Raw genomic sequence first — 71,093 nt, forward strand, 5'->3', positions numbered from 1 at the left:
GGTAGCAGGTGGGAGGTGGCTAAGGACAAGATGAGGGCCCAGGCCAGTAACGGTGAACCTTTTAGAGCATTCAGTGATAACAAACAGCCAGCTATGGCACATGTGCCATAGGTTCGCCATGCATTCTGCTGGAGGAAGTGTTTTCTCCAGGCAGGAATTGCTGGATCAGCTGAATGCAATCAGGCAAAATCAGGACCCTCAAGCATTGGTGGCTAAAATACAAAATGCTGTGGCCACTTTAGAACACAACATAGCAGTTCCTCAAAGAGCTCAGAGTTTCCATGTAGCCAGCACACATGCTCCTAGGTACACATGCCCAAGAGAACTGAAAACACAGATTTGCACAAAAAGTATGTGCCTGTGTCCATGGCAGCATCATTCATAAGGGGGGAATTAGCCCCAGGAGTACAGTAGACAAACTGAATATTCCCCAGTGTGGGAAACCTTGAAAACATCACACACACACACACACACACACACACACACACACACACACACACAGAAGAGGAGACACTGCTGACCACAGAGGAACCATTCTTGTAAGTGGCTCCATTTATGGAGTGTCCAGGACAGGACAGAGTACACTAGTGACCGCTTACAGAGGGGTTGGGAGGGCGAGGTGTCCACAGGCAAAGGGCTCGAGTTTTCTTCTCAATGTAATAAATTATTACCTGTAATTGATTATTATGGCAGATGCGAAATCCGAAATATACAGAAAACCACAAATCGTGCATTTTAAAGGGTGAATTATGCGTCAATAAATGTGGAACCAGGAACAATGTGTTTCACTCTGTTTGCTGCTGTAGAATTTCATGAACAGTGACATGCAAAAGTAATGCATTTAAGTGTGGAAGAGTGTTTAAATCCGTTCCTAATTTATCTCCTTGGTGGTACTTATGCCGTCCTCTCCTCCTCCAGGGCCTAACCGAGGGGCACCTGCAAGACAGGGGCTGCTCCTAGCCCTTCCCAGGCTGCAAGGGGCTGAAAGGTGACTGTATAAGAAGAGGTTTGGGATCCCCAAACCCAGATGTCGGCTGGAAGCCCCAGCCATGGCTTAGCTCCAGCAAGACCCCCAGCCAGGGCCCGGCTAGCCGGCCAACCTCTGCTATTGTGTTCTGGGGATGGCGGGTGCAGTAGTGGCGGGACGGGTAAATCAGTGCGCGGCCCCCACAGGCAGGTGACATGGGCTACCTAAGGAGGCTGAGCCCTCCGGGGGTGTCTTGCCCATGTCTGCAGACTCCCCAGGAACAGAGACCCTATAACAGAAGGTGATGGGCAGAGCAAAGCATGCTGGGAGAATCCCAGTGATGACTTAACACCCCCACATGCTCTCACATCTCCTTTAGACACCGGAGGCGTCCTTGAGGAGCAGATAACCTTCTCAACAGCAGCAGTAGTGATCCCTCAGGCTAAGGGCCTGCCCAGGGGCCCCACTAGCAGGCCTTCCTGGCTCACACTTGTGACTGCCTGGGTGGCTTTCCTAAACCATGTCCTCTCCTTCCTCTCTGCCCTGAACACTTCCTCCAAGATGCCTCCTGACAGCGCCCTCTAGCGTCCTCCCTGGGCTTGACTCCTGCAGTAGGGTTCCTGACCCTTTTGGCCCTCAGGGAAACTAAGGTGACCAGGCCATGCTAAGAGAGGCACCCAGCAGGGCAGCTTCCTGGCAGAACCCTCAGGCATCAAATCCAAATGTCAGGTGGGCAGAGGGGAGGGAGCTGAGAGAGGTTGACACATGTCCAAGGCAGAGGAACAGCGGCCGCATGCGCCCAGACCCATAGGAGCAGCGAGTAAGACACATCAGGGTTTGGTCTCTGTCCATGGGAAGAGTGGCCTAGTGTCAGGTACTTCTGTCCCAGTATGCGCTTGGGTCCCGTGTCACCCTCAGCAAGGCTGGGACATTCTGGAGCAGCAGTTGTCCCGGTTCCTTGCCAAGGTGCAGGTGGGAAGGCACCGGAGGAGGGCTCTCTCCACCTGCGGGGGATCGGACTCTCCTTTCAGCTGGGATTCCCTGCCCAGTTCCTCACTCACTGCCACCCTGGCTGCCCCAGAGCCCAGACTCCTTGCAGCCAATAGGACCCAAGGGGTAGGTCCCAGCCACCTACACCTGGGCCTGGCCAGGCTCACTCTGCTGGCCCCTCCTGCCCCCCAGCACTGAGACTGTCAGCAAATAGCTTGAAGGAGACGCCAGGCCCCAGGACCCATTAGCAGCCCTCACCGTACCCCAGTTACACAAACTGCTTTCATGTTTGCGTTTCTCTCTCTGGTGTTTCTGACAGCCCGCTGATGAACGGTAGTGCCGACAAGCTTTCAATCTGCTACCCATAAAAGGCTGTGTTTGGATTGGTTTAATGCTCCTGGTGTGAAAACCACAATCAACATCTTCCTCTGCAGGATGGCGGGAAGCGGGGTGGCCCCCCTTCCTCCCAGAAAAAGCCTCCAGGAAGTCCTTGGGGTCACAGCACAAAGACCCCACCCCGCCCAGGTCCCTGGAGTTGTCCTGCCAGAGGCTGAGGCTCAGCTGCCCTCGCTGGCTCTCTGACAGCCAGCCTGGAGGGGTGCAGAGGGGCAGAGGTGCAGGGAAGGGCTGGCGAGGGCCAGCAGGTGTGACGAGTCTCAGGCTCTGCTCCTAGGGGTTGGGGACAATGGCCAGCCTCAGGGGGCATAACCATGCCCAATGTGCTCTGCTAGAGGAGCAAAGGACATAAGACCAGGATGTAGCTGTCCTCTATGTGCAGGTGGAGCTGGCAGGGCCTGGCTGGAATGGAAACAGCGGGGAGAGGAGTAGTGTGTTCACACACAGACATGCATGTGCAAGCAGACACACAGGAACACAAACAGAGCACACATACTGGCATGAACACAGGCCCAAACAGACACAAACACAGATTCACACACATGCACAAGGACAGACAGAGAAACAAATGCTCACAGACATGCGGAGACAAATAGATGCACGTGGGACACATGCGTGGACATGGGTGTCCCCACCTAATCACACAGGCATCTGTTAAATATGAATACACCCCAGACACACTGTGGTGGCCCTTGACTGTGTCGATGGATGCAGCTCCTGGCTGGGAAGCCTGGCTCCGAGCAGCACTCGGGACCTCCAGGGACAAAGGGCAGGGCGGGGAGAGTCCTCACATGCAGACCTGACCTGAAACGTGAGTTCACCCATGTGAGGTGACAGGAACCAGGCAGGTGGCCCAGGAGAGCAGCCCAGGGCCCAAGCCATGAGCAGAGAGCTGGGATGGCACAGCCCATGAAGCAGGACCGACAGGATGCCAGGTCCAGGCCTGCGGCATCTCCCTCACCTCTGCTGAGCCCTGGGAGGTCCAGGAGGCCCTGAGAGCTCCCGGCCTCCCTCCAGCACCACTCCTCTCCTGACTGCTCCGAACATGCCCAGATCACTGGCAGTTTGTTTGCAGCTAGTAAAAGTGCTCAGGCAGGATGACAGGAAAGCAAGCCGAGGTCCACCCAGCTGGGGACGTGGCTCTACATCCCTGCCCAGCTGCGGCCCTGCTCCCCGCCCTGCCAGCTGCTCATGGCCGCCTGCCTAGGGGGCTTTGTGGGTCTCCTGCCAGGCGAGTAATTCATCATTTATGCACGAGCTGGGGAGCACGATGATATCGGAGAGTGCGGCCCTCTGTGTGTGCATGCGTGTGTGAGTGTGTGAGTGTGCATATGTGGTCACATATGCGCTGCTCCCCTGGTCCAGCTCAGGGTAAATTACCCACAATAAAGGTGATGAGTTCGCTCGCAGGCAACATTAAATCCCGCTGTCTTTGCTGGTAACAAGGCCCTTGCAGCTCGAGCTCCACCCATGATTTCGAGTTAATTGCTCAGGTTTTTAATACAGAAGGAAAAGATCCACTTCTAAAACACCAGCATGTGGGGTCTGGGGAGGTGGCCGCGGTAATGTGGCCCTGTTCAAGAGAAAGCACCCAGCAGGGACAGGCCGGTTCTCCAGTTCTCTGCAGCTCTGTGAGGGCAGGGCTGGGAGCAGAGGGCGTCTCAGTACGCTTTTTTTTTTTTTTTTTTTAGCTAAGTGTGTATTTTAAAAATTTTACCAAATCCATTTTATTTCAAGGAGAAAAAGAAACAGAAAAAGTAAACAAAACTAAAATAAAATTTCAGACCATGTCAATCAGGGGCAACAATGGTACATATACTGCATATTGTCATCCCCAAATCATTCCCCCAGGGCACAGGACAGCTGCCTTCAATTGTCCAAACAGTATTGGCATAAAGCCTTCTCTTCAGTGAATTCAGAGAAATCAATAGTGTAAGTACCTGAACTGTTTTTATATATATACACATACACATATACGTACGTTGCTTCTTTCACCCTGAGACAGTACAATGTTTACATATGTGTGTCTTATTTATTTCACTAATAAGTGTGGTCTCAAGTTGCATCCATTTAGCTATGAAGTCTCCAGTTTATCGTTCTTTATGGCTGAGTAGTACTCCATGGTATAAAAATGTCATGTCCGTCAATGGGCATTTAGGCTGTTTCCAAGATCTGGTTATTACAAACTTGCTGATATATACACGGATGCACATATATTGCTGTGGTGTGATGCTTTAAATTCTTCTGGGAAGATACCCAGAAGGGGAATGGCTGGGTAGAATGGGACCTCTAGTACTAGTTTTTGGAGGAATCTCCACACTGATTTCCACAGTGGTTGCACCAGTCTACACTCCCACCAACAGGGGAGAAGAGTTCCTTTTTTCCCACAGCCCCTCCACCATTTGTTGTTGCTTGATTTCTTGATGGTAGCCATTCTTTCTGGGGTGAGGTAGAATCTCAGTGTTGTTCTAAGTTGCATCTCTTGAGTGACCAGTGATGTTGAACATTTTTCACAGATTTATTTGCTGTTCATATTGCTTCATATTGCTTCATCCTAACCCTTGACTAATTACTTCAGATAAATTTTCCAAGACTATATTGAGTAAAAGTGGAGACAGTGGACATCCTTATATCATTCTTGATTGTAGAGAGAAAGCTTTCAGTTTTTGTCCATTTAGTATGATGTTGACTATTGGTTTGTCATAAATGGCTTTTATCAGGCTGAGATAAAAACTATTCCAACTTTCTGTGGGGTTTTGATCATGAATGGGTACTGGACATTGTCAAAAGCTTTTTCTGCATCTATTGAGATGATCGTATCATTTTTGTCCTTGGCTCTGTTTAATATATGATGTATTACATTTATGGATTTACATATGTTGAACCATCTCTGGGATGAATCCCACTCGATCATGATGTACAATTTTGACAATTTTCTGAAGCCTATTTGCCAGTATGTTATTGAGGATTTTTGCGTCAATGTTCAGTAGGGAGATGGGCCTGTAATTCTCTTTCTTAGTTGGGTCCTTCTCTGGTTTTGGTATCAGAGCAATGCTTGCTTCCAGGAATGAATTTGGGAGTATTGCTTCCCTTTTGATTTCATTAGAGAGTTTGAGAGCTAGTGCTGTTAGTCTTCTCTAAATTTCTGGTAGAATTCAGCAGTGAATCTGTCAGGGCCTGGGTTTTTCTTTATTGATAGGTTTTTAATTACATCTTTTATTTCTTTTATTGATATTAGATTATTTAGGATTTTTATATCTTCTTGATTCAACTATGGTAATTCATATGTATCTAGGAATCTGTCCATTTCTTCTGTATTTTGCATCTTATTAGAATACAAGTTTTCAAACTGGTAGAGATGATTTTCTGGATTTCTGCAGTATCTGTTGTGATTTCACCATTTTCATTCAGAATTTCACGGATTTGAGTCTTTTCTTTTTTGATAAGTTTGGCTAAAGCTTTGTCAATTTTATTTAATCTTTAAAAGAACCAACTCTTCAATTCATTGACTCTTGGTATCTTTTTTAGTCTACAGTGTGTTAATTTTTGCTCTAATTTGCTTTAAAATTTCCTCCCTTGTATGAGCTTTTGGCTTAGCCTGCTCTTCTTTTCCAGAGTTTGAGGTTCCACATTAAGTGTTCTGTTTTCCTGTTACAGGTATTCACTGCTATAAATTTCCATCTTAAGACTGCTTTCATTGTGTCCCACAAGTCCTGGTATGTTGTATTGTCATTATCAATCAACTGAAAAAACTACCTAATTTCTTCTTTAATTTTGCCTGTGCCCCATTGGCTGTTCAGTGGGGTGCTGTAATTCCCATGTGTTTATGAAGTTCTTGTGGTTTCCTCTGGCGTGGATTTCCAGCTTCACTGCCCTGTGGCCTGATAGTGTGCATGGGATAATTTCAGTTCCTTTGCATTTACTTAAGCATGTTCTATGGGCCAGTACATGGTCTGTTTTGGAGAATGTCCCGTTGGCTGAGAAGAATGTGTCTGATGTTGTGGGGTGAAGCACTCTATAGACATCTAATAGGTTCATTTGTTCGAAAGTTTGATTCAGTTCTAATATTTCATTATTGATTTTGTCTAGTTGATCTGTCTTTTTGCAACCGTGGGGTATTGAGGTCTCCCAATACAACTGTATTAGGGCTTATTTGATTTTTCATGTCCCTTAGTAATTGTTTTATGTAGTTGGGTAGACTGGTATTTGTTGCATATATATTTATCATTGCTATCTCTTCCTCTTAGATTTTTCCCTTTATGAAGATATAATGACTATCTTTATGTCTCTTAATCAGTTTTGGCTTGAAAGTCACTTTTTCTGCAAATAGAATAGCTACCCCTACTTTTTTCTGGGTTCCTATTACATGGAGTATTGTTTTCCATCCTTTGGTTTTTAGTCTATGAATTAAATGTGTTTCTTGTAAATGTGTTTCTTAGATCCTGCTTCTTGATCCATTCTGCTAGTCTGTGTCTTTTGATTGGTGAATTGAGACCATTAACATTGATGGTTATAACTGAAATGTATTGACTTTCCTTGTCACTTTTTTTCCTGTTGTTAGCTCTCTCCTTTCCCTGCCCCCGCTTCCTCTAATTGTTTGCCTTGCCTGGTGGATTCCTTCTGTTGGGGTTCATGAAGCTGTAGTCCTTATTATCTCTTTCTAGAATGTACCTCAGAACATTTTGGATTGCTGGTTGGATGGTCATAAATTTCCTCAGATGTTCTTTGTCATGGAAATATCTTATTTCTCCATCAATTTTGAAAATAGTTTTGTGGGGTACATCAATCTGGGTTGATAATTTTCCTTTAGAGCTTGGAGTACTTCACTCCAAGATCTCGACTTAAGAGTTTGTGCTTAGAAGTCAGCTGTTATTCTGATGGGCTTCCTTTATGGGTGATTTGTTTCTTTTCTCTAGTGGCTTTAGGATTCTGCTTTTGTGTTGAGCTTCTGCATCACAGCACTGAGGTGTGAAGGGTGGCATCACAGTACGGTGGCATCTGTGTTCACTGGTGGAACTTTCTGAAAAGGGACTGGGTCCTGAGGTTCCAACTTCATCACACGGATTAATCCTTGTAGCTACATGGGTTTTTAGGAGGTAGGGGCTTCACTGGATGAAGCAGGTACCCAGAGGTGTGGCTTGAGGTAAGTGTTAGCCCGTCTCCCTTCTTCCCAGCTCTTTCCTTTTTACTCTGCTTGCTGGCTGCTGCCATGATGGTTCTGCACTGGAGCCAGTGACCATGGACTAGTGCCTCTTAAGCTGTGAGCCAAACCAATCTTTTCTCCTTTGAATTGTGTATTTTGCATATTTTGCAGCAGTGTTGAAAAGCTGATAACCCAAGGGCACAGGAATAGACAGTGGATGAAGAAGGAAGAGGAGGCCAGGCCTTGTCTCTGCTTGGACTCCAGCCCTTCTCCACCAATACAGTGCTTCCTCTGTGCCCAGTTCTGCCCACTTGGTCCTCAGGCAGGACACAGTGCATCCCACAGCAGCAGTCAGTAAATGCTGTGGACAATGATGACACACAGCCACCTTCGGCAGACACACAGTCGATGCCTGACTCTGGGCTCCGTGACCTCGTTCAGCTGTCCAACTTGGCCTTGAATAGGTGTGACCTGCCCTCTTTCCAGGTGGAGAAACAGACTTCAGAGAATCCAGAGCTCATTAAAGATCAACGACCAGGATCTAGGGCCAAGACAAACCCAGGTCTGTCAGACTCTAGACTCAAGCCCTTGCCTACTTGCAGCAATGGCCACTGTGCTGGACGCCAAAGATCTCCTCTTTGTGGCCTGGCCACACCCTGCTCCATGTCCATCATGCCTACCGTACCATCTCAAGTAACCTTCAGAATGACCTTGTGAAATGGATCCCTTCCTTTCTCTACCACAAATGAGAAAATTGAGGATAAAGAACTGAAGGCCTGTGATAGAATGCCTAAAATACCAATGGAGGATGAATGGATGGATGCATAGATAAATAGGTGGGTAAACAGATGAAAGGGTAAGTAGATGAATGTACATGCGGATGGATAGATGGGTGGGCAGAGGATGGCTGGCTGGTTGGCTTGCTAGAGGGATGAAGGATGTTGGATGCAAAGGGACAGATGAACAGATGGATGGATGGATGATGACTATATGGGTGGATGAATGTACAGATGCATGGAGAATGGATGAATGGATGGAGGGGTGAAGGATGAGTGATTGCATAGATGAATGGAGGATGGGTGAATGGCTGGAAAGATAATGGACAGATGATTGTATAGATGTATGGAGGATGGATGAATGGATGAAAAAGTGATGGATGGGTGACTGTATAGATGGATGGAGGATGGGTGATTCAATGGAAGGGTGATGAACGGATGATTTTGTAGATGGATGGAGGATGGATTGATGAATGGGAGTGTGATGGATGGATGATTGCATAGATGGATGCAGGATGAGTCAATGGATGGAAGGGTAATGAATGGATGTATGACTATATAGGTGGATGAAGGATGGATGAATGGATGAAAGAGTGATGGATGAATAATTGCATAGACGGATGGATAATGAGTCAATGGATTGAAGGGTGATGAATGGATGGATGACTGCAAAGATGGATGGAGGATGGGTGAATGAATGAAAGGGTGAGGGATGGATGATTGTACAGATAGATGGAGGATGGGTGGATGGATGTAAGGGTGATGGATGAATAACTGTATAGATGGATGCAGGATAGATGAATGGATGGAAGGGTGATGGATAGATGACTGTATAGATACATGGAGGATGGATGAATGGATGTAAGGGTGATGGATGGATGATTGTACAGATGGATGGAGGATGGATGAATGGATGGAAGAGTGATGGATAGGTGAGTATATAGATGGATGGAGGTTGGATGATGGATGTATAGCTGAATAGATGGATGTAGGATGGATGAATGGATGGAAGGGTGACGGATGAATGTTTGTACAGATCGATGGAGGATGGGTGAATGAATGGAAGCATGATAGATAGATGATTGTATAGATGGATGGAGAATGGGTGAATGGATGAAAGGGTGATGAATGGATGGATGACTGTATAGATGGATGGAGGATGGATCAGTGGATGGAAGAGTGATCGATGGTTGATTGTACAGATGGATAGGGATGGGTGAATGGATGGAAGGCTGATGGATGGATGATTGTGTAGATGGATGGAGGATGGATGAATGGATGGAAGGGTGATAGATGGATGGCTGTATAGACCGATGTAGGATGGATGAATGGATGGAAGGGTGATGGATGAATGATTGTACAGACTGATGGAGGATGGGTGAATGGATGGAAGGGTGATGAATGGATGGTTGACTTTGCAGATGGATTGAGGATAGATGAATGGATGAAAAGTGATGGATGGATGACTGTATAGATGGATGGAGGATGGATGAATAGATGGAAGGATAATAGATGGATGACTTTATAGATGAATGGAGGTTGGATGGATACATGGATGGAGGATAGGTGAATAGAATCATGGATGGTGATTCTATCCAAGATCCCTGTCTCAGTCACAGAGAAGCTTGCCCTGTGGACAAGCCTGGTGGTGTCACAACCCATGAGGCACAAATTCCTGAGCTGAGATTCCTGGTTCTGTGTGTCTGCTGTGCTGGTCCATCATTAGCAATGATATATGTTTGTAAAGCAGTCAAAGATCAATCACTTCAATGAAATATGCAGATAAATTTCAGATGCCATAATATTGTTTACATTTGCTAACTGGAAGTAGCCCATGTGCCATCACAAGGAGACCAGCTCTCCAGGAAAAGGAGTAGTGTCAAGGTGCATGCCTATGCCGGGGATGATGGTGCATGCCTGTAATTGGAGGCTGCAGTTGGAGGCTGAAGCAGGAGGATCACTATGAGCCAGCTGTGCTACCTACCCAGGTTCTGCACATAACCCTCACAGCCACAGCCAGGGTGGTGGACAGAGCAGACAGGCAGAAAGCCCCTCTGTCCTTTGTCAGATGCCAAACTCCCTGTGTCTGGGGAGGGCCATTCTTCTGAAAGTCACCAGGCTGAATTTCTATGAAAACACCAGGTCGCTGGTAGATGGTGACAGCTGCCAGGTCTGCCCTGTCCTGCCCACTATGGCTCCTGCATCCTGGGCAACGACTGGCCCAGAGTTGGTGCATGCTGAGTACTAGGTGACTGAGCAACAGCATCGCACTCCTGGTCTCTGTGCTGCCTCTGGGTTACACGTGACTCGGTGCCTGCTGTCCTGGGTTGTGACCCTCGAGGGAGGGAAGAGAGGTGCCCATGATGCAATGTGGAGCCCATGACAAGTCTACCATAGGACCCTACTTGGGGAAAGGCCAGGCTGCCCATTAGCAAGGCCAGACACCGCCAGGCATTCAGCAAGGCGGCTGCTGCTGTGCTGTCCCTGTCCTGGGCATCGGACCATGTTTAGTGTTCAGTCTGGGCTGGAATCAAGGAGTAAGCAAAAGAAGGAGTGACTGAGTCAGCCACTGAAACCACTTGCTCCAGACAGCTGCTTTGCCTGTTCAAGCCCTGTAGACCTCTTTGGGTCAGGGACTTCCCTTCCCACCTCCTGCCTGCTAACAGGGAAGGGAACTCCTCCCTTGCTGGAGAAACCCCAGGAGCAGAATCCTGGGGCAGATGGGCGCCCAGTAGGGCCTGTCCACCTCTCCCTGTCCACGTACCTGTCCTGCGCCTGCCAATCAAGACACCCATGGGGGACTCAAGAGATACAGGGACCAGGGTTGGGTGAGGACGTGGGTGGAGTGGGGCAGAGGCCTTCAGGGAACTGAGAAGGGTGAGTGCCCTTCCCTGCACCCTCTTGGGAAGAAGCCAGTGGGACAGAGGCTCCATAGCTGTGGGCGAATAAAAACCCACTCAGGCACCTCTGCTGTTCTTTGGCGGAACTCACCCACTTTCAGTGATGTCGCATCAGCGACATCGTTGGTCCCGTTTCTGTCCCTTCCAAGGCTGCAGAGCCAGGGGAGGCTTTGCTTTTCTCCAGACCCTGCAAGCCCTCACCGCACTGATGCCTAACAGCACACAACGCTTGGGGCGTGGCTCATGGCCCACGAGAGCGACTTTGTCAGGTTTATTGAGGGAACTGAAGGTCCCAGAAGGCAGAGCAGGGTGTCTTCCATCTTGAAACCAGCGGAATCCAATACAGCACTCTGGAAATGTTCAGGTTCAGGGTTTGATTGAAATCTAACTCACCAGCCTCCTAGGGGAAGGGAGGAAAGAACGGCTCGGGCAGAAAGAATTAGGAAAAACAAACGAAATAAACTGGAGCCCCTGGGAAGCGGCTGAGGGGACCATCGGGAAGGGAGGGCTTTCCTAATCCCTATTCCCCCCACCTGGGTCTCGAGTTAATCAAAAGTGGTACAGTGCCAGCATCTATCACAGACACTTCCCTCAGCCTCCAGCAGGACACGGGAGCCGGTCAGAGAGGTCTCTCGCTCTGGAGGAAGAGTGGAAGCCATCCACCACTATTTGGACATCATGGTGGAACAGGGGGACGTGAAGACTGGATTCCAGGCCAGCACCAGGACAGAAGCCTCAAGGGGCCTCCGGCTTCACCGTCACATACTGTGTGCACGTGTGTGTAGTGTGTGTGAACACATGTGGGTGCCCACGCTGCACCTGAGCACAGAGAGGCTCCCACATGACCTTGCACACTTGAGACCATGTCAGGCTGTGGCTCGGTATGGGCAGTGTGTGCACACCTGAGTGCCCAATGCCAAGCCCAGAGGCAGCTGGGCTTTTCTCCTGCTGATGCTGTCAGTGGCCAAGAAGAGCTGGGGACATCTCCCTATTGGGGATGGTGGCACCACCCAGGGTCCTTTGCCCAGCTGCACAGACCTCCCTGGGCCGCTCTGGCTGGACATGGCCTCTGCTCCGTCTGCCCCACCACATGGCTTCCATGTGCCAATGGCCAGGCTGGTGGCAGAGAGGGGTGTGCCCCAGCCATTGAGGACAGGTCAAAAGTGACAGGCAGCGAGCAGAGGCTGGGAGGGCGGCCTGGCTGTCACCACACGGGCCCAGTTTCCACCATAAAGCCTGCCAGAGCAAAACTCGAGTGCCAGAACAGAGGGGACAGGGAGGGGACAGTGCGGGTGGCCACACTGGACAGCAGCCTCTTCCCTGTCTCCATCTGGTCAGGGAGTCTGCCACGGTCCCCCGGCCAGGCTGTCCTGATCCTGCTGCTGGGAGCACATGGAGCTGGGCCTGAGACGGGGATCAGCCCCCTGGCTTCTCAGGACACCTACCCTGCTGTCATTATCACATAGCAGATGTCAATTTCAATGCTTGACTCCCCAGGGGAAGAGGTGCTGAGGCTCGGAAGTAGCCACACTGAGCCCCAGGGGGACACATGTACCCTCCTGGCTGAGAGCAGCCCACTTACCATCGAGAGCCACCTGGTCCCGCAGCCTCTGCCACCTCCCAAGCTGGGGAGAAATGAGAGGCCCCATCCCGGGGGCCCTGAGACTGCTCATGCAATGAGGTGAGGTCACTTCACAATGGCACCTGGTCTCGTAGTGCCACCGAGGTGCACAACTCCCAGTGACATCCTGGACATCACGTATCAGCCGATGACGTGGTGCAAAACCTGCATGGCAGCACCCAGGAGCCCCAGCTTCTCTTCACAGCTGGCAGCCGAGGGCGTGTGGAGCTTATGGCACCCACCGCACCCCAAGCCTGGGAGGCCTCAGGCTTCCCCACTCTCTGGAGCCAGTGCATGTGACAAGGAGGTGCATGAACACCGCCTGTTCCCCCCCCCCCACCAAATTGTCCACAAAAGTCAGCAAGGGACTAGCAGAATGGTCACGGGTGGTGGCACAGCCATGCAACAGGGGGCACCACAGGTGACCAGCTGGCCCTGCTGGGACACTGACCAATGGGCACTGTGCTGAGCACAAAGGACTATGAAGTGTGCAGAACCCAGATTTTCTATAAAAAGCACATTTCAGTGAAAAGTCAAGGTGGCTACGTCCAAGGGTACCTCTGGGCCAGGGGACAGAGGCACTTTCCTTTCTGCCCTCTGTCTGCATTTTCCAGGTTTCTGCAGAGGACGAGCATGGGTTCTTGGGTTGCCTTTGAGCCTGGGGACCACTAGGCAGTGCAGCCCTGGGGAGGGCAGGTGGGGCACGGTGCTGACCCGGAGGCCATCTGCCTGCTTCCAGAGATAGCTGGACCCTGGGCTCAGGCTGGCTGGGCTCTGTCCTGGGAGCTGTGGGGGTGGTACACAAGCCCCTGGCTGAGCCTCTCGGGTGCCCCCACTCTTGAGGACACCACCCTGAGTCTGTAACCGGCTTGTCCACCTTCCTGAGGTTGTCAAGATGCAGGCTGGGGGTGCCATGTCCTCCCAGACACTCAGGCTTCCCATCTCCCGAAGGGGACCAGGATCTGATCAGAAGGGTCATCCATGGAGCTCCTTGGGGACAAAGGGGGCCATTAAGGAGACAATATGGCCCCTTTTCCCAGAGATGAAGGACTTGGAAGGACAGGTGAATCCTGGTGCTGCCCAAAGACAGACACCTGCTTCTGTGTGGGGCACTCAGGAGCCGGTACTCTGCCCGTTGCCGGGCCCTGTCTTCTCCCCACACCCTCTGTCCCCACTGGCCACCTGCAAAGCAGCCAATGAGCTTGGAGGGGCTGGATTTTAACAACTATTAAAATTCCAATCGCTGGAGTTAGAGGATTTCACATCTGCAGAAATGTGGGCCTCCCTTCCAGTAAAAATAAATAAAATAAAAACCGCCAAGCTGTCCCTCATGGCTCTACTATCCAAACACTGTAAATTCCAAAGATTAAAGGGAACCCGGCCCCCCAGCCAGGCGGCTTCCTTTCCCTGGTGCTGGGAATCCAGCCTCTAATTACATTTCCTGTTTGCAAGTAGCGAATAAAATATTTAGACGGCCTGAGCCAAATGTTCCAGGCACAGCCCTGCCCGCAGCTGCACTGCCCCTGAACAGGGAGGCGTGCGAACCAAAAATAAATAAATAAATGAAAATAATAAAATAAAATAAGGCGCGCAAACGCAGATGTATCCGGTGAAAAATTCATGAGCACGAAGCTTTGGCGCCACTGCCTTTGGGAAGCAGTGAGGAGGGCCCTGCAACTTGTTAAAGCGTGATTTTCCAAGAAATCTCACTGGTAGGGTGAGGGCCAGTGGTGGCTCAACAGTGATTCTCAGAATGGGGGCCCCAACGCCCCCCCAGAACCTAACAAAGAGGCTGACCAGCGCTGTGCACAGGGTAACCCTAGGACTCAGGGGTTCCCATGCCACCCAGACTGAGCAGCGACTCTGAAGATGATCCCCCAGGAAAGATATAAACATGGGGTTTCTCGCCCATGACTGAGGTGTCCGCAAGAGACACCCGCAAGGCCGAGGGACCTTGGCTACACCCACACAGGTGATGGGGCTGGAGGCTCAAGGTGTCCTTGGGAGCCGGTGTCCACACAGCTCAACTGCCCCCTCCAAGGGAAGTGAGCCTTGCAGGGGGTCATGCTGGCCTGTCCCAGCTGGGCAGTGTGCTGAGACCCAGAAAACCTCTTCCTGTTTTGCAGAAGGAGGAGCCGGTGCGGTTCCGGAGGGCAGATCCCTGACCAGTGGGAGGGATGGTGACAGCCAGTGGGAGGGAGCCTGAGCTGAGAATAATGGGCAGCAGCTGGGGGCCCCCCGAGGCCTGACCTCCTGTGTGGTTCTGGAAGCCCTCACTCACTTGGACTCCTCCTCTCAGCGCTCCTGAGCTCGAGGGCTATGGAGAGGATGGCATAGAGCAGGGCCCCCCATCCAGGCTGGTTCCCTTGGCAACAGCCCCCAGGGCCTCCCAGGCAGGGTGCTCTGGCAGCCTCTGCTTACTCTTCTGTGAAATGGGCATGATCTCAGGTCCTTGGGGGGCTGTCTCACAGCCTCAGTGGCAGTGCCCCAGCAGGCACTATCTCTGTAGCCATGTCTCTCTGTCCTTGTTTCCCTTACTGTCCTCTTCCCAGCCATTGACACAGGACATGGGCTCCGCAACCACATTTTGCCAGCATCCTCGGGAGCTGTGGTTCCGTGGTGAGGGACAGGGTGACCCCTAGACTGCAAGAGCTGAGGAAAACTGTCACTCAGGGTCTTCGTATGCTTCGGGCTTCAAGGCACCTTTGTGTGGATCAAAAAAGAGCCTCATCCTCGGGCTCCAAGGCTGGACTGGCAAGACTAGCACCCTGTCGGCCAACCAGACTCCCTTGGACACTGATGCAGGGTCAGCTCGGCCAGCCAGTGACTCCCCCGGACACTGATGTAGGGTCAGCTGCCAACCGTGGCTCTGCAAGGTCGAACCTTCACCTCACCGCTCCAAGGACTGCACTGGCCCGAGAGCCCGTTGCATGCTTTGAACCCAAGTCCACCATCCCCTTTGGCCACAATTTTGCAAAACGCTTGGGCTGCTGAGTGTTTGTTATGGCCTAGAACTAAAATACCTCTTTTGTTTTGAGGCGCAGGCTGGCAGGAAGAGGCACGTTGCCAGAGTGACCTGAGAGGGTGTGTCCTTGTCCTTGGCTCCTGCCACCACTCTCTGCTTCCTGGCGCCATGGGTGAGCAGCTTCCTCCTTAAGCCAGCCAGCTGAGGACTGCGCCCACCAGCACACGAGCCAGGTGAGCCTCTCCTTCAGACTGTGGGTGTCCTGTATTTTGTCTCAATGACAGGAAAGTGACTGAGATAGTCCTAAGCACATAGTCTGAGGATTGCACCTGGCTCGCAGGGACATCTGAAGCCTTCCGATGAGACCTGAGGTTACCTCCACCCCAGCTCAGTTCAGCTCCCGCCCACCTCTACCTGGCCTTCTCCAAGGCTTTCGTGCTTTCACCCAGCTGGGACCTAGGGCCTCTGCGAGCCTGGGGAGCTGGTGGCTGTTGTGGGGTCCCCGGAAACAGCAGTCATCTCTATCCCAAGGTATCTCTGCAAGGGGTCAGCCACAAGGTCATCTCCATCAGGCCAGGACCAGCTGACCTCTGGGTCTGAGCCTGACATGCAGGCTCATGGCCACCTTTCGGGTTTCTTCCCTCGGGGGCTGTGACAGCTAATGTCTGGAAGCTGAGTGACCAGGCTGGGTGGGTCCCTGCCTGTTGAGGACCTTGATGCTGTTCCCCATGTCATGGAGGTTGGGGAGTACTGCCTGCCCAGGCTTCCTTCTGCCCCTAAATCTCCCCAGTGATTGGTACAGAAGGGTCAGGTGCCAGGCACCGCAGCCAGCTGGGAACGGAGTGGGAAGGCCCCCAAAGTGCCAGTGCTCATCTGGTTATCCACCATCTGCTGCTGCACCTGGCCCCACCCAGGCTGTGACCTCCCCAGGTCCTCCTGGAACTCGGGACAGGCAGGACAGGTGGGAAGCAGTGCCACCTAGTGGGCAGAGGGGCCGTGACTGGACTGGACCTGGTGGGTGAGCTAAGCAGCTGCCTTCCAGGACACCTGGAAGCCCCTGAGCCAGGGTCCTGCAGAGCTGCTCTTTGGTGCTGAGACGAAGTCTGTTTACAGAGCAGCAACCCAAGTGGCTGTGCCAACAGGGACATCCTCCTGAGGGACGGCAGAATCTCTGTGCCCCAGGGACACAGCACTGTGGCAGCCATGTGCCCCCTAACCAGCAAAGTTCAGCCCCAGGTCCCATCTTCACCCCAAATCCCACTCCTGCACTTCCCAGGCTCTTCCTCAAGATCCTCTCTCACTGAAGCCACTTGCCTTCTGGTTGTGCTACCGGGGTCTCAGTTTCAGGGCCCAGGAATCTGTGAGAACCTCAGGAGTACAGGGGAGAAGGACAAAAGCAGAGCCACCACTGATCGTACCTCGGAGGCCAGCAGGAAGAGCGTGGGGGTGGGCTGGCTGCCTCTGCGTTGTCTGCTGCAACCTGCAGGGTTATTCCAGTGGTGACAAACAGTGACACTATCACATGCTAGACGGCGTCTGCCACGAGACTGCTCCACTCCTGGCCCCTCTTTGTCTGACACCCACGCTGGCTCGGGAGGGGCACTGTCCTTCTGGGTAGAGGAGCCAGAGTTTCTCTTTTTCTTTTGGAAACTCATCTCCATTTAGGGCCCCAGAGATGGGTTACATTGTGTCACTTGCTTAGTTAGGGACAAATGAGGCAGAGGCCAGGCTTCTGCTCTATACCCAGCCCCTGTCCCATCCCAGGAGAGAGGAGAGGCTAGATATGGGCTCAAGAGACTGAGGGCCTGTGCATGTGTGCATGGGTGTGCATAGATGGTGTGCATGGGTGTGAACAAGTGTGCATAGATGGTGTGCATTGTGTGCACAAATGTGCGTAACTGTGTGCATGTGTGTGCACGGATGTGCACAGCTGGTGTGCATGGGTGTGCATAGATGGTGTGCATTGTGTACATGAATGTGCATAGCTGCGTGCATGGGTGTGCACAGATGTGCATAGCTGGTGTGCATGTATGCATCATCCATGCACGCATTAGCATGCATAGTTGTACATGCACATGTGTGTGCTTGTGTACCTGAATGCATGTATGTGTTATAGAGTTATGTTTGTGGGTGCTTGTTCCATGGACATCTGTGTGTTGCCATGAGTGTGAATGTCCAAGCAGCTCCAAGGGGGAAGTGAATGCTTGAGCCCAGGGAGACCAATGTGTTGCCCACCCTGGGCCAGATAGGTGCCCCAAGTGAGCACTGGACCCACAAAGGCGGCTCCTGGTCCCGTGCTGGACTTCACACAGGCAGGGTCGGCTAATCATGGGGACCCTACCCTGAGTCAGATGCCAAAGCCGCTGGGCATCAAGGCTGTCGGGGAAGTTGGTGCTCTCCTCTTTCGAAAGTGGGCACTGATGCTAAGCCCTCTCCTCCAGGCGGGCATCTCTCTCTCGAGCTTTTAAACACCTGCAGCTCTGCACCATCTAAAGGGGAAAAATCTATATTCGGTGTTCGCCTTCTGCCCCTGCCCCTGCCCCTCCTGTGTTTCGGGGAGAACAGCCACCTGTTCTGTTCTGAGTCCCCTGGGAAGGGAGCTGGGGCGTGGTCTTCCTTGTGATAGCAGGAGGAGGAACCTGGTGCTTCCCGTGGCCATGCTGACACCCTTGTAAACACGGGTGACCCCAGCTTCTGATGCCATGGGGCCTCAGAGCCTCCTGGAGGTCACCACTGCCCACACGTGGACCTGGTGGCCGGCACTGTTCCTCAGAACTCCCACGCCCCCTCACCGCAGTGCCCCCTCACTGCAGTGCGCCCTCTTGCAGGGACAATGTTTGAGGAAGATTCCAGCTTGCATTCCAGAACATGCCCTGCACTGACTGTGTAAATAAAGCTATAAACGACCCCCCAAAAAGTTAGAGGCATCGACAGCACCCACCTGCCAGTTTCTCACCTCCCACCAGCTCCCAGCCCACTCCAATCAGGCATCCAGACACGAAGCACCCACTGCGCTGCGCCGCTCCCTCCCACAGCCAGGGAGCATCTGGCCCCCGCCCCACCCCTGCAGCCCCAAGATAGCCTGGCCACGCCTTGCTCCACTGTGGATATGGTGGTGACCCCCACTGGACCAAAGCCCCAAGGAAATCAAGGTAAAGGAGGAGAGAGCTCTGGTGGCTCAGGGGTGGCAGCCCCGGGTCCCCTGGCTACATTGAGGGAGACACTACAGTGAGGAGCATGTGGGGTGGGGACAAAGCAGCTTGTGTCAGAGCAGCCAGGAGGTGGGGAGAGATAGCGACAGAGACAGGGACAGGGACAGAGACAGAGACCGGAAAGGGCCTGGAGACAGGAAGCACCCTCCATGCGCCAGCCCATGACCTACTTCCTCCATCTACGCCCACTTCCAGGAGCCCCAGCCCCAGCCCAAGAGGCCATTAAGCCAACCGTCATCAGATTATCTGCTGACAAGTTCAGACCCCTGGTGGCCCTGTCATGTCCAGAGCCCTGCTTCCAGACACTGCTAGGTTAGGGACCAAGCTTTTGGCATGAAGCCCAGGGAGGACATTTCAGATGAAAGCCATAACACAGCTGGGTGGCACCCCAGGGGGTCCGGGCCTCGAATGCTCCCCCAGCTTCTCCTGCCTGACCTCAGCCCCCATTCCCAGCCCCCCACTGCAGACAGAGCCAGGCTGAAGGCTGTAGCCAGCCCTCCTGCGCAGGTCCTCCACAGAGCCACCAAGCCTCACTGTGCCTGTGCCATGCGCCAGTCCCCTCCCTGCCCATCCCCCTCACAGAGCTGTCACTGCAGAGAACCTCCCCTGCCACCTAGCCCTGCCTCATCCCTGCTCGTGGCCCCCAGACTCTTAGGGACCTTTGTCCTTTGTCTTTGTCACCCCCTCCCATCATGCATCAGGCTCGTCCATCTCCAGCTTCACCAGCTGTAGCCAGGGCTCATCCAGCTGTGCTGGGGAGGGGTCCCCTTCCCACCCACAGGCTGCTCTGTACTGGGTGAGACAGGGCTAGAGATGGCGGCCAGGGACTCAGACGCCAGGTCTGGAGGCTGAGACCTGCACAGGGCAGGAAGGTGCTGTCTGCAGGAAGTGCCTGGGCCACACCCCCTCCACGGTCCCAGGGTCCTGGGGCTGAGGACCCCCAATCCCTGCCACAGGAAGGAGCAGGAAGGGGAGGCGGCCCTAGTGACCTCACATCCTGCTTAGATTGCTGAGCCGCCTTTGAGCTTCTTTTGGGGGGAGTGGGGTACTGGGAGTTGAATTCAGGGCCTTTGCACTGAGCTACATTTCCAACCCTTTTCTTAATTGTTTTTATCTAGAGATAGGGTCTCACTAATTTGTTAAGTTGCACAGCCTGCCTCAGCCTCCTAGAGTGTTAGGATTACAGGTGAGTCCCAGCATTTCTGACTATTGGTTACTTTTTCATTACCTTTCACCCTTTTACGTGTCTCCTCCATGTGGGCAAGAAGTTGGGACCCCATACCAAGTAAACAAATATTTGTCGAATGACTGGAGGAAAGTTGGAGAAGGCCAGGGACCATCAAGGACCAATGGCAAACCTCCCCTGGGCTTGGTGAGTTTGAGACAAGATGGGGTGGGCCCTTGAATCGTCATTCTCCAAGCATGGCCAGAGCCTGCCTGCTGAGTTCTAGGGTATAGACGCCCACACAGATCCTGGCCTCAGGTGGTCCACAAGGGTTCCAAGTCAGAAACCTGTGACCACCCCCAGCCAGGCGGCTTCATCAGAGGAGCCTCCCTGATGTGCCTGGCCCAACCCAGGTGTTGCTAATCAGGACCCAGGCTGGGTCTCCTCAGTCCTCTTATCAATTACAGATGGGGAAACTGAGGCCAGTCAGGACAGGGTGCTAGGGTGCTGGTGCCTGGGCATTCTGCCCTGAAGGGATGAGCAAGCCCCTCTCCCCTCCTGCGAGGCCTGATGCTGCCTGATAGCATTTCTGCTGATTTCTGTCTCATGCCAGCCCACCCACGGCTCCCCACTGGCCTGCTCTGGCCTGGGCCTGGGCAACTCTTCTCCTATGCCTGGGCACTAGAATAAGCCCTGCTGCTGCCAAACTGGGCTTCCAGTGGGCCCAAGGTCCAAGCCTAAGATCATGGAACACTGTTTCACCGTGATCCCCAGAAGCCCCTGCAGCGAGGTTTGCAGAGCACTTCAGTTCCAACCTACACAGCCATGATGCAGGGCAGAGCATCTCAGCCCAGTCTTAGAGGAGACACCAGGGGAACTGGGAGACTGGCCCAGATGCAGGGGCAGCTGGGCTTCCCTAGGCTCCCAGGGGCCACTCTGAGGCCATTCTGAGGACCGTCTGTGCCACAGCTGCTTTTTCTGCCAGGGAAAGGGGTCAGGGAGCAGCCAACCTCTCCTGCCCTCCTCAGCCCACAGAGTGGGGGCAGGTGGCCCTGCAGCTGTGGGAGCCACTCCATGCTGGGAGCTGTGCTTTCTGTGCAGGCTGGTAACCCAAAGGTCCAGGGAGATGGCAGAAGGCCCAGCAACACTCACCACCACTGCAGGCAGCAGCCAGGGTCAGAGCTGCCCAGGGCTCTAACTGAAGCTAAGGTCAGGACAGTCTAGAGCCCTAGACATGAGGGCTTGACCTGGAAGGGGAATCAGAACTGAGGCTGAGGTGGGAGCAAGGCTCAGCCTGGAGGTGGGAGCAGGGCTCAGCCTGGAGGGGGAGCAGGGCTCAGCCTGGAGGGGGAGCAGGGCTCAGCCTGGAGGGGGAGCAGGGCTCAGCCTGGAGAGGGAGCAGGGCTCAGCCTGGAGGGGGAGCAGGGCTCAGCCTGGAGGGAAAGGTTAGGCCCCAGTCTGGAGGAGATAGGGCTGCATCTCGCACTGGAGTACAAAGCAAGAGCCACTGGCTGGCCTAGCAGAGGAGTCCCTTCTAGAAACAGCCTGAGCCATAACTCACGTGACCCTCCACGGTGCTGGGAGCAGAAGATTTTCCGACAGCTGCCCGATGCAATCCCCCATAAAGCCATAAAGCAGCCACTGACTTTGAAATGGCCCTTTCTCCGCCTATATCTTCGGACATAAATTTAAATAAAATGGCAATTTAAATGCCTGTAACACCGAGGAGGTGGCATGGGCTGTCCCTGCGGCCTGCGTGTGGAGACAGACACAGCCCTAAACCCGTCATCCTGAGCCACACAGGCGAAGGTCGGTGCTGGGGCGGTAGGGAGGGCGAGCAGCCCTTGCAGAAGGGAAGATGCCACCTTCCCCTCTGAGTCCCAGCTGTCACCTTAGAGCAGGGTCTTCAGTGATTCAGCCTCGGACATGCCTTTGGGGAAGCAGGGCCATATAGAATGTCCATTGGGTCCACGCTCTGTGAGGTTTGCAAGGCCAGATGCTGGCCCCTGTAAACTCCATAAATGCCCTGCCACCTCTGCTGCCATGCTGTACGCCCACAGGGGGCTGTAACTCAGCACCTCACCTTAGGCTGGGATGGCAGCAGCTCTCAAATCAGCTCGAGCCTCCACCAGCCCATACCTGGCCCAGCCCAGGTTCTGATCCAGCAGAACCCACCTTTCCAGCAAGTCCAGGGGCTCCTGAGGCTGCTTTTCCAGGAACCTCAACAGTGAGACCCCCTCCCCCAGCACTAGAGCAAGCTCACCAGGCCGTGTGGCCATGCGCAAGAACAGGGACCAGAGGAAGCAGCAGGAATGCCAGGGTCTTCGCAAGATCCAAGCCAGAGGTGGCTGCAGTCTGCCTGCCAAGGGACAGTCACCATGCCTTTGCCGGCCCAAGGGCCTCAGAGCCCATTCTGGGCACCTCCTAGTGTTACTTCCCTGGCCCCAAGCTCCCACTTGGCCTCAGTCCTGCATCATGTCCCCGTGGGACCAGGCAGGGCACCCCCAGAGACAGCTGCCCACATTTCTCAAGAATGTCTAGGCACTCCCTACACGGGTAATTGGGGTATCCAAGCCCCAGTCCTCTCTTCGCATGCCCAGTTCCCATGTCTGGTGTGTGCACACCAGGTCCTAGGGTCCTCAGTCTGACCCAGGAACAGACCACTCCCCCACCACCGAGCTGCTTCCTGCTGGGCAGCCCAGCCCCTGCTCTGTCTGCAGACTGTGGCCCTGGGAGGAAGGCCATGGGGCCCTGGGGTCGGCATTGGTAGCTACAGGGATGGCTTTTGCTGAGCCCAGTGGCCTGATACATTTCTGGAGCAAAGGAGGGGGCATAGTGATGGCCCCTGGAGGGGACCCCAGCCAGGGACGACATCCTCAGGCAGGTGCTCAAAGGTCCATGTTCAGGGGTGTGTGTTTACAGGTGCTTACCCACAAGGGTGTGCTCACAGGTGCGTGTGCCCAGGTGTAGGAGGAGAGGGGTCTGGGACCAGTGCTTGGGCTCACAAGTCATTGATAAAGGACAATGGGAACAAGAACACAGTCTGCAGCCAGAGTGAGGTGCGGGGACCAGATGTGGACTGGCATGGAGCCAGCAGCAGGGCAAGGCCACCTCAGCCAGGTGAAGAAACCTCAGCAACTGTGTCCGTTAGAGCGGTGCTGAGGCTGGGGTCGCTCAGTTTCCATGCAAAGGGCAGACGTGTGGTTGGCTCAGATGCACAGGGGACAGGGACATTGCTGGGGAGCTGCTGCAGGAGCAACTTTGTTCTTGCGCTGGGGTCCCAGGCCCCCTTCCACTGACAGTCCATCCAGGCCCTCTCGGTGGCTTCTCAGACTTGACTTCCTGTTACCACCTCTGTTCCCCACGCCACCAACCACCCAGGCGTCAGGCTGAGTCCATCATGTCCTCAGCCTGACCTGAGCCTGCTTCCTCTCCCCACTGTCCCTTACCCTTCAGGGTTCATTCCCTAGCCAGTGACCGAGGTGATGCCGGGTGGCAGACAGGCCTTGACGGCAAAGCCACATGGAGAAGAGGGTTCCTGTGGGTGATGAGCCTGGCACCTCCCACGATGTCGGGAAGGAAGTGGTTCCAGCCGGCCCCCGGGACAGCCACAGGGTCCCAGCGGGAGAAGCAGCCACCGTCATAAATACAAATGTTCTGGTCCACACTGCATACTCAGGTAACTGAATGCATAATGAAACAGAGGGAAGGGGCTCTTCCGGGAGAAGGATTCTAATTACTAAGTGGAGGAGGGAGGGAGATGAAATATCGCCGCTAGCAGGCCGCAGTAATTATTGCTGCCAGCAACGTCGGCGATGGGACCTCAAGTTGATAAAAGAGGCTGAGGACTAGCAAGGTACCTGCAGAGTCGCACAGAGTTGCCTCCAGGAATGTATTAATTTCAAAGCGAAAAACAGCAGCTTCCTGGGAGAGAAGGGACGCAGATGCCAGCTTGTTCAACCATCGAGGCCAGCGTCACCTCAGACCTCAGCATCCCCACCCAGGTCCCCAAGGGGCTTGTGATGGAGTGGTCACTTCTCTCACTTCCTTTCCAAAGTACATCCTTTCCTCTGTGCTTGAAAAGCCAGCAATCAGCCCCAGCACAGGGACAGTCCGTGACATAACGGTCCCACACTGTCCCAGAGGACGGAGCCAGGGATGGATGAGAGGCCACAGAGCAGAGGTGCGGGGAACACTGTGACAAAATTCAGGGTGGCATCTGGATGCGTCTGGAGAGTGGGCCTGAAATGTAACGGAACTGAAATACAGGGCAATCCTGGCGATGCCTCACTGGGCACCTTGCTCCAGTGATGTTGGAGTAGGTAGGCGGAAGGTACACAGGAGACGTTAAAAAGACGACCCCCCCAGACAGGGTAGTACCTGCCACCCCGCATTCTGAGGCTAAGGGTTGCAAATTCAAGCACAGCCCAGGGAACTTAGCAATTTAGCAAGGCCCTATCTCAAAATAAAAAGTTAAGGGCTGGGTACACAGCTCAGGGCAATGAACCTGAGTTTGGTCCCCAGTACCCCACATGCTGAAAGACCTTCCTGGACACGTTTCCATTTCCTCCTCATGCTTCCCCAAACCTTGCATCACCAGGAGGGCAGCCTTGGTGCCCTTTCCTGCTGCAAGCAGCACCCATAGATATCCCCACGGGGAGACAGAAGCAACAGGAACCCTCTGCACTTTTCCAAGTAGCCCACAGGGAACCCCTCAACAGCCCCCAATAGCTGAATCTCAGGGCTTGCAGTCACTTGGGGCAGAAGCAGGGGGTGACCTGGACCACATCCAGCTGGCCCTGTGGGGGCAGCAAGAGCATCCAGGGAAGCCAGCAGACCTTGCTCAGGGAAAGGATTTGAAGAGCGAAGACCCAGCTTGAAGCCAGCACACTTAATTGATGCTCGTGAATGATGCAGACTGGCCAGTGTCCCTCAGCCGCCAGGGTGTCCTTTGAAGACAGGAAGGTCTCTGGAGCCTAGGATGGCAATCTGGAGCAGCTTCTGTCTGTATGAGATCCGAGGGAGACAGAGCACCTGGTCATCATGCTGGGGTTGCCCAGATTAGTGTCAGGTGCTTCCTGTCCCTGATGCCAGGATACCTGTAGAAGCTACCCCTCTGGGTGTCTGCTCAGCACCTTGTGCTCAGCACCAGTGCCTGGCTCTGTGCATGATGCCCCTGTAAAGGCCATGTCTGTGGTGGGCAGGTCAATGTCAGGCAGCGCCACAACACCAGGCCAACTCATAGCCCCTGGCAAGTCCCCTGGTGGATGGTGTGGTAACCAACATGGAAGGCTTAGGAACAAAAACAATCACCTACCCAAGCGATTCTACAATCCACACTCTCTCCTGATACCCAGATTCCTACCCTGAAATTCCCAGGGAATTCGGTCAAGAGAAAAGGTCAACAGAGAAATCTGAAAACCACCACAGGCTCAACTTGTGTTCGGACCAGAAGGGCCCTCTCAGCCTCCCAGGGACAGAGAGATCCCCCCAAACTGTGAGCCTGCGGCCCCACATCCCAATCCTTCAAATACTAAACCCCCTTAATAAGCAATTGCAGCCCGAGTCATTTGAATCCAATCAAGGCCCCAGCAGGAGGGATTCGAGCTCACTGCCTGGCTTCCCACTGTGAAGCAGATTAATAAACTGTTATGATAAGCAGGCTGATTATTAGCACGAGAGCAAGGCTCTGGAGCTAATTGAAGCCATCCAGCAAAATGTCAGCGCCTTCTTTGGGTATGAAATATTAATTGCACCCAAGCCAGGACTAGGAGGTGGAGGTGGATTGGTATCTTTTCTTCTACGACAAAAGTCAATGGAACCCCGCTCTGGAGCCGAGGCCAGACCACTGCTCAGAAGAAGTGGGAGAATTTCCTGTGACGGGGTGGGGAGGGCTTGACTGAGGTAGGATGGGGTCTGGGACCACCTTTCTGTTTGGATTTCAGCTTTGTTCTTCTGGAGACTTTGAGCCTAGCTGGAGGTGCACTGGTCCAGGCCCTCCAAACCCCCAAAGCATCCCCAGACCACCCAACCCTCCTCTCCGTCTCTTGGCCATAGCTGAACAATCCCTCCTCCAGCCCAGGCCCAGTGGATGAGCTCTCATGGGCTGGCTGCTCTGCTGGTGGATGTCTCCACCAAACCAGAAGCTCTCGGAAGGCCAGGAGTGTGTCTTCCTTGGGAGAGAGAGGCCATAAGAGGAGGCCTCCAGGTGAGACCAGCCTTCTGGGGTAGACATGCACCCAGCCTTGCTTCCTGACTAGAATAGGGTTACTCCTCTAGGTGGGGGATGCATGGAAACTTCCACCTCAGAGCTGGTGGCCAGAGCTGCGGTATTCATTCTCAGTGCTAATTCTCAGCAGAACCCACATGGAGCGCCCAGATGCAGGAGCCGCCACTCCACCTGCGGACCGAACGAAGCTGGATGCTGGGCCAGGGAAGGCGGAGCAGGTTCCTGTGCTAGAGGAAGGCTGGCTGAGGGCCTTGAGGACACCAGAGAGGACAGGGGGAATGTGGGAGCCCAGGCCCCTGGGACCAGCAGTGGGTCACTTCGGGGCTAGGGAAAGCAGCCCAGTTCTCCCGAGCCTGCTGGACACAGGACACCCCCAAAGGGAAGGTGCAGGTTCTGAGTCCACCCCTGTGTGACGAACGAGAGTGGCCTCTTCTCATATTGTCATAGCAACCGCACTCGTAAGAAGTCCCCACCCTCTATTGTGCAGTAGGTTTTGTGGGACTGATGTCAATGTCTCCATCTCCACTGCCACAACACCCAAAGCTGTAGGAGGTTCTGATTGCAGCGAGTTAAAATTCCTCTGGTCCGATGACATTTTCCAAGATTGCTGAGACAGCCTGGAGAGAATTTGTGTCCTCTTCAAGGCTCTGTCTGCCCCTAGCTGTGATGCCATCCACGTCTTCTCCCATCTGTTCCCAACGCAGATGGCCCCATCAGATATGGATTGCATCCCCACTTCACCAAGGCCCGTCCACCCTAAGTGAGAGGCCAAGGCACCACTCTCACCTCCGTGTGGAAGTGGAGCAGAGCCTGGGGTTCAGAGGAGCCCTTTGACCACACCTGCTGGCTGCCATCCAGCAGCCCCCCAGTGCTGGGGCGCACCCACGCTGCCTCATGAGGACACTGGAAGCAGGGAGCAGACACATTGGCCCAGTGCTTCGGTCCCTGACATGAGACATCCCAATCAGCACTGCCACGGGACAGAGCCCTTAAACGGCTGGACTGAGAGGGAGATGGGCATCAGAGCTGCAAGCTGCGAGGCTGGGCTTCCTCTGGGAAGATGAGAATGTCCCAGAGGAGACCACCCAGCTCTGTGAATGCACTGTCTCAGAACTGCACGCTTTACATGGCCAAATGGCATAGTCTGTGGGTCACAGTGCAGTAAAGCTTTTGTGGAAAAATCACCACGCAACAATAAAATGTTTACTCTGAAAAGCACACACACACACACACACACACACACACACACACACACACACACATTCCCTCACACCTTCCGACCACCTCTAGGAATTTAGCCTAAGGAGATAATGAAACATGTACGTGTAGCTACAGGGAGTGACCTTCCACTCTCCTTTCTGCAGCTCTCGGGACCGCCTGGCCTCTCAGGATCCGTGTCTTTTGCATAATAAAATGACACTGGTTAGTTTTGGGAGATGGTGGGAGGCATAAGAAGAGCATGCAGGTTCTTTTTTGAGCAGACTCCCAGCGAGTGGGCAGCCCTGGTCAGGACGGTGGACACCATGCATTGGACACTCAAGGCTGTGGGAGGGTCAGGGCTTGTGCCCAGGGCTCCTCCCTGTGCCAACTGTCAGCCATGAATCCCACCTCCCGGAAGCCCAGCTGTGGGCATAGGAGGTCAGCTGGTCGCTCAGCCTCCAGGGACATGGCCGGAGGTCGCTGCTGCGCCTGCTCTCTTGGCCTGCGCATTATTTCCTGCTAATCAGCGTCACTTGGCCCCGAGGGATGCTGGCCCCATGTGCCACCAGCTGCTCCAAGAGCTGCTCCCCTGTTCCGGGCACGCTTGGCTGGCTTTGGTGAGGCCCAGCATAAGCGGAGCTGACAGCCCCATCTGTCTCCTCCTGAGCAGCAAGCAGTGCTCCCGGCAGGCACGGGTCCGGCGAACCTGTGGGCTGGCCAGGGCAGGTGGGCAGCAGTCGGCTCAGCCACGCACCAGGCCAGCCTTCTGCCTGCGAATCAGAACCTGGGCTGGATGCTCCACTCTGACAGGCACCGAGGAGACAGCAAGGGGCGCTGCAGGGGAAGCTGCTGCCGCTGGGATGGGCCGGGCTGTCTCTCAGGAACTGCTACAGTATCCTGTATCCCTTACTGGTACAGATGAGGCTGCCGAGGCTGGGCTGGGGGTGCCTGGGCCCAGTGAGTCACCCACTGCTCAGGAAGCTGTGCTCTTGAATCTGCTGGGAAGAGACCCGGACGCAGGAGACACACTCAACCTCCTACATGAGGGAAGCTGGGGCCACTCCTGCCCACCTGGAGGCAGAGGCCAGAGGATCCTGGAAGGTCTCCAGCATGGGCAGGCGAAAGAGGTGGGGCAGGGCTGGGTCTGGCCAGGACGAGGACAGTAGGGTGCACAAAAGGGTCCCTGCTCGGCCCCAGGAAACAGACTCTGGGAGGGACAGGGTCTGGGAGTGGAAGGGTGCTGGAGGACTTTCGGGAGAACCTCAGAGAGCAGCATGGTGGTGCAGTGTGATCACGGCAGCCTCGGCCAACAGGCCATGCAGGAGGCCAGGGCACCTAGGGATCTGGAACAAAACAGCAGGAGGCCCGAGGGACCTCTGGTTTCCCGCCCTCCCGTCCACCAGGGCTGGGCTCTGCAGAGAACCCGAGGGGCAGCCAGGACTGAGACACATTGAGGGCCACCTGCAGGAGCCAGGGTGGCTGCGCCCACGCCTTCTGGCCTCTTGCCAGCCTCCTCCTGCTCACGGCCTGGACCTGGAGCTTTTTAAAGTTGTGCTTCTTCCCTTCTGGGAGGTACTGAAGCTCCTGGTGGGGAACCGCCCAGCTAAGCAGTCGGTGTCCTCAAATTCCCAGCTGAGAGCCGCCGCTGGAGCTTGGAAAGGGCTGCTTCCTTGACCCGGGCCCTGTGTGTCAGCTTCCTCAGCAGCATCCTGAGGGTCCATGGGCGGTCAGCTTTCCTGAGACCACTGTGACGCGGCCGCACCCCTTGGGGAGGCCACCATTCGGGGAGCAGAGGACAGCGTGCTGGGCTACAAGGCACTCAGGGGGGCCAAGCCATGCATCAAGCCCAGGTCTTGGCTCCCTGGCCCGGAAGTGGGGCTCCCAGCTGGAGGGGTCCGCTAAGTGGCAAAGCCCTCTAGAGCCTCCAGGAGGCACTCAAGGCCTGGACACGCCCGGCTGCAGTCCCTTCCTGCCTCAATCAGTAAGGATCTTTCTCCTCCTAATTATTTTGTTTCCCCCGAGAAACTGTGGGAGGCCCCAGCTGCTGGTCAGCATGACACTTTAAAGCAATGCTAGTGGAGTTTCCAGACTCTGGGGGCGCCAGGTGTGCTGCTTTCCAGTTGTCTCCTCGATGCCCACAGAGAGGGGCTGGTGGGGAACAGAACTAACGGACCACAGCCAGGTGAGGCTCCAGCCAGATGCAGCTGCCAGGACGGGTACAAGGCCCGTGTTCCCAGAGCAGCCCTTGTGGGGCCTTCACACATCAGAGGAGTGGGGACCAGGCTCGCTCAGCTCTGGGCCCCACACAACTGGCCCTGTTTGGAGGGGGCCAGAGCACGCCTGTGCTGTGAGTACAGGTCTGCGAAGATGACGGAGGCCAGTGTCCTCCCCCTGGGAACGGGACGGAAGCAACTTTGGAGGAGCACGAGGAAAAAGAATTAAGAGAAAGCCAGCTGTAGTGGCCAGGCCTGTAAGCCCAGCACTCCGGGTTGAGGCAGGAGGATCACTGTGAGTTCAAGGCCAGCCTGCAATACATAGCAAGACCCTGTCTAAAAAAAAAGAAAGAAAAAAGAAGCAGAGAGAAGGAGGTACAGAGCCACCTCCCTCTGGTGGTCACAAGGGGCTGGTCACACCCTCATTGTTGGTGAGATCTCAGGTGGATGCACGGCCCCCAGGTGGACGTGGCAGCAGCAGAGGCAGGGGGACACCTCATGTCTGAATCCAAGGGCTGCGGGCTGCTCGCGCTCTGTCTCTCTCTCCCTCTCTCTGTCTCTCTCCCTCTCTCTGTCTCTCTCCCTCTCTCTGTCTCTTCCAGGAGGATGTACTTCCTTAGGGGCCAGGGGATGCTCCTGGCTGTGGCTGCTGCCACCGACACCCAAATGTAATTAAGCAAAGGAGCTTGGTAATGACCTTCTAATCACTGGGCACTCTTGTGGGCAGTGCCCGCTCATTTCTGCTAATTGAAAGAAACTTGTGCCAGGCACAGGGCTTGGGGCAGCCTTTTCTCTCCATTCCCTGCCCGCTCCCTGCCTGCTGCTTGCCCAGCCTGGCTGTGGTGGAAGTGAGATGGCTTCTCCTGAAGGTTCCACCAGGCGACCCTATGTCATTGTTCTCAGGGATGACTCAGGATGCACGTGGTCCTGAGCCTGCCATGGGCTGTGAGCCTCAGTGATTCCATCTGTAAAATGGAGAAACCTGCTTCCTGGTGAGCGAGGAGAAAGGGACCAGTGCCACAGAGAGGGTCAGTAATGTGGTTCCATTCCCCACCCATCGCTGGAGAAGGGAGGAAGGAGCGGAGGGGGAGGAAGTGAGTTGGGGGCAGATGGGGAAGGGAATGGTGTCTGGGACCCTTGCCACTGGGTCAGAGGCATGGGTCACCAACAGCGGCTGGTGCCCAGGCTATAGGAAGGCTGCCACCCTGCCCAGCAGCGTGCACACCCCAAATTCGCAGCTGGGCTAAAAATCACACCAGCTAGAATGATTCACTGCAGCCTATTTTGTCTGTGATTTTTTTTTTTTTTTTTTTGTACTAGGTATTGAACTCAGAACTGCATGCTTGCAAGGCAGGCACTTATGCCCGTCAGCTAAATCCTCAGCCCTGTCTGTGATTTTTTAACTTGAGAAAATAAATTAAAGATAAATGAAAAGGTGTCAGAACCGAAGTCCAAAGGACCTCTGCCTGGCTCGGGGCAGGGTCCCAAATGGCTTCAGGTGCCCAGGCCCCTGGGGACGCTGGCTTCTCCCACCATAGCCAGAAGCCCAGCCTGGGGTGGCCTCCACTCTGGGGCTCAGGAGCCCCAGGCCTGGCTCTGCCAGGAAATAAAGCTGGCTTCTGTCTGCTTTCTGACCAGTTCTAAACTGGAACCCCGAAGACACCTAGACAATGGCCTAGGACCAAGTCCAGCTGACCCTGATGGTGGTTTTTTATCTATAACACCAAACACATGGCCAGGAGTGAGGTGATCAATATGTTGATCTTCATTAAAATTAAAAACTTCTGCCCTGTGAAAAATCACCAAGGTAATGAAAGACAAGCCGCAGACTAGGTAGATATATCTACAAAGCATATAGATGCCTGCTATCTAGAATACACAGTAAGCTGGGGATGTAGCTGGGCTGTGTAAGTGCCTGCCTGGCAAGTGCAAGATCCTGAGTCTTATTCCCAGTACCAATATATATATATATATATATATATATATATATATATATATACCCACAAAGAATTCTTAAAACTCAATAATAAGAAAAATACCAACCCTGTTGAAAATGGACAGAATATCTAAACAGACACCTCACAGGGAGGAATACAGGCAGAAATTTTAAAATTAAATTATCCATGTTTATGTATCAGTGAGTATGTATACGTATTGGTGTGCATGTGTGTGCATCCACGTGTGTGTGTGTGTGTACCCATGTATATGCATGCATCAGTGTGTGTTTGTGTTACTGTGTCAGGTTGCAAACTGATACATGCAAATGCACACATACATATGGGTACACATGGGTATGCACACACACACAGGTACATACAAAAACATGAGTGCACATGTAGACGTGGCTATGCACACTTACACATGGACACATACAAACGCATGGATTCTGTTGTGGTTGGTACACTGTGTTAGCTGGAGAAGCCTGGAAGCTGAACTAAGTGACTGAGTGGCTCTGTATCCTGGGGGGAGAGGATGCGCCCTCACCTCCAGGGTGCTGTTCATTGTGTCAGGAGTTTAACTAAGGGACTCAGCAGGGCCAGGGTCCATCCTTTGTAACATCCTCAGCCTGTCCTAAAGGGGACCTAGAGATGGGTGAGCACCGCAGGCACCTGAGGGGCACAGCCTGTGTACAGTAGAGGGGAGGAGAAGGGGCCTGTTACTCACCTTTTGTTTTTACTGCTTTTACTGTCTTCTGCCGCCTCGAAGTGTTGCCCCTCACCTTCCCCCTGCATTGGAATCAGCCGACTATGGACTGAAACCTCCACAACCGTGAGTGAAGTAAACCTTTCCTTCCTTAATTTTGGGTATCAGGTATTTTGTCTCAGCAATGAGAGAAAAGTAACAAAGACATATACACATATATGCTGCTAACATAATATGCACTGATACACTAATGTACACATACACACTGATGCATGCATACACAGGTGTGTGTACACAGGTGCACACATACACACAGATACACACATGCACACCAATACGCATACATACTCAGATACACACATAAACAGGGATGAGCACATAGATACATACATATACACACACACTGATACAGATGCACACACTGATAAAAATACACATGTACACTCATACACACTTGCATATGGGTATACACATGGATACACATGGACACATGTGCACACGGTGTTATGGATTAAGAACTGGTGGTCAACTTAATGCTAGCTGGATTACAACAGCGTGGAGCTGAGCAAAGATGCTCTACCTAAGGAAAGGTGCCAGCCTAAATAGGTGGAAAAGGAGAAGGAGGTTGTTAATGTGTTGATGCGTTATTGGATTCTGTTGAGGCATTGTGGGTTCTCCTACGAGTTGCTGTTTGAGTCATTGGTTCTCCTGGAGAAGCTCTGGTCCTCACATTGAGCCTTACTTCCTGGCTCTGGAGTGGAAGACCTGTGCTCCTTGGTCTCCAGGTTGAGCTCATCATGCTGGCTTCCTGGCAGGTACTCTACTGTGCTTATCATTGGAGAAGCCAGGGCCTCTGTGTCACTGAGGATGGCTGTGGTGCCTGCAGGACATCCCTGGCCTTTGTTGTGACTGTCACTTCCCGGTTCCAGCACAGAACCCTCATCCCACCAGCACAGCTCCTTCACCCCACTGGCATGGATTTTCTGGCTCCACTGCTAACCTTTTGGCCTTCCCAGTGCGGATCCATAAAAGAGACTGGTGTGAGTCCTTCTTGTGGGCTCTGGACCTCCAGTTGGTCTCATGGGAAGCACTGTCATGAGCTCTGAGTTTTTATCTGGACTCATGTGGGATGTTGCTGTAGGATTTAGGTCCCTTAGAATATTTAGGAACTAAATATTCCACGTCTTTGGTGTTGCAGACAGATTTCCTGCATTTTATTGTCTTAACTCCCAGTGACCCTTATAAAAATAATATTATAAACTCCATGTCCTGATTCTAATTGTTCTCTGCACAACCCCTAACTGCAACACATGGCTAGACTCATACATGCCAATACATGCTTCCACACAGATACATGCCCAGGTCCCAGGCATGGAGGGGTATGGCACACAGGACACCCGCTCACTGCCGGTGGGGTGCACAGCCATGTGTGCATTGCCTTGGGACCACAGTGGGGCAGCACTCACAAGACTGAAAGCAGTTTCACCACCTGACCCAGGCGCGTGCTCCTCGGTGTGTTCCCAATCCGTGGGAGACCGAAAGCCCTTCCCCGGAAATGCTCACAGCAGCTCTCTCTATGACTGTGGGCACTGGGAGAAACCAAAGTGTCCTTCAGCAGATGGACAGATAAGCACACTGCTCCATCAGCAATAAAGAGATCAGCCTCCTCAGCCCTCCGGCTGGGGGAAGAGGACAAGGGAGTGCAGAGGACTGGGGGGCGGGGAGGTGCTTCCGTGGGACCCTGCTTGGGGGTGCATGCTGCACCTTTATCCCATCCCACCTGTGTGAAGGAATGACCAAACACTGTTTCTGATTCCACTTCATTTCCTGTAAACCCCAAAATGCTTTCGCAAAAGTCCATACATGTAAATTTGAAGAGAAGCTGGAGAGCCGGACCCCTTTCCAATGGCCCTTGCAGTGGGCAGCCGGCCAAGCTCTGCCACAGTGGGCTACTTTTGTTTGTTTTCTGGTGCTATCATAAAACACTCGACTCTGGGTGATTAGCAAGGAGAGGATGGTTGTGAAGCTCACAGTTCTGGGGGCTCGAGAGCATGCAGCACAGAACCTCAGGGAGGGCGCCACGTGGGAGGGTCCCCCGTGGCAAGAGGGTGGGATGGCAGGCAGTAGGGACAGTGTGCAGAGGGTCAAAGCACGAGGGTCACCTGGCTTCACAACCATGACTGATCCGGTCCCCCAAGACCCAGCTCTCTGATCTGGAACCTCCTGGATCCTCCTGAGCAGACAAGAATATACTCACAAGGAAGCAGCTGGAGTATAAGGCTTCACCCCCGCCCAACACCACTGCGTCGGGAATCAAATTTCAACATGGTCGTAGGTGGGGACAAGCACATCCCAGCCATAGCACGGGTGGCTCTGGCCAGGGCCACAGAGAGCCAGGGTGACCCAGCAGATACTGCATTCTGGGGGTAGGGGTTTCCCAGGGACCAGGGCTCACACACATGTTCCCTCATGCATAACGCCCAGCCCTGTGCTACCACTGAGCCGGTCCCTCATCACTACTGTCTCTGCCTAGGAGGAAGCGAACCACAGACTCCGTTCCTGCCTGCCCCGGCCAAGCCCTACTCAGCCCTGCTGGGGTTGGCGGGGTTTCCTCAGGGTCTCATTCCCAGGGACATTGTGGCAGATGAGCTGCACAGGGTGCCATGGTAGGGTTCCCGCATGCCAGGCAGGTGCCTCTTACACAGAGGGACAACCAGGAAAGCATGAGTGACACAGGCAGCCTGCAGGACAGGACCCTCTTTGCTTCTCTGGGTGCACAGGATGGTGGACCTGCCCAGACCTGGACCTGATGGCCAGGAAACAATATGTCAGTGGGACAGAGGGACCCAGGCAGCCGGACAGTCAGCATGCAGCCAGGACTCAGCGTGTGCCCACAGGTGGCCACCGTCTACAAAGGACATGGGATATCAGTTGCTCATCTGTGCACTTTAATGAACTGGTTCATATTCAGCTGCCTGTTCCCTGGCCATCCACTGGACATCTGCTGGGAGCCAAGTGCCTTTGGGATGAACTCACAACTTCCGAGTCGAGCTACGACGTAGCCCCATAACAGGCACCAGACCCCCTAAGTTTACAGGTGGTGGTAGAGGTCACCCTGACCTCTGTCCTCAGCAGGCTTTTGGAAGACCTCTTGGTTATCAGGGCAGGCCAAGGGTCCTCATCCCCTGCAGAGGATCACTTCTGCCCAGCATGCCTCACAGTGCCCAGTGACACACTCACTGTGGCCAGCACAGCAAGAGTTTGCTGCGCAATGCAATCTGCACAGCTGCTGGCAACGCCCAGCCCTGACCTGTCATCTGGAGAAGAAAAGAGTCCCCGGGCATTTCATAGTCGTATTAACAATGCCTCACTTGGAAGTGAATGCAGTCTGACAGCAGCCAAGCCAATGAGCCTGGTCAACCTGTCCTGCCAGCCATAGAGTCACCTGTCATTCCCGCGACCCTAGGGAGACAAGTTCGCCAGCAGGAGACACCTGGACAGGGTGCGGACTGGGCTGGAGGGGCGGACAGCAGCCTTCCACATCAGAGGAGCTCATGCAATGTTAATGCCGTCCTGTGGCTGGCTGGAAAGCATCCTTTCAAGTGGAGGCCAGGAGGCAAGGAAGGCCAGGAAGCAATTGTGCCTGTCGGGCAGACTCCCAGACTCTGGGTTGCTAGTTCTCTAAAATCTGCCTCAGGTGAGCGGCCCCCACCCCCTGTAGCCCAAGTTTCTGCCCTTCAGGCATCTCCCAGCCCAGCCTGCTCAAACCCTGCTTCCTTCCCCATGGCCCAGCTGGAGGCTGTCCCAGCCCTGCCCCTCCAGGGCTCTTCCTGCCAATGTCAAGGTCAAGGTCAAGGTCACCATCACCTGCAGCTTCCAGCCAGAGCTTCCCCGTGGGATGGCTTGGCTGCAGTGCCCTCAGGAAGGGCCCCTTCACACCTCCAGGTCCCTCCAAGTTGCTTTTTGGAAGTAATTTCCATGTAATGAGAACACAGGAAAACCTCATTATTTCAGACACCGCTAATTAGGGGTTTGTGATCAGCCTGCCTGGCCAGCTGAAGTTGACATTTGGTTCTCTGCAGACACTGCAAATTAAGAGCGAGAGGAGAGATCATCAGGACCTTTAAAAAGCCAGCAGCTCCCAGTCTGTGGCCAGTGGCTCTCACATACGCTGCTTTCCCAGTGCACTAATTAGGAGTCTCTTCTTCAGGGGAGCTGCCCAGGGGGCGTCCAGGTGGGGCTCGAAGGGGCTCCACCCTGAGAGGCCCCAGGACAGCCCTGGGAGGGCCCCATAGCTAGCCCCTAGTTGTAGTTAAGGTATATCAAGTATAGATTAGGACACATGGGTTATAGGATTATTTTGTAATATTCACTTAAAAGTCAAAAGAAGAGTGCAGGAGATCACTTCCTAGAGATCCAAAGAATCCAGTGAGGACCTGGATCCCATGGCACTGTCCTGCACAAGTCCAGCTCGAGGCCTAGAGCCCATGACAATGTCTCCCACAAGTCTGTATCAAAGATCTGCGCTGGGAAGGCCCGAAGGTCAGCGGTGGAAGCTGGAAAGTCTGCTCCAGCGGGGTGAAGGAGCTGTGCCAGAGACTGAGGGAGCTGCACGGAAGCTAGGAATCGGTGCTCAAGATCGGGACCAGGGCTCCCATGAAGGGAACCTCAGCCACCCTCAGTGACAGCGAGGTCCCGAGCTCCTCCAAAGAACAGCTGAGTTCATGTCAGAAAGCCAGCGGGACAGGCTTCTCCAGGAGAATCAACAGCACCACCTTCCCCTCCGGTTCTGTTTTTAGGCTTGGCAATTGTTGGCAACGATCCTCAGGTGGGCTCCACACCCAGCACCCAGCCGACTCAGTTCAGTTGGGCATTACGCATTGCCCGTTAGTTAATCCACCACGTCCCTTTTATGGAAGAGGACCCCAGGCCCTAGAGCCTGAGGGCTCTTCCTGGGTCACAGTGGGGACACCTCAGAAATGTGACCTAGGCCCTCCAGAACCCCCCAGAGACAGTGGGTGGTGAAGAGGGGCTGTCTGCAGGGTCTAGAGCCCAAGAGAGCAGTTCCCACCTCTTTCTCAGGAGAAAGGAGAAATGAACTGCCTGGATCAGACTCTGCCCAAATCTGGGGGCCCTCAAAGGACAGGACCAAGGAGCCCTTCTCCTTATTGTGAGGTCCACAGAGGTCTCAGAGGCCCATGGGGGCATGAGAGACAAAGGCCCAGAGATCCTGGCGCCAGGGCAGATGTCCTGTACCAAAGCAAGGAAGGAAGGCTGGGTGAGGACCAAAGAAAGCAGACAGGTCCCAGGAGCTGGGAGGTGCTGGAAGGAAAGCCAGGGCCAGGGCTGCACTACAGGGCTCCGCCCACATGGAGGCCCCACCCTCCAGGGCTCCACCTCTTCCCAAGGCCCCGCCCCAGCCCTGCCCCGTTCTGTCCTCTGGGGCTATGTATCTGGCCAGGCCCCACACTGTTCCCCTCCTTCCCATGAGTCACCACTGACTCCAAGCTTGGGCACCATAGATGAACATTCCAGGCGTCACAGTGGTGGGTCTCAGGCCAGGAGCAGACCAAGGGGCTTGTAGCTGTCTGTACTCCTACAGGGTACTCCGCTGTGCACACCCTGAGATGCCTGCCTGCTTGGCACAAGGAGGATCTCTTGCTCCCCACTCTGCCTCTGTCTCCCTTCTCCCTCCTCATCACCCTTCTCAGAACCCAGAAGCACCACTGGGTCTCTGCCCACCCCTGCCTGGTGCCCACAGCCCTTAGGAAGCACATGCTGGGGCCTCTGCCACCTTGGATCAAATTGGGCAGCCCCTGGCTCGGACTCATCCCCTACCCTGATAAAGAACCTACAGCCCGAAGATGCCCCACCCCTTCCTAAGTATTGGAGATGCTGGGACTGGTCTTCCTCCACCAGACATAGGGGCCGGGGACATGGAGGACAGCAGTGGTCTTTGCACCACTGTCTGCACTGGGAAGGTCATGGTTGACAGGGTCACTGAGCACAGGAATAAGGCCTCGCTGTCCTCATGAGCACCCCTAGGTCCTGCAGATGCATCCTCCAAGCTCCAACCCATGCCCACATCTCCTGCACTCACAGGCCTCCCCACAGACCCCCAAGCTGACAACGCTGTACTGGCATCCTGCAGGGGTGAAGGGAAAAAGGGAGACCGGAAGGGGGGAACTGAGGAGGGGAGAGGGGAGACGGGAGCTAGAGGGACTGGAGGAAAGGTAAACCAGCAGCACCTGGAGATAAGAGCAGCATCACTCCAGCCTCACCCGCCTGTTCTCTAGGTCACTCACACCTGTCTGCACGGAAAGACAGGACTGAAGAACACCGTGTCCTCACAGCCACTGGCATCCAAGGACAGCAGAATCCTCCTGCCTGGGAACCTTCAGCTCTTTGCTGCCTCCATTTTTCCCATTTCAGTAATTCTTGCAGCCCATGTTGTGTAAATAAAATTATTCTTCCCAAAAAACCATTAGCAGCGCCCGACATTAATTCCCCTGCAATATGTGTAATTAGCTGCATGCAGCACAGGGCATCAGAGGATCCGTTCGCTAATCGCCACTCCTCCGCTCCCGCACCTAATTAAATCTTCTTCCTGTTTATCCACTTACAAGAGCCTCGGCAAAGACGTGCGCTGCTGGAAAGCCGCTGCCATAAATCATCTTTTAGTGATTTTTTTGGCTGCATCTCCACATAGTGCGAGTGCATTTCCTTCCCCCTGCCCAGGTCCCCACCCCTGCAGGCCAGCTCGCCCTGGCTCCTCGGCACACACCCTGCACTCCGGCACATGGGTGCAGGAGGAGGCCGGAGCCCACCACAAGCAGCCCAGGCCCTGGATCATCCTTCCGGTGGAAGCCGCTCCTATTCTGGTCTTCTAGTCTTGGCACCAGGGCCTGGGGTCACATGGGGCTGCCAAGGCTGCAGGGAGGGGTTTTCCCTCTGCGCCCAGGGCCACCAGCAGTGTTTGGGCATCCGGTCCTTGCCATCTGCCAGTGTGGCATGAGTCTGCTTCACAGCCAGCCCGTAAGTCAAGTCACCCCCAGGGGTGAGCAGGCTTAGGACAGGGTGGTCTCAGCACACTGGCACAGCACAGAGATAGGTGAGCAGGCCAGGCGGGGACGAGGTGTGACATGGGCAGGCACGGGCATCACTTGGGTGTCAGAGGGGGATGATGAGTACACTGCTTTCACAGAGACCTGGAGCCACAGTGGATTGCATGGCCTGTGAACGAGGCCTCCACAGGGCAAAGCTAAAAATTCCGAGTCCAGAGCCACAGAGCTGACCCTGAAGCTCCAAGTGGGTCCTTGAATTCCAGGTTCCTTCTCCCTCACTGTAGTTAGGGCCAGCGGCCAGTGGCACAGTGACAGACTCGGGGGATGGACAGCAGGGCTGGCTCAGGAGGAACGCAGGTCCCTGGTGTGGGGCCCACTGCCCTTCTGAGACAGCTGACCCAGCTCCCCCTTCAAGTGTCCCCAAGTGACTCCTTATCAAGGGGCAGAGGGAGTGTCAACAGCAGAAACAAGGCTATGAAGGTGGGGCGGAGACTGGGGGTCTCTTGGACCTGAGCTGGAGGGCACAGGAAGGACAGGACTGGATCCCCTGCACTGCCCCACCTTGAATTTGCACTTGTGGCTGCAGGGATTCGTGAGCATTACTCCTGTTGGAGCCGTGGTAATTGACTGCGACCACCCCAAGAATCAGGCTCTGTGCCAGGCTGAGGCCCCAAGCACCCCAGGCATGTTAAGTTTGGGGAGCTTCAAGTCCTGAAGATTGACAGGAGCCCGGGGGTGAACGCAGCACCCACAGATCCTGAGATGCTGAATTTGCTGGCTGCATGCCCCTTGGACCGCATGGATTATTTTATTTTATTTATTTTACAGTACCGGGCATTGAACCCAAGGCCCTCTTGCTGAACCACACCCCAACTCCTTTTCATTGTTTATTTTAAGCCAGCCCAGCACTCAGGAGGCTGAGGCAGGATTACCATGAGTTTGAGACCAGCCTGGGCTACAAAGTGAGCTCCAGGCCAGCCTGAACTGTATAGTGAGACCCTGAAGACAAAAAATAAATGAATAAATGAAAAGACCTGTTTATTTGAGACAGGGTCTCACTAAGTTGCCCAGACTGAGCTTGACCTTGAGATCTTCCTGCCTTAGCATTTCAGAGTGCTGGGATTATCCTGACCCACCTTCACACTATATCCCTGGGTGCCAGCCCATCACCCAGGTGGGGAAACTGAGGCAGAAATCAAGTAACTTGATCCAAACCTCATGACTAGCGAGTTACCTGAGTGAGATTTGAACAAACAGAATCCAGTCACAGAACCACCGGACCAGACCAGCCCCTTCCCAGGGCCCTTTTCACACAGCCAGGAGCTCGATGACCACACAGGATGTGGCAGCGTACTGCCACTGGACCGTACAATCTTGCTAGGAGCAGAAATCCCGAGGATGCACAGTACCTGTTGTGTGTTGTTGTCCCTCTGTGAGGTCCAGGTGGGCAGCAGGGAGGCTTCCCAGGGCGGCAGCAGCATCCAAGCCACCAGCTGGCCGTGGCTGTGTCTGGAGCAAAGGTACTTGTGGTCTGAGCAGGGACTCTCATCCTGGGTCTCCCCACCCTGCTGCCTTTGGCTGTCTCTGGTCCAAGCCCAGAGGCCAGGAGGGCTTGCCTGCCCCTGCCATGTGGAGTCAGCGCCCCCAAGTCAGGTCCTCAGGCAGAGGCGGGCATCCCCGCCCCTACTCTGTGGGGAACCCAGGAAGAAGAATGGGTAAAAGGTGCTGGGCTGCACACCACCCTGGGAGGGCCCTCAGCTTGTTCCCACCACCCTAAATCCCATCTTCTCCCCACTAAGTTCCCCTTCCCCATGTACCTGCTGGGCCCACCAACATGGGACCCACACCTTGGTCAGCCCAGGACAGCTCAGATCCCAGAGTGAGGGCCAGGGCGCAGCCTAGGGGTCACAGCTGCTTCCCTGTCCTGCCTGGGGCTGGGGGCACCCAGCACCATGGCCGCAGTCGCCCTCCATAGCCCGTTTTCCTCCAGGCCCCCTGCCAAGCCACCTCCTCCTGTTAACACCTCCATTAGCCCCGTGCAGCAAATCTGTCATGACAGGCCCCCTCCTGGCTCGTATTTTTTACTTTTAATTATGATCAGATGTGGACTATTGAGTAGTTTGATGCATTTTAGATGTCTACAGAGGTTTCTTTTTAATAATGCAATTGCGAGGCTCTAATGGCCCATCACTGGGGTCATTACTGAACTGTGTATTCAGCACTGTCTCCAAAGCTGGACGCTTCTCCCCAAGAGGGGTGCTGGGGGCTTGGCAGCGCCGGTGAGCGATGACAGCCTCGAGGCTTTCTCAGGCCCAGGGTGAGTGCTTTCCTTCTGCTCGCCAGCAGAGGCTCAGGTGGGGTCTACCAGGTGTAGTCATCGGCCCCAGGGGTGAGCTCAGGGATGTCCTGCACCTGGACAGCCAATGGCCTGCAGAGGAGCTTCTTCTCTCCAGTACTTAAGCCCCCAACACCTCGTCCCCTCCAAATCTGCTCCCAAGGCCCCCCTGTTAACACTGCACAGAGAGGAGTAAATTTCAACACAGATGCCACGCCCAGGTCATGGTCCTCTCTCTGAGGGGCAGCAGGTGGACAGTGAGTGTGGACCTCCACAGGCCTTGACCGGGTCGCAGTCACCATGGCCCTGTGCCTCCTGCCACAGTGCCTCAAGGTATGGGAGGAACTGAACCCGCATGTCAGTCCCTGGAAAGTGGGGTACATGATCCAGTCCCAGCGACAGAACTCAGACAACCCTGAGTGTAGGTGCAACCAGATCTGGGCAAGTGAGGGTAGGAGGAAGCCTTGACATCATGGCAATGGTGGATAAGCACCCCCTGTGACCCGACCATAGCCACGGCCTCCCCCATCTTCCCTCCTGAACTCACTGGGCTCTGGCTCCCAGGTCACCATCTGTACCTGTCCCCACCCCCATCCAGGCATCCATGGCCTCCTCCTGGCCACAGTCACCCACGTCAAGAGAACTCGCCTGCCCCTGCTATGTGTCAGGTACTGGCTGTCCAAGGTGGACATATTCTGGACGGGAATGCCGGGAGCAAATGAACCCCAGAACTGCTGACCGTGGAGTCACCCCTGTGGGGTTCATTCATGGGGTCCAACACTCAGTACCTCTGTCTGTCCCTGATCACCATCCTTGCTGGGGGGCAGGTGAGTCCTGTCACTGGCCAACCTCAGGCAGGAAGAACCGAAGAGCTTAAAGGTAATTCCCTTTATTCCCATTAAGCACACCAGTGCCAATATTGATTGAAAGCCCATTCACCAGGTCAGGGAGGAGGGGCTCCAAGGCCAGGACAGGGTCTGCTCTCTGGGACCAGCCGCGGGGACCAGTGGGGGGCACTGGAGGGTCAGGGCCTGGCCTCTCTGCTTCCCTTGGAGCCAGAGCTTCTCCATATTGTGCTGATGCTCAAGCCGGTGGTGCCTCCCCGTGACCTTGGGCCTCCTCAGCCTAGCCTGTACCTGCTTCAGGTCTGATGCGTGGCTTTTTCCTTGTGATGTCTGCTGGGTTCTCCAAAGAGTGGCCTCTCTCTGCTGACCCTCGAGGCTCCCTTCACAGGACCCGTGCAGCCCCTTCCGTCCCCCAACACACGAGGACCCCTTTCCCACTCCCTAGTCATAGCTGGCGGGAAGTCTGGCTCCAGATAGCTCTGCAGAGTGAGAGACTCCTCCAGGGAAAGACCAGTTGGAGTGGCCAGGTGACCCCAGAAGAGGGACAATGGTAGGTGTCTGCCTTGAGGAGGCCACAGGTAAAAAGTGCCAGCTGTGGGTCTCCCACATCCACGCTGCCTGGCTCCATTTTGCTGCTATAACCCATACCCAGACTGGTCATTTCCAGAGGACACAAGCGTACTTCTCTCGGCTCCAGGGTCCCCAGCTTTGCCTTCTGCTGCAGGCTGTCCCCAACACCCCGACGCTGAGGTGGAATTCTGAGGACTCAGACACGAGCAGCCCAGGGAATCTGTCACACCCCGGGGACCAGGGCTGGAGGGCAAGGTACCAGTCCCAGAAGCCTTTCTGCTTCTTCTCCTCCTCCCTGATGGCTAGAGGCAGAGGGGCCACCAGGGGGAATTTAGAGAACAATCTGGCCATCCATGTCCACCCAACTAAAGGCTAGCCCAGGAAGGACATGGAGGTGTCATAGCTTGGGGTCAGCCCAGCCATTGCTAATATCATCAGGGACAGGGAACATCGTGGGCTGCCCCAGAGGCCATCCTGGCAGGGCCAGAAGTCTCAGAGGAAAGGGCAGGAGGGAACCAAGCACACACAGGGGCACTGCACACACAGGGTAAGTGCCCTACCCCTGGGCCGTACCCTGGCCAAGCTCTTGCACTGAGCCCATTACGCACCTGCGTCAACGGAGGGGTGAAGGCTGCATGAAACACGGTCCATCTGCGCCATGTATTATTAACGCGTCTTAAAAGAAGAGAACTCTTACACCCCAGGACCGCGGATTCCCCTTGAGGGCAGTGTGCTGAGTGCAATAAGCGGGTAAGAAAAAGGCAAAGCAATCCCGCGTACACCAGGTTCCTGGAGAGGCCAAATCAGGGAGACAGAAAGGAGTGCAGCAGGCCAGGGGCTGGGGCTCGGGGTACCGGGAACCTCAGTTCTTGAGGTCAGAGCTGGGGCCTTGGCTGCACGGTGGCAAGTGTGTGCCGTGTGCCCTGGCTGTGCACTTGGACCGGCGGGGATGCGGGTCTGTGTCGGGTGGGTTTACTACGGTAACACGTGTTTCTTTTTTATCAAAAACCTGCTGGCAGAGCCGGAGCTGAACAAGGGTGGTGCTGACGGCTGGCCGCGAGGACGCCTTCCCACGCCTGCCACCGAGTTTTCCACACAAACATACAGCGCGGAGTTGTAAACACCCAAAGGCACACTGGTCAGCTGTGGGTGGCTGCTGGGGACACATAGTGGCCAGGGCATCCAGGAGACTCAGACAGCTACCCCCCCCACACACACACACAGCCCACGGGTCCAGAGCCAGGATCCGTTCTGCCTTGAGCCAACTAGTGTGTGACAAAGCACTTGGAGAACAAGCAAGACAGAAACTTCTGCTGTCAGCGAGGACAGTGAAAGGCAACGTGCAGGTCCCCGGTCTTCGGCCACCACCCCCTCTTCCCGCACCACCACCCTGAGGCAGAGCAGGACCAGCAAATCCCTCCTGGATGTGTAGACCAGTGGGCCTCTCGGGCCATCAATAAATGATGAGCGGTTGCCACAGCAACAGCCCCAACCCATATTTTATCTCCCGGTAAGCAGGGCGAGCTCCAGCCATACTGCGAAAAGCCAGGCTGGACGGGAAGGGGCAGCGGCCACAGGCCACAGGACATCGGAGCTCAGAGCACAGGGCCACGTGACCCAGGTGAGATGGGGTTTATGGGGAACAGAGGGGTGGGTTTGGGATGAGACCGGGGAGCAGCACAGTTCAGGAGGAGAGAAAGTAACTGAACCCAACTCTGGGCTTCAGCAAGGTGAGTTCTACCATCCAGGACATGGGGTTGCCCTCCCCAAACCCAGTCTCCGCCTCCGTGAGATGGAGGCAGAAATTGTACCTGTTCTCTCTCAGGCTGGCACAAACCCGGAATGAAGAGGGTATATAAAGTCCCGGGCACACACGAGCATTCACTATATGCTAACATGGTTTTGTTTGTAAAGAGATTTACACCTCTGACAGATGATGAGGAAAACACTTTGCACCTGTGTGTGTCTGTGTGTGTGTCTGTGTGTGTGACTGTGTGTGTCTGTGTGTGTGTACCTCTGCCCCCTATCACCACCCCTGGTGGTCTCATCCTTCAGGCGCTCCTTCCTCCCTCCTGAAAGGTGGCCTTCAGCTCTCCTCACAGTGACCATCCTGTGCCTGTGGGTCTTCATGTTGCCCATTTCTGAAAGATTCCCCTCACCAGTACAGACTCCCACACTGCAGCTGTCCCTGGAAGCCTACTCTGGTCTCCTGGGTGTGATGTGCCTTTTTGTGTTTTTTCTTGGCAGAGTTTCTCTTCACTGCCAGTGTTATAGTTACAGGTTGTGCAGAGAACAATTAGAATCAGGACATGGAGTTTATAATATTATTTTTATAATGGTCACTGAGAGTTAACACAATAAAATGTAGGAAATGTTATCTGCAACACCAAAGACATAGAATATTTAGTCAAGGGCCTAAATCCCACAGCAATGTCCCATATGAGTCCTGATGAAAACCCAGAGCTCATGACAATGCCTCCCACAAGTCCAGCTGGAGGTCCCAAAGCCCACAGGAAGGACTCACACCAGTCTCTTTTATAGATCCATGCTGGGAAGGCCCAAAGGTCAGTGGTGGAAACCAGAAAGTCCATGCCAGCGGAGTGACGGAGTTGTGCTAGTGGGATGAGGGTTCTACGCTGGAGCCAGGAAGTGACACTCACAACAAAGACCAGGGCTGTCCTGAAAGGCACCACAGCCATCCTCAGTGACACAGAGGCCCCGAGCTCCTTCGACAACAAGCACAGTCGGGTACATGCCAGGAAGCCAGCATGATGAGTTCATCCTGGAGACCAAGCAGCACATGTCTTCCCCTCCGGAGCCAAGAAGCAATGCTTGATGTGAGGACCAAAGCTTCTCCACGAGAACCAATAGCTCAAACAGCAACTCGTAGGAGAACCCACAACACCTCAACACAATAACGCATTAACACCTCCCTTCTTTTCCACCGATTTAGCCCGGCAGCTTTCCTCAAGTGGAGCATCTTCACTCAATGCCATGCTGATGTAATCCAGCTGGCGTTAAATTGACCACCAGTTCTTAATCCATAACAGCCAGTCTGAGTGCAGGATGCTTCCTGCAGTCCCCTTTCTGCAGCTTGTGCTTGGGGTTTGTCAAGTTTCCCGGAGCCAGCAGTCTGACACTTGTGCCAGCTATAATTTCTGCAGGTAGGGGGCTGTCCTCCTCCCTCTGTCCTCCGCTCTGGCTGAGCACTGGCTCTCCCAGGGCCCCTGGATGCACTTATGTGTTTAGAGGTCTCTCCCTCGGGGTCTCACTTTGGAGGTCTGCGATCACCCCATCTTCGAGTTCTTCAATCCATGTTTCTGCAATGTGCAGCCACACCCAGCAGAACCTTGCTCTCAGTAGGTGCAGCCCGAATCTCCAGGGCCTTGGCTTGGTCTCTGTACTTCTAGCCTGAAGCTCTGGTCCTTCCCTTCGCTTTCCAGAAGTTTGGGGTGCGGTCCTAACAGCTGTTTTAATAAGCACAACATCCGCAGGAGTTCCCGGTTGGTTTCAGCTGATGGTTGTTTTTCTCCTTATGAGGCTGCTTTTCCCGCTTTTTTAAAAATCTTTTACAGAATGCCTGACATTGTGAAGCTCACCATGATTGGACGCTGAATTTTCTGTGTTCCTGTAAATGTACTTGAACTTGGTTTGAGGATGAATTTATATGAAAATGGTCTCACTTCTAGGCTTTATTATTTGTGACCAGAAATAGGCTTAATGGTTCCTCAGAGCAGAGCAGAGCCCAGGAAGCACAGGTCTCTGGTCTGGCTGGTGCAGATCCCTTCACGGCTGTTCAGTCCTCACACTGGGGCAGTAACGGGGGGGGGGGTCCCTGCTGGGCTCCCATGGCCCCTTGAGCAGCTGTCTGTCCGGAACTGCCCAGTGGGTCCTGTCCCCAGGCCCATCTCCTCCGCTCAGGGTGTCTGCCAGCCCCTTCCCTGGTGGTTCCTCTCCACATGCCACAGTCTGGAATGCCCCCCAAGGCAGTGAGCTGGAGCAAGTGGGGCTCACCTCTTGGGGGTCCTTGCCCTTCACTGCCCGATGACCAATGTGTTAGAAACCATGCTCAATGTCTTATGTCCAGGTTGGGGAGGGGGAAATCACTGAAGCTTTAGGCAGATTCCTCCTGGAACCCCAAGTGTCCCTAAATCCAGTGTCCTGGGGACCCATGCAGGGTCACCAGGTATCCACATCCGTCTGTAACGTCAAGCCAGTAGCAATCCTGTCCTCATCATCTGTATTTGAAGGGAAGATGAAGGTGGTCTGCTTTGGGAGGTCCCACACCCACAGGGTCCTGAGGGCTGCATCACCGTGATTTCGGCCTCAGCCTCTCTCTCATAGAGGAAGCCTGGTCCCTGCTTCCCGGTGCCCTCCAGAGGGTAGACAGGCAGCCAGCTCCTTCACCCAATGGACCTCAGCTCCAAGACAACCAGGGGAGGTGCTCCAGGCTGGGAGCTCCCAGAAGCAGGGAGCTCCCTGGGAGATGGGGTCACCCTGTGCCCCGGTGGCCCTGCAGGTCAGGGGCCAGGAGGGGAACCCCAGGGGGAAGGAGAGAAAGACTGTTCAACCAGGGCTCACTGTCAGGGCCCATCATTGCATGGACTGCTGCTGGACAGCAGAGTGGACAGCCCACTGACACTGGCCAGACCCACGCTGGCCAGGTGTGCAGCACCAGGGCATTGCAATGGCTACTTCCGGACAGAAGACCTGGCCTCCCCATCCCAGTTCTGGCTCCCTACTGTCCTTGGCATCCACGAGCCCCAGGAGAGCTGTGCCAAGCCAGCCTCCCCTCTGTGGCCAACGGGTCTCCTTAATAAAAGATTTACTGCCAGTCCATGAAATGTTTAAACACCATATTTTACCAGTAAAAAGTGAGGCAGAAGCCAGCACCCTCCAAGAAAGGATTTTTCCAGGCACTTTACAGATCAAAGCACTGGAATAAAATAAATATGACCAGTGATGGCTGTGAGAGCAAGTTTGGTCCAGGAAAGCGCTCGCAGGGAGCAGGGAGGGCTGCAGGGCCACGCGCACTGCCCATTGCCTGCAGAGAGAACCCGTGGGCGTCTCCTCCCCCACCACTGTTTAGACCGCAACCTGGTATCCCAGGAGCCCTGAGGGTATCGGTCAGGGCCCGAGGCTCAGTGGAGACAGGAACAGAGCTGGAAGAAACCAAGCCTGCCATGGGTCTCATCACACACTGACTACAAAATCCAGGTGCTATGGCCCTCCTCCCAGAAAAGGCCTCAGCAACGTGCTAAAGACAGACGACTCCCCCTGAATGTCACCCATCCCTGGCAGGGCAGCTGTAGGTTCTGCTGACTCTTTGTCAAAACTTCCAAAGAGAGAGATGACATTCTCCTCTACAGCAACCTGCATGCACCTAGCTGCCCTGGCCCCAGAGAAGGAGGACCTGTGCTGTCCCTTCCACCCCAGTCCTGGCACCCCAGCCCCGGGTGAACTGTCCCATGCTGCACCTTTCTCCGTGGGGCAGGGAGGGGTGAGGAGGAGGGCAGAACAGAGGGAGAAGGGCCCATGAGAGCCACAGTGGCCAAAGGACAAGGACCGAGCCTGGGAGCAGCCTGGATGCTGAATGTGTCCCAGGCCACACATCCCCATGGGCCACATCCCACCCACATGTCCTCTAGGGACCTCAGGGTTGAGGCTGGAGACTGATGATTGACCTGCCAGACACCCAACTCAGGGTGCAGCATACCTATAAGCACCTGACCTGGCACCCGGCCCAGGGGACTGGAGAGGAGTCCCTGGAGGGGGATGCAGGTGGGGATGGGATGGGAGGGGTCTTTCTTCTTTGTATTTGACCCTGTGGGTGACCATTATAAAATGATTCCATAAGTGATGTGCTCTTTATTAAACTGTTTTCCTTGCAAATCCTGACAATACCCAGGAAGGTGGAGAGGCACTCGGCAGGATCCCTCTGCCTCCATAGGACACTTGGCAATGTCTGGAGACACCTGGACACCATGACTGGGTGTTACTGACACGGAGCAGTGGAGGCTTGGGGTGCTGCTGAACCTGCATGATGTCATGGTCTTTGGTGACAAAGGACCTCAGCCATGGCAGGGAAGCTGCCCCGCACCCAACAGTAACCAAGGCCGAGGAGCAGGGTGGGGTGGGATCCCCATGCCAGCCAGAAGAGGGGCCCCTTCAAGGGGCTGGGAGGGTCTGTCGGGACACAGACTTTAAGGACAGGTGCTCACAGGAAGCTCCAGTAAGGGAAGGAGTGGGCAAGAGGTGGGGTCTTCACCGCTACTGCCCTTCACCCAGCAGCCCCACCCACAGCCAGCCTGGAGTGGGAGGGCAGAGGGTGCCACTGCAGACCGCTGCAGCCCTGTGCCCACTTCATCGAACTCAGCGTCACCGCCCAGGACATCTCAGGAACCGAGCACAGCACCTTGTAAACAGGGCACTGGGGCCCCAGGGGGCTCTCAGGCAGTTCTCCTCCCACAGGACAGGAGCATGCCGGCCCCTCACGGGGTGGGAGTCCAGGGCCCACATGTGCAGCTGGCGGCTGTGCCTGCGCCAGGCAGCCCACGGGCTCCGGCGTGCGGGGAAGGGGAGGGAAAGGAAGGAACAAGGCAGATGGCTGGTGGGCAGACGGGTGGCAGCACCCCCGCGCGGGCCGTTGCAGCAGACTTCTGCTGCTGCCTCCCCCGCACCGCATCGGGAGACGCCATGGAGAGAACTGGCTTAGCGCAGGACATGAGGCCTCCAGCACCTCAGCTGTGCTCGGTCCTCCTAGAGGACCCACTTCCTCCACCGGGCTCCACCCCATGGCTCCCTTCCCCTGGCTGCCCATGCCCCAGCCTTCCCCACATTGATGGACAAGGTCTTGGGAGGACCGACCCTGTATCCGGCTTTTCCCCTCTGAATCACTTCCTGCCACCTTCAGCTCTAGATGGCATACTTGAGTCCTTCAAGAAAAGTGTTCGGGTGAGGGATTCGGTGGATGGATGGATGGATGGATGGATGGACAGATGGGTGGGTGAATGGGTAGTGGATAAACGGGTGGATGGATAGGTGGATAGTAAGTGGATAGATGGATACATTGATGGATGGATGGATAGATGAGTGGGTAGATGGATGGGTGGGTAAATGGATAGTGGGTGTATGAGTGGATGGGTAGGTTGATGGGTGGGTGGATGGAGGGTGATGGGTGGGTAGACAGAGCATGCATGCATTGATGAATGCATGATGGATGGACAGAAGACTGAAGCAGGACCGAATGCACAGGCAGATGCATGCACAGGTAGGCCATGCTCAGCACATGAGTGGGGGGAGGGGTAATGCATGGTGGAGAAGAACAGGAAGTGGGCCAGGGGCAACGCTTGGGCCTGGATCTAGTGCTGGAAGCCGAGGATGGCACGCCCAGAGCAGCAGGGCTGTTTTTCAAGCAGAGCCAGGAGCCATGAGTGATTACACCTGTGTGTGCATCCCTGGAGCCCCCAAAGCTCTGTCTTCATCAAGGTGCTGACCAGGGGAATCCCATCAAAAATAGAAATCGAGGTTTGAGCAGCTTCCAGCCCTGGCATCACCGCCCTGCTGAAGAAGCATCTCCCAGTTGGTCTTGCCAGAGTCTTTAAGAAGGAAGAAACCCTAGAGCTCAGCATTGGTGATGATCCCTGGGACCCTCTGGAGGCCCTGTGCATCTCCTCCCTCCTGCAAGAATTCAAGAAAAATCAAAGATGTAGACACCAAATATTCTCTACAACACCCAGCACACGGCTGCCTGGAAGCCATGCTGGGCAGGCACCAGCCGCCCTGTCTCTCCTTCCCAGCACCCAGATAAAGGCTGTGCATGCCCCATCCTCACTCTCCCGTGGTCCCCACTCATTTCCACGCCACACAAGGCTGTTCGCCACATTGCCCTGCTTCGATTTCCAGATGGAGAAACTGAGGCTCAGTGAGGCAAGGCAACTGCCTTGGCGATGCACAGCCCAGGGGTATGGTGGAGGATGGGGTAGCAGAGCTGAACCCAAAGACCCACCAGAGGCAGCTGGATGAGGTCCCCACCACTGGCTGCACCCACTGGGATGCCCACCTGACAAAACAGATGGTCCAAGACTCGAACCCTGCATGCTCCAGGCACCCAGCAGGTTGCAGGGAGGCAGGGGACCCGAAGTCCATCCGCAGATGCCTGTGGTATTGAGCACATGGCTCCCCACCTTGCCGACACACAGCTTGGGAAGGGGGAGTAGCCATTTTGCAGGTGGGGGAGCCCAGCCCAGTGGGGCACCTGCATGAGGCAGCGTGAGGCCCAGGCGAGCACCCGGAGGACTGGGACTGGGGCACCAGTACCCCAGGGCTCAGCAGGGACCCAGTGCCTGTCTCAGCACTGCAGGACCCTGTGCGCACAGGGCCCCACCCTCATCTTCCCTAAAGGACGACTGGAACCCCAAGGGTGGGAAATCCTGCAGCTCGGATCACTCTGGGGACTCTGAGCCCAGGACCAGGTGTTCAGAGGGACAGCCCAGACTTTCATCACGACAAAGCAGATCGAGGGCCGCTTTAGAAAGAGGGCGGTGGATCTGAGGCAGCTGAGGAGCCCTTTGCTCAGTGACCCAGTTTCTCGGGGATGGGGGTAGGATTTCGTGTCAACTTAGAACAAATTAAATGCATTTGTCTTCCATTCGGAAGGCGTCCAGCCCAGCGGGGAAGCCAGGCACGGTCTCAGTGCCAAGTTAATTTGCGGGGAGCAGCACACTTCTGGCCCGGGGACAGAGCATGAGGCACTCGGGGTAGGGCTGTGACAGGTCCCCAGCTGGGCTCTCTGCTGGTCCCTTTCCGTCATCCAGGGAGATCCTTCTACACTATGTCCATGTCGACACTGACCCAAGCTTGAGCTGTCTGCTGGGTGCACCCCTGGTGGCCTTCCATCCTGGCACAGTAACAACCTCATGAGCACCTGGTCCAGGTAGAAAGTGTCATGGTAACCATAGCAACAAGGTCATCCACACATATTGTCTGCTGTGTTCGGGCCCGGCATATGCCTGATCCATCATGTTCAGACGTGGTTGGGGAGGGCCAGTGTGGATGTGTGCCCTGGAGCGCCTGGTTGAGCCCAGCATATGCCTGACCCATCAGGTTCAGACAGGGACACTGGGGCACAGCAGAGCTGACCGTCCAGGCCAGCTGTCTCCTTGGTGCAGTCAGCAAACCTCTGCACACGCACCCATTCTGAGGCACATCCGGCCGGGGTGGATGGACTCAGAACTCCTCCCTCGAATCCCCTGCAGAGACGGTGGCACAGGACACGTGGGGACTGAGAGGCAAGGCTACCCAGTGAGACCCCAGCATGGTGAGGGAAGCGGATCAGGGCAGAGGCCGCATGGGTTTCTCCCCAGGGCAGACAGAGAGGACCCCAGGGGGGCTAAGGGCAGCCAGAAGTGGTGTCATGGGCCTTCCATGGACCCCAGGCCCCAGCTCGGTCACAGTGTGGCCTTGCGTGGGATGGGCTGGTGGCGGGCCTCAGGGCCCCAGCCCTCACTAGAGGAGATGGGGCTCCCTGCTCCTCTGCCCCCAACTCTGTCTCGCTGTCTCTTTGTCTCCCCACCTCTCTTCTGCCCACTCCCTGCATATGCCCTGGGCTCAGTCTAGTCCCCCAGGTTCTCCGGGAGCCTAGCTCTGCAGGGGGGCTCTCAGCTCTCCCAGGGTGCCAGATTCCCCACCCCAGGCTGCCCCAAGGACGTCTCAGGAGGCCTCCTGTTTTCCACTTGCTGGAACTCGGGGCCCCCCGGTTTTCTTTCCACCTCCACGCCACCAGACAAGTGCTGAACAGGGGCCTGGAAACTCTGTGGCCACCAAGCATCGTTGGCCATTCTAAGGGGCCTGAGCAGCAGGACACAGAGGGGACAGGGCCCGACACAGGCCCAGGAGGCTCAGTGTGCCAAAGCCATGCACTGCACCGTCCCATGCCCCTCGCTGCTCAGCGCCAGAAGACCTGGACTCACCCCAGGTCGGGCCTCTCCTCCTGCTGGCTCAGCCCCGTCTCCAGTGGGCTCATGGCGCCCCCTGGTGGGAAGCTGCAGACTTGCTCGTCCCGCAGACTAGGCCTAAGTGGAACCAGGGCAATCTGTGTGTGATCTCAGGACTGTGTTGTGAGCAGGGCAGGGCCCCGGTCACCTCCCACATATTTATCAGCCCACATTCGAAGCAAGCTCAGAAGTCCCCAGCAAGGTGGCTCAGGCTTTGCTCACAGAGCTCCTGGTGCTGCACCTGGGCCATGTAGCCTGCATGCCAGGGTGGGGTGCAAGGGCGATGCCAGGCTGTTGGAGGAGGCAGGCACTATGGGAGACGGTGGGAGGCTTGGCTGGGCACTGGGGGTCAGAGCCTCGGGGGCAGCGCTCCACCACACAGATCCACACTGGCCCTCCCCAAAGCCCGCCCAGCAGAGCCGTGGCCCTTGGCTGGTCGGGAATCCTGGGATGAGGGGATTGCCAAAAAGCAGGGCTCAAAGTGGAGATGAAAGAGCTGAGGCCAGTGGGTGGGTGTTGAGGATGAGCCCCAAGCAAGGGCATCCTGCTCCCGACTGTGCAAAGGCCTGGGCAGCCACAGGAAACCAAGAGGCCAGGGGACTAGGCTGGGGCAGGGTCTTCCGGTACAGCCCAGGGTGGCTCAGCTGGAGGCTAGGGAGCGGACAATGCACTGCACAGAGGCAGAAGTGCGTGGGGAAAGGTGCAGAGCTGGAGGGGCCCCCAGAACCCCCTGGGTGGCAGCTCCCAGCTCAGCCCTCCAGCCTGAGCATCTGCCCTGTATCTGCCTCAGTTTCCCTCTGCCCTGGGGTACTCATCTTCGGCTGTCATGAGGACTCTGCCCCTCTTGGCCCTGCTGGCCCCTGGAACCTGCACCCTATGGTCAGCAGAGGAACAGCCCTTGTGGAGCTTTGCTGGACAGATGGGGCTTCACTTTGTCCTGGAAAGAGCACGATTCTGGACAGCACAGACCACAGAGGGCTGCCCCGCAACACGAACAGGGAGCTCTAGGTTTTCCGAGGAATACGGCTCTCCCTGTGGCTCTGAAGCCTGCCCTTCCTGGAGCCTGAGGGGGTCCCTGACCTTCACTTCCTCATTTCTCAAGGATGCAGTACGCAGATGTGGCTCAGGCAGTGACAGGGCCCCCTGGACTCTCCCTGAAGAACAGAGGCGAGGCGGGGTGGTGTCCTCACATCCTCACTGTCCCTGGCAGAGACCTCGGGAGGACACAGGCATGGGGTCCAAGAGAGAGGCTTGTCCTCAGGAGTGAGGCAACTGCAGACTCAGATCCTAAGTTTCCTAAGTGACCCCAGAGAGCAGAGCTCCCACATCGGGTGCTACCCAGAGCACGGTCTGAGGAGCCACATGCTGAGCCACGACAGGAAGCCACTGCACTCACTTTTGGCTGCTGCATGTGGAGGCTGAGACTGTGCTGTGCAGCATGTAACTGGCAGAGCCGGGGTGTGACGCCATAAGTGGGTCCCCGGGCTCTGCTCTTCTGGCCTCAGTGTGGCCGTGACACCAGAAAGACAGGATGCAGTGGTGATGGCAGAGGTCTGCTAGCAGGGTGTACACACAGCATCCAAAACAGCGAAGTTTACCCTCCAACTCGCCCTGCCCATGGCTGACCATGCTGGGTGATCAGGCTCCTCTTTGGACCTACCTCAGGACCTTTGCATGTGCCATCACTTAAGGTAACCCACTGTGTCCTCCTTGCCATGATGATGCCCTCTCTAGAAACAGTCCAGGCTGCCCACCTGCTGCTATCCTGTGCCCTCAGCCTGTGCCTCCACAGCTGGCCATGTAGCCAGGCTGCAGCTAGAAGGTCTGCTCTGTGCAGACAGGACTGCCATCTGCCTCCCCTTCACCAGTTCCTGTAGCTCAGAATACATAAACTGTCCAGTAGCCAGCTGATCAACTTCAGTGTTTCTGTGCAAGGCAGAGGGGGAGCCAGGGAAATGGGGTACAGAATCCCACACCAACTGAATCCCACTGCACCTCGGGAAACACCCACAGTGCTGAGCATTGCATGGGGGGTCCGGCAAGCCCACCCCACCTCTCAGGCAGAAATACCTCAGCACCGGGTGCTTTGCCACTGGGCTGTGGGCAGAACTGGGGGCCCAGCCACACTCAAAACAACAAAGAGAGGCTGGGAAATGAACCCTGAAAATGAGCTTGGTGGACCCCGCACGCCCAGAGCATCACCGCCTTCCCGAGGGACCGACGTGTGCAGCAGAGGTGAGGAGCCCCACGTTTATTCTGCAAAGCCTGTCGAGCAGAATGCAGACTTCGCTCCCGGATTTGGCATTTCCAGGACTCAGGGCTGACTGGAGGCCAGCCGACTCCATCCGCGGGGAAAGCCCGCCACCTGGTGGACGGCACCTGCATCTCTGCAGGAACCTTTTCAGGCTGCAGGGCTGGGAAGAGGGGGACCCCTGTGGGCCAGAAACAGTGCCTTGGACACAAAATAAGTGAAAGGGGAGGCCAGAAATCTCATCCCCAAAGTTAACAAGATAAGCAACAGCCTTGTGTTTAAAAACTCAGAATTCCCCAGGTGTGGTAGTGCATGTCTGTAATCCCACAATTTGGGAGGCTGAAGCAGGAGGATGTCTGTGTGTTTATGGCCAGGCTGGGGCTACACAGTGAGACCCTGTCTCAAAACACAAAACGGAACAAAACCAGAATTAATGCACAGATAGACATGGTGATTAAAATGTGAAATGTTAGATAAACATGGGGCTCGACGCCCACTTTCCAATAGACACAGTGCTGATGGGGAAACTGAGGCACCTCCAGGACTCTCAGATGTCTCAGTGCTTCCCGGAAGCAGGTGAGTGTTAGCCTGGAAGAAGATGATGCAGACTAGAGGCTTAGGAGATGGAAACTTGTTCCTCTAGATGGAGGTGCCAGCTAGGAGTCAGCTGAGCCCCACGCAGTCCCACACCTGCTGGGCTCGCATGGATGCTCCCCTCCCATCCTTGTTGCATCGAGGTTGAGTGACCAGCTGACAGATGGTTTACTTGTCCTTGTGGTGTTTCCCTGGGGCTGCAGGGAAAGCACGCTGGTCATCCTTCCTCTCCCTCCCAGGACAGTCTCTCTTGAGGCCCTGACCAGGCCCCCCAACCACATCCTTAAAACCCTTCTCCAAACACAGTCCAAGCAGAGGTCACAGCTCAACCCAGGGTGCAGGGACCTGCCCACGAGTGGCCTGCAGAGCCCCTGCTGCTCTCAAGGACTCACTTTGCCATGGGATCTGCAGTGGCTGGGGGGAGGAGCCACCCACCTGCCAGTGCCACCAGCCCCACCTAGAAGCAGGTGCAGGGAAGTCAAGGCCCGATGACCCACGAGGCCCACTGGCCTTTGCAATCCTGAGGCCTATGGCTCACACCATCCCTCTCTGCCTCTCCCAAGCAATGGACCATGGCCACACACTCCCCCCAGCTGACAGGGCCACCAGGTCCTTCTGGACCAGCACTGACCTCAGCCACTCCCACACCAAGCTCTGAGCTCCTGGGTGCTTCAATTCCACAAGTCCCTTGAGACACCCACAGTCACCCATGGTGACCACAGACCCCGGCAGCCTCCCTGTCCCCTCAGAGTGGGAGATGGCAGGTCCTCAGGCACGCAGAGCAGGGACCCACCCTTAGGACTGTTTCGACCTCCATCACCCCTCAAAGATCCCATCCAAGCACACAGCCAAACGGGACTGATGTCTCGGGAGATTTTGCAAGAAGCTCTGGTTTCCTTGCCTTCAGAAGTGGCTGAGGGGTGGGGGACCCTGGGAAAGCTTTCTCCCTGGAGGCTGTGCCAGTCTGGTTAGGCAAGCACAGCCCTGTCCTAGCACCTTTTGCTTGGACAGTAAATTAGCCACAGAAGAGCTGGAAATGGGTGGGGACACAGAAACACATGCAGACACCTCCTCAGCCTCTGTCACACCAAACCCTGGAAACACAGGTCGGCAGTTGGCCTGACCGGCCTTCCAGAGGAGTCGCCCTCTGAGCCCTGAAACACGGTGCTCCGTGAACATGGCCTGTAGCAGAAGGACACGCATCGGTTGATTTCTTTCTCTTTTCAAAAGTTTTCCTTTTCACAAGTACAGGTTTGCCATGCATAATAACCGCATTCATCTTGGGGGTTCAGCGCGCACACATCCTGCGTCTGGGTCTTTTGTGCTCCTCCCTCTCCAGCTCCCTTTTCCACATCCCCTTGCGATTTCTACACTCTCCCTCTCGGTTTCCTCTCATCCCTCTTTTACTTGGCTCTTTGAATTAGTTATGTGTTTGGTTTCTCCTAGCAGACAAACTGCATGAATCTGATTTGTCTTGCCTCGATACAACCTCATTACGATCAGAATGGATCTTGCAGGAGACCCATTCTCCAGCAAAGACTCGAGCGTGTCCTCCATGTATCCTCAAATGTGTGTGTGCCCCGTCATGGATCGACACCACATTTGCCCGTCCATGGGTGGTGGCCACCTCCGCACTTCAGCCCCTCGGAACCGGAACATGCTGCTGTGAATTGGCTGTGAGCCGGTCACTGCGGTGACTTCATTATCAGTTCTGTGACAAATCTCCAGACCCATTTCCTAGAGGTTGCACCTCCCTGTTTACGTTCCCCGCGGCATAGAAGGCTTCCTTCTCCCCGCAGCCTCGCCAGCTTCTGTGGTTGTTTTGGGTCCTTGATAACAGCTGCTCTCACTGCCTGGAGTAAGATGGAATTTATTTTTTTTTTATTTTTTTTATTTTTATTTAACGAGAAAAGAAAAGAAAGAAAAAAAAACAGTGAAGGGTACAAGTTTTACCGATTTACAGAAGAAAAAAAATGCGCAGTAGGAAATCACTAGTTAATAGATTACATATTGCCATCTTAGAAATAATTGTTCAAGTCACAGAATCAAAGTTTGTAGAGTGGACATTCCAACAATGATACTGCAAACAGTTCTGTTCAATGATCCAATAGAACTCTGTGATATCATTTTCTGTCTTATACATTTAAATAAACATGCAGTTATATAGTTTAGAGCATTTTCTTTTCCTCTCTTTTGTACAAATTTAAAGGGGGAAACAAAAAATTTTTTTTCTTTTTGCCAGCTGCTCCTCAGACAGATGACTGATATTCAGGACACATAAAGTACTCCAAACAGTCAGACCCCAAAGACCCCAAAAGTGGACCTCTGCAGTGAACACACACTTCTCAGAAGTACGAATGGCCAGTGAGTCCTTGAGAGACCATTCAACATCTTTGGCCATCAGAGAAATTCACAAGTTGGAACCACACTGAGTGATTTCTTTTACATGAAATGCCCAGCAAAGCAAATCCACAGAGAGAGAGAGAAAGGGAGAGAGAGGGAGAGAGCATGCAGAGTAGCGGGCATCGGGGCTGAGGGAGGAGAACCAGGGAGCCTCTGCTTGCTGGGCTTTGCTGGGCTTTCCTGGGCTCTGGACCCAGCTCGGACCCTGTGCTGGCTGACCAGAGTCTTGAGCTGGACCGAGGCTGTGCCTGTAGGACATCTCGAAGGGCCGTGCCCGAGGCTTGGCTGGCCTTGGGATGCCTTGAGAATTGTCCATATTAAATATGGGCATTGTTGTGGGTCAATGATAGCTCAAGTCCATAAAGCTTTTCTAACAGAATATCATTAATTTATATTATGTGACTTTTATCCTAACCAGGCTCTTGCTGTCAGGGCCCTGGTGATTTCCAAAGCAATGCCAGGTCCATCACAGGGACCTTGAGTCCTGCCACTCCCCCCAGGGTACCCCAGCTTTGAGGAACTCCCTGCCGGTACAGCCAGGGGAGGCCTGGGGGCTCAGTCACACACATGGCCTGAATCCTCCACTCTATTCGCACTGAGAGGCTGGGTTTCTATGCCTCTCCTGGAACCAAGGTGGACAATGACGGTGTCCACCAGCCCAGTGGTGGCAGTGGGGCCCTGTGGTCAGCAAGGCAGCAGCTTCACCTGGCTCTCAAGAAGCCCCATCCTGGAAGTGTTCTGGCCATGGTGCGGGGACACTGAGCCACGTGAGTAGCCACAAACAAGTGCCCCAGGAAGCAGCTGTGCTCGGCCTCCTCCTCTGCATTGTCCTCTCCTGGCCCCCGAGCCTGGGCTGGGCCCTGTCTCTGCAGAGAAGGCTGGGCCTCTCCTGCCCAGGGAGGCCCCAGATCCCTGCCACCACCTCCCAGCTCAGTCCTGTCTCCTAACGGGTGATGGGCCCACGGGAGATGCATGCACCCACAGGCGAACACCCCGCTTGCTGTGGGGTTTCCCTCCCTGACCTGCAGCCAGCTAGTACAGCCAGAGCTGTGCCTCCAGAGCTTTCCCTGTCCTGTCCTCACCTGCTGACGTTCTGGAAGGATGACGAGGAGCTTTTTACTTTGAAAATGGTGGACTGGAAAATAGTAATTTTGAGAGAGGAGAGGAAATCAGTTGCTCCAATCAGGCATTGACTTCCTCTACTAACTGTGGAGCCCTGGGAAGAGGGGCAGAGACTGGAAGACATCCCTTTTCTTCCCCCAGGGAATGAGCCTGTGTGCCTGGGTCCAGAGCAGCAGGATGTCCAGCCCTCCCTGGGGGCCAGTGCTGTCCCCCAGCTCCTCAGGAGTGCAGTGCCAGCCAGGAAGAGGGGCAGCTGAAGGAGACAGAGCCCTATCACCTCCCTGTCCCTAGGGGCCTCCTGTCTTCTGTGAGACCGCGGTGCCTTGTGGGGCACGAAGGTGTGTGCTAGGGAGCCAGCCAGGAGGCCCGCAGGCCCCGCCCTTCGCTACAGCCCAAGGCCACCCCCTCATCCCGCATCAAGGCTGCCACCCTCATCCCTCCCTTCCTGACAGTCCAGGGCTGTCCCGTGCAAGGACACTTTTCCAGAGGGACTCTCCCACGTGTGTGCAGACACGCCTGAGCACCTGCTTATTCACACATGAGACGGGTTTGCAGCCTCCCCCTGCTGACATGTTAGCTGCCAAACCTTCTCTGCCCTCCCAGGGCCCAAGGATTTTACAATCCAAAGCACACACATCCTGATTCTGTTTCCTTTGTGTTGGCCCATGTTTGCTGATGCTGGGGACAAGCCCAGGGCCACCTGCAACCAGCCGGGTGTCACCAATGACTCACACCCCTGACCCCTACCTACCTATTTCTAATGACCCCTTCTGTAAAGGAAGCAGGTTGATTAGAAGAAGAGGAAGGGAAGAGGAGAAGGAGAAGAAGGAGGAGGAGGAGGAGGAGACATCAAATAGAAGATCTATTTGCAATGAGAGGTAAACCTTGCTACTCAAAAGCATATTCTTAATGACGGCTTTGAGGTTGGAAGCATTCAGGGGGCTGTGAACAGCAGGGAGTTTTCCTGTTTCCTATGGAAATCGTCCCTCTCTCCCACCTGGCCAGCTGATCCTCAGGTCCTCTCCAGTCACCCTGCTGAAAACAACGGAACTCCCTGTGTGAATCAGCTTTCAGCACTGTGACAAAATACTTCATGCAAACAACTTAAGGGAGGAAAGGTTTTTTTTGGCTCATGGTTTCAAAGGCTGCAGTCCATGGGCAGCTGGTCCTGTGATTTTAGGTCTGTGTTAAGGCACAAACATTATGGTGGGAGGGCGCAGCAGAAGAAAGCTACTCACCTCATGGCAGCCAGGAAGCTGAGAAAGCAGGAGGAGAGCCCGAGAAGAAGGGCTGGAGGCCAGTTACAATCCCCGAGGTCCCATGTCAATGACCCACTCTTCAGCTTGGCCCAGGTCCTGTTTCCTTCGACCCCCAATAACCAGCAGCACCATTGAATGCTGTCCATCAAACGATTAAAGCCCAAGGATGAAGTTAGAACCCTCACGACTCAGTCAGCTCCATAGAAGCCCATCAATTGGTGCCCAAGCCTTCAAAACAGTGTGCCCATGGAGGGGGACCTGCTGAACAAAACCTGGGTCATCCCTCCATCTGCAGCTGCCTTCGGCTTGAACAGGGTGGCACTATGAGGGCCAGCAAGTAGGAGGCCAGCCTTGAGCTCTGTGGCTCCTTCTTTCTCTCCCCACCCCAGCCAACCCTTCACTCTCCCATTTATTCCACAAATGGGCATCAATTGTCCTGTGTGCACAACACGCACATCCATCTAGGGAATGTGCCTTCAGGTTGGAACATGGGAATCAATTAATTCCCTGGTTGCCTAAATCAATCATGATGGAAAAAACGGCTATGAATGTCTGCACACTGAGAGACAGTGCACAGCTATAAACCCTGCCCTCCCGGCAATGCAGGGTGGTAAGCAGCATTCCCCAGCTTCCACCCACCAGACGCCAGCAACCCACCCCCAGGGTGACAGCGAAGATGTCCGCAGCCATGACCACATGCTGCGTCACCTGTCAGCCGTCACCTAGAACCACTTATCGGAGAGAGTAATTACCTTCCATTTTGGCCACTTCTCCTCTTCCTCCTTGTCTTTCTCTTCCTTGAAAAGTAGGAGTCTCGCTTATAAGTGGTGGGGAAGGCCTCTGTAAATCATGCAACCACGAACACTTTCTTCAGAGGAGAGGCCCACAAAGGACGTTTTTTCCCCCAGAACTTTCCCGGTGGCAACTTCTGACAGTCGGTCTCTCCCTCCCACGGCGGCCTCGCCTCCCTGGAATTATCAGAAGTCCCAGTTCAGGTTTCCGTTTTTGACTCAGCTTTGTATTCCTGACACATTTTCAGCAGCCTCTGCCACTGAGCACGGTGTGAATAAATTCCCCGTGAGGCAAATTTCAGCCCAGAGCCTTTCATCTAGGAGGTAACAGGAACGGACCGCTCCTGTCAGAGGGAGCCTCGAGAAAGACAGAGACTGTAATTGCCTCAGAGAGGCTCACTCCAGAGGCCAGGAGCAGCCCTCTCCTAAACGCCACTGCCTGACCATCAGCTGTGAGCTTCGGAAGGCTCTGCTCCCCAGCTTCCTTCTGGGTGGTGCCCTGGCCTCAACAGTGTCTACCCTGGCCCAGCTTCTCTGACAAGCAAGGAAGGCTTTGGCCACTTCTTGTCCAGGAAGTGTCAGCATCAGTAAGAGGTTCTTTTCCTGCTCACAGCTTTTATATAGATAGCATCATGCCAAGCAGTAGGAAATGAAAAAGGAAAGCCCAGCTCACACCGCTGTGTAAAAGAAAAATCTGGTGCTGTTTGCCATCTCCGTTTACTCTACTGCAGGGGCTTATATAAAGCATTTGAATGTGGTAAGTGTCTCAGCTGCTTTCTCATCACTGAGACTCAATATCGGTCATCCATCACAGTGAGGAGGGCAGACTGACTTTAGCTCACAGTTGGTAGAGGTTTCAGTCCATTAGTCAGCTGGCTCCATGGCAGGGCAGCTGGGCAGAAGGGCATCAAAGAGAACTGTTCTTGGCATGACCAAGGGAAGCAGAGAGAGAGAGATCAGGGCAGGGGGGTGGGAGAGAGACCTTCCCAGACCACTGCCCCAGGGACCACCTCCTCCCCCCAGGCTCAATGTCCCAACAACACATTTATGCTTTTTAATTTTATTTATTTATTTATTTGTTTATTTGGTACTGGTTTTCAAACTCAGTTCCTTGCACTTGCCAGGCAGTCATCTATGCCTGTGAGCTACATCCCCAGTCCCCAAAAGCACATTTAGCTATAAACTCATCAGGGAACTCACCCACCAGTGAGTCACACACTCCCATGACCCAATCACCAAAAGCCCTACCCATGAGTACAGGAGGCTTTGGGGGAACATCTAGATAGAAACCATAACAGTAAGCCATCCTGAGGTGCAGTTCCCTTAGCATTATTGGGGTATCATTGATGCAAATTAATGGTCTATAGCTGAGGTATCCAAGGTGAACACTGGATACACATATACACTGTGACATGATTGCCACACCTTAATTAGCACTTTCACCATTTTAGTGCTGTGTGTGCGTGTGCATGTGTGTGCACTGTAAGGATGGTTAGGCAGTGAGGATCTACTTCCTTAGCAAATGTTAAACAAACAGCTCAGTATTAGAAGCCTTAGTTCTCACAGTATACATTAGAGTCACAGCAATATTCACTTTACAACAGAGAGTTTGTACCTGTGAAATTCTCAGAGCCAAAATCTGTGTCTAGTGTAAAAAATAAATAAACAGATACGATAAGCTGGTGGTGGAGCACTTGCCTGGCATGTCAAAGCCACTGCAAAACAATAAACAAACAGAGCAAGCCAGGAGGTTGGGGAGGAGAGGCTTTCGTGCATGATGGCCTGATCAGAGTGACAGCCTCTGCGGGGTCCACAGAACAGGCTTTGGGGGATGGCTATCCAGCAATTGCCTGCTTCACCTCAATTGGTACCCCTGGTGTCTTTGATCCTTGTGGCTGAGGGCTGAAAGCAATGTACTCACTTAGTTTTCCAGCTCCCCTTACCTTCCCGCCACACTGGCCAGCCCTGAATAAACTCATTATTTTTGGACAGTCTCTCTTCATTACTGAGCTATGATAGACCCTTTGACCAACACTTCCCCATTTCTCTTGCCCCAGATATGTACTGTTTTTAAAAGATAAAAATGCTCTAATAGAAATTCCTAAAACCAAGAGGACTGCTAAAATTTCTTTCAGGAGAAATTATTGTTAGCTGTGACTGAAAAGATAAGCAGTACTGAGACCCCAGAGGAGGTCTGCGTGGCCCTTAAAAGCCTTGCGCATTTGCCTGAGAAACTTGAACTGGGGTCTTGGGCTGTGAACTCGGGTGTGCTGGTCAGAATCTGTGTCAGCTAGGAATCATGTAGAAATAACTGAGGGAATTCCTTTCATTGTACTTTTAGAAAAGTTAGAAGAGAGTATAACCTGGAGCACTCTGAAAATGCACAGAAGGAATAGAAAGCAGGGAAAAGGTTATGCAGCAGCCTTGGAGAGAAAATACAGAGCCAGGGCTCCGAGCAGGAGGAGGACAGAGGATGCACCTCCAGGAGAGGACAGGAGTCACTCTGAAACAAGAGCAGTTCCTACAAGTGTGGACAAGGCAGAAGCAGAAGAAGCCATGGTGGTTGCAAGTGTCTATCTGGACACAGCCTGATACACAGATGCAAAGAAGGTGAGGGGTGTGCATCCTGTTCAGACCAGCGGCATATGCAGGACACAGACCATCTCAGTAGTAGCAAGAAAGAAGCAAGCCTCTAGGTTGTAAAGGCTGGGAGTCTTTGCTGAGCCCTTCCCCTCTGAGCAGCTTCCTGCAGATGGCTGATCCAGGAGAACCAACTCACTGGATGGTTACCAAAGCAGAGAGGCAAAAATGGAAACATCACAGAGATGGTGTCCTGAGGGCAGGCAGGGACGTAGAGGATCTGATGAAAGGAGGCTGCTTGCCAGGAGGGTGTTATGATGGAGCCTTTAAAAACTTAAACCAGAGATTTTACCATGAGCGTTTAAAGGGTTTCCTTTCTTTTTTCAAAAAGTCATTTAACTCTGTGATAAAGATTACAAAGCAGATAGCTAGGCGTAGTGGCTCACCCCTGTAATCCCAGCACTCGGGAGGCTGATGCAGGAGGATCGTTTCGAGTCTGAGACCAGCCTCTGCTACAAAGTGAGCTCAAGGCCATCCTGAACTGCACAGCAAGACCCTGTCTCAAAAAGACAAAAAAAAATTACAAATCAGAAATGCAAATTTTCAAAGAAAAGACTGTAGGAAGAGAGAAAATGTGAGCTGGCAGGATTCGGAGAAGAAAATTAAAGAAAACTAAGACATCACAGAAATAAAGTTGGAGAACAAGAGAAAAGATACTGAAGGAAATATAGAAAGGCATACTGAGGATAGAAATTAGGGAGAACATTTTAAAAGATTAATGACAGCATTCTAAATGATTAAAGAGAAAAAATGGAGATACACGGAACGAAGAAGATCCAATATGCATACTGTAGGCTTCCACAAGACAGGAAAGCAAGATGACAGAGAGACACGGTGTGGTTTGTTTATGGTCTGACCTCCAAAGGGTCATGTGCCGGAAGTTTTGTCCCAGGATGGTCGTGATCGGATGGTGCGAAATCTTTAAGAGCTGGGACCTAAGGGAGGTGGTTAGGTCATTGGGAGCACAGCCCTCAGAAGGAATCGGTGTAGATTGTGAGGGACTCAGTCAGGTCCAATGAGAGCAAACTGCCATAAAAGGTCAGACCTGGCCCCAGAACTCCTTGCTTTCTGTCTCAGCATGTTCTCTCCCTCTCTCACGCACAGTCCTGTGCTGCCCTCTGTCATGCTGTGAAGTAGTCATAAGGTCCTCACTACAGCCAAGCAGAGGACAGCACCAGGGTCTTCAATTTCCAGATGTGAACTAAGTAAATCTCATTTCTCTGTAAGTCACCTACCTCTTGTGCTCTGTTACAGCATTAGAAAACAGACAAATACCAAGCCTGCTCAAAGATCTACTCTGATTTACATGTGTAGTCTCCCGAATTCATGATTTGAAATTTAATCTCCATCATGTGGTTTAAGAGATGGGAAAGTGATGAAATCCTACGCTCTCACAGTAGATCAGTGCCCTAAGAAGGGCCTAAGAACCAGCTTCGGCATTCTTTGCTACCCATTCTCTACCACTAAAGAGACACTTCTGTCTCCTTTTCCTCTCACCTTCTGCTATCTATGGACCCAGTAGCAAGGTGACATCTTGGAAGCAGAATGGAGCCTTCACAAGACACTAAGTCTGGCAGCTTGATCTTACACTTTCCAGCCTGTGAAGCTGTGGGACACAGTTTCTGATTTTTTTCATAACATTTAAATTTTTTTTCAGGGAATAAAACAGAATGATAAAATAAAACAGTGAAAACTTGATATTGGATTTCAAAACTAAGACATCAGGAAATCTACCATAGTTACTCTATCATATATTGTTATCCTCTAAACACTTGCTAGGACCACTAGCTTTAGGCCTGCAAAGTCAATCAAGTGATACAAGCTTTAGGTTTACTTTAGGGTTAGTCTGTACTTCAGTTGCTGTCATCTCAGTCTGCGTTCCTCCAAATCAGTCAGTTAGTTATGGGGTGTGTGTGTGTGTGTGTGTGTGTGTGTGTGTGTATGTGTGTATGTGTGTGTGGCTTCCATCCTAGTCCTCCTCCAGCCTTCGAGGCCTCCATTGGCTCATGGAGGGGTGGGGATGGCTTCCATCCTAGTTCTTAGTTTCTAATTTTTATAAATCACTTGAGTCTGTGGTATTTTTTATAGCAGCACAAATGGACTAAGATCCAGTGAAAGAAACATAAGGAAAGAATCTTGGGGAAAAATCAGGCAAAATGATCAAATTCCTTAATAAAAAAATCAGGCTAGTTTCATATTTCTGCACAGTTATATCCAACATCAGAATATACAGAGAAACATTTACAGTACCATCCAGGAAAGAACTAGGACCTCATGACAGATATGAGTACAGTTCCCTTAAACTCTAGAGGGTAGAGATTGCTCTGAGAATGAATTTGGGAACAGTTTGAGAACTCAAGGGCAATGCTTCCCACAAAACTTCTCGCAGAAACAACTGGAGATTGAGTTATAATTTTTACCTATAGAAGCCTGGGGAACCTCAAGAAAGAACAGATGGTGAGCGTTCACTACAGTAATTGGATAATTTATTGGGAACAAAGCACAGAGCCACAAACATGGAGTAAATGTTATAGATGCGAGAGTGAAAAAAAAAATGAAGGAAAGAGAAATCCAGGTACCAAAAAATAAAGTAATTCAGGCTGGGGATGTAATTCAGCAGCATAAATGCCTGCTGGCAAACCCAAGGTCCTGAGTTCAATTCCCAGTGCCAATAATAATAATAATAATTCAGCAAACATCCTGCCTGATGATGAAATCCTACACATAACAATAAGACATGAAAATCTTGTTAGGTCCCCCATCTGAGAGACAGCACAATTATCATGGCAACGGTTCAAAGCTGTGCCTGATAATGCACACCTCCTTCTTCCCAGAAGCCCCTATGGCTTCTCCATCCCAAAAGTCTCTGCCAAAGCTCAGGCATGTAAAAGTTTACCCAATCCCCTGCACTCTCATGAAATAAATCAGCTCACATCAGTCCCCAGAGCACCTTTGTCTGCAGAGAGCTGCCACAGTCTTCTCTGTGGTGACTCCCTCCATGCCCCCCATTAAACTCTTTTCCTATCTAGTTGTCTCTCTCTTTAATATTCTGTGCTGCTCTAGATGGTGTACAAATCAGTACTCACTCAAATCTGATGTCATAATTTATAATTAACACTTTATTTCCTAGTGAAAGAAGTAAAGCCAGAAAAAAGAGTAAAATGTATAAAGAAAGACTACTAACCATTTTTATATATTTTACATAGTATACATATAAAATCCAAAGTCATCTGCAGATAAATTATTTGAATTAGTAAATCAGTAAGATTCCTAGAAATGCACCTGAAAAATGAATAATCTGTAGTATTTCACATACTAATAGAGGACCAGGGGTCTAGCTCAGTGGCTCAGTGTTCTCTTGGTAAGTGCAAGGTGATAGAACTGTAGGGGACCGGGGAAGACTGAAAAGATAAGAAGTATGAAATACAAATGACTTTTATTTTGAGAATGTGGGGAGACACACCCCCCCATCCCCTGGGGCATGGCACACCCCCCCACCTCCCCACCTGCGATCTCTCCGTGGAACACATGGAGTGGGGGCATATAAGTAGCTTAGGTTGGGGGTGGAACCTAAGGGGCATTACGAAGCACAGGTAGTCCACTGGTACTCTTTTGGCGCCATAGGTAAATTCCTAGGGGTGGGGGAAATGGAGCTCCTTGGTTCTGCCTGAGGCTTTACTGGCTACAGTGTCCTGTCTGGGCCAAAACTCTTTCATCCACCATCCCACTTACAGGGAAGCGGAAGCTGTGTTCCATGATCCCTCGGTCACCAGGAGTCAGGGCAGTATTGGCTGAGGATCCCGTGCTGGTCCCGGGAGCACCTGCACTGGATCTAAATGGCACACTTGTTACACCTGTGTGCAGTGACTGTCCCATTTCCAGGTGACCACAAACATCCAGGCCTCTGGAGGATTCATTGCTTATCAAATGGTTTTGAAACTCCTTTCTAGGTTTTTGATCTTCCAAATTCTCCACAATAAACTTATCCTACTTTTTTTGGTGCAAAGAATGGAATGCAGGGCCTCAGTGCTGGATTACTGGATTCCACCCATGGCTTACTTTTCTAAGTTGGGGGAAGCAGTACAAGCATTCTGATAAACTAGAAATTAAACAGTTTCCTTCTGTAAAACGAGGCCAGCTCTGGAGCCCAGACTTCTGATCCCACCAGCCATCCCCAGGGTGCAGGTGCAAGGTACAGCTGGGTTTAAATGCTGCAATTATGGAAAGTAATCCGGAAATAACTGAAGAGAACAGGGCGAGCCATCAGGCAGGCTCACCGAGATGTCCAGGGACAGGTTTGTTTGAGGGCACTGTGGCTCGGTTTTTGCCTGGTGAGAACCCCAGCTGCCACCACCCCGAATGCAGTCTTTAGGGAGGGAAAGGAGCAGTGATGCTGAAAATGGACTGAGGGCTGGGGATTTAGCTCAGTGGCATAAACACCTGTTTGGCAAGTATGAGTTCGATCCCCAGTACCTAAATAAATAAATAAGTTATTTTTTAAAAAAGAAAAAGAAAATGGACTCATGTGATATAGGGGAATGAAACTGTTAACCTACCAGATGTCAGATACAAGTTTGTGTTCTCTAAAATTGAAGAATGGGGCTGGGGATTTAGCTCAGTGGTGTAAACGCCTCCCTGGAAAGCTCAAGGTCATGAGTTGGATCCCCAGTATCCCCCCCAAAATTTAAAATTGAAGAATGAATTTTAGGAACAATGGAGGTAAACAGCAGAATATATTTATTGAGAAAAAGAAAGCTTGTGTCTGAGAGAGAGAAAGAAGGGCTTCTGAATGGGCTGCCAAGGACTCTGTCTTTTTCAGGAACTTTTATAGAGCAAAACCATAAGGTAAGATGTGTCTTACCTTTGCCTTTTGTCCTGAGATCTGGCCCTCAGCAGAGGTGTCTGTCTCCTCCAAGGCTGCAAGGTATCTGGGCTTCTGCTCTGGCTCCTTTGAGGACACAGCCCTGTCTGACTGCCTAAAGTATTCCTGTCTAACTCTGCTGTCTGTAACGCATGGAAAGTTTCACATGGTGGAATTGAGGTGATCACACCCCTGGCTCTTCAGGGAACAAGGCAATCTCGGTTTCTCCAAACACAGTGGCTAGCTGCACAGAGCAGGAGTCTGGTGACCTTCATAGGACAGGAAAACTCTGAGGAGAAGACAGGGATCCCTCCTGTGAAAACTAGGTGGGGTGAAGCTAGAGTGCACCAGGTTGAAAGGGTTTTGGCCCAGACAGGACACTGTAGCCAGGAAAACCTCAACTGGAAGCAGGAAGCCCTATCTCCCCTGCCCCTAGGAAGTTACCCGTGACGCCATCTTCCCGCCCCTGGAAATTTACATATGGCGCCAAACCTAGGACCAATGGGCTACCTGTGCATCCCTAATGCCCGCCTTAGGTTCCACCCCAAACCGAGGCTATGTACATGCCCCCATGCCACGTGTCCGCCAGAGAGATCGCCGCACGCCAGTGGTGGGGGTTCCGGTCATCTCTCTCCGTGTTCTCAGAATAAAGGCCGCTTTTTATTTTATATTTCTCATCTCTTGGAAATATTTTTTGTCTTTTGGAAATAATCCTAGCATTTGGTGCCATGACTCGATCAGCAGGCAATTGACTCCTGGGACACACCCAGTTGAGTCCCCTAGCCGATAATGAGATAACATACTGGATTAATCCTGAGCTTTTTCCTCTCCTGAGACGTCCCTGTCGACAGCCACCTGCACTCAGCATCGGCCAGATTGATTTCAGGTGAGCACTCCCCGGGGAACTTTTCGCACTGGGCAGCCCCAGTGGAATGTTCTTCCCGTCTGCTTGGGTCTGTGCATTTTCACGTCCTTAGGACAGCCCAGGGCAGGGTTCTTTCTGGGCAAACCTGTGTCCACAAAATCTCTCATGTTCTTTGGGTTCGGATAGCCCAAAGCAGAGATTTTTGGGACCCCCCACACTGAAAGAATGCCTCACTTCCATTAAAGCCTTGCGCTTTCACGGGCAAAACTGTTACTGACCCCACAGGGGCTCCACTTGTAAATCTCTCAGTGATGACTGGAATTTACGAGTTTTTGGAACCGTAGCCACTGCGTGGTGCCACAAACAAGTGACAGCTTGTTCTGGACCTCCAGCCTTTTTCTTGCCTGAATCAGTCATGGGGGACGTATTTTCTAACTCCCAAAAGACACCTTTACAATGCCTAATTTCCAATTTACCTACTCTAAAAATTAAAAGTACCATAAAAACTAAACAATTAACTTTTTACTGCCAGAAAGTCTGGCCAACCTACCCGCTTATTGGCAAGCGTTGGCCCAAACAAGGAACATTTGACCCCTGCATTCTCAGGAACTTGTATGATTTTTGTCAAGCTGGCAACAAGTTATTAGAACTCCCTTATATTCAAGCCTTTCTTATTCTGAGAACATGCCCATCTCTGATTAAGTCTTGTGCTCCTGCTCAGATACTTTTAGCTAAGTCTACTGTGCTGCAAACTTTTCCATCCTGCCCTCCGGTGTTTTCCCGGCCGCCGCCTGCCTACCACGAAACTCATTCCCTGCCGTTACCTCCTGCTGGACCGCTCTCCCCTCCCCCTATGCCTGATTCTCTCAGCAGTTCTAATCCCTCTCCATCGCAGATATCTCCCGCTGTGCAATTGTCTCCCTCTCTGCCTTCCGGGACCCATAACTCTCCCAGCAGCTCTAATCCCTCTGTTAGCGCTTCCTCGCAGTCTCTGACTTCTTTTTCTCCTGAGAATTCTCTATCCCCTACAGCATTCTCACCGCCCACCCACCATACAAGGTCTCAGTCACTATGTCCT

At 53.7% G+C, this 71,093-nt stretch overlaps 2 long non-coding RNA genes across 3 annotated transcripts; both read left to right on the forward strand.

Moving 5' to 3' along the window:
* Positions 1-27,872: 27,872 nt before the first annotated feature.
* LOC134474983 (uncharacterized) lies at positions 27,873-38,901 on the forward strand. 2 transcript variants are annotated; one of them, XR_010045956.1, is made up of 3 exons: positions 27,873-29,545; positions 30,681-32,546; positions 38,717-38,901. It is a non-coding gene; the product is annotated as an uncharacterized LOC134474983 (long non-coding RNA). The 2 variants fall into 2 exon arrangements; XR_010045957.1 differs by having other exon boundaries at positions 27,873-28,691.
* Positions 38,902-44,123: 5,222 nt separating this feature from the next.
* On the forward strand, positions 44,124-46,922 carry LOC134474982 (uncharacterized). Its single transcript, XR_010045955.1, has 2 exons — positions 44,124-44,855; positions 45,776-46,922. It is a non-coding gene; the product is annotated as an uncharacterized LOC134474982 (long non-coding RNA).
* The last annotated feature ends 24,171 nt before the right edge of the window (positions 46,923-71,093 follow it).

Source organism: Cavia porcellus, unplaced genomic scaffold (assembly GCF_034190915.1).
Source record: "Cavia porcellus strain 051 isolate PalLab524CR breed Dunkin Hartley unplaced genomic scaffold, mCavPor4.1 scaffold_49, whole genome shotgun sequence".
NCBI classification, from domain to species: domain Eukaryota; kingdom Metazoa; phylum Chordata; class Mammalia; order Rodentia; family Caviidae; genus Cavia; species Cavia porcellus.